Consider the following 72089-nt stretch of genomic DNA (forward strand, 5'->3'; position numbering starts at 1 on the left):
TCGATCACAGCTCGGGGACTTTGTCGCTCGCTCCTCGACCTGTACTCGGGGACTGCCTCGACCACTCTCTGACCACGGCTTGGGGACTTTGCATCTCGACTACATGCGACTGGCAACTCGCATACAGTTGGGATATTTTTTCTCCTTTAGACCTTGCTATAAGGCCCATACCTCACCTTCCAGCAAGCTTGGGGACTACATCGATACGATGCACCTACCGGTGCATCTCGTATTGCCTGTACGACGATTGGATTCTCAACTTAACTGGGAATTCTTTTTAGACCCTGGCACCACGTGCCTACGTCACCTACTACCAGGCTCGGGGACTAAGTGGGCACACTTCACCTTGCGGTGAATGTGTTTGTTTTTCGACCCCTATGCCTCTGATGATCAAAGACGCTACGCTTCAAGACACCCTTATGTTTCTTCACAGAAACCCAAGTGGGCACACTTCCCAGGACGGAAATCTTTTTCTTTCTTCTTAAGAGCACCATACATTCTTCGGACAACCTACTTCTCCGGCGACAACGGTGGTCGGAGATGTCAAGAACTCAAGCCTCACTGTTCAGAGAAGGTTAAAATGGTGTGTCGCATCAGAATACATGGCGCTCGGGGACTAGCTGTGGGGGATATACCCTCGGGTACCACAAGATGGTACATGGGCCGCACCATCCGAGGTGGTTCGGCCCATAAGATCAAGGCGTGCACGGCAAGATTACAAGTTGTACTAGATATTGTAATAGTACCAAATAGGATACTTTACTTGTAACCCTCCTCCTCCAGAGTATACAAGGAGAGGCAAGGGTCCCCCTCAGGGAGGACCTCAATGAATACAGAATAATGAGACAGGACGTAGGTATTACGCCAACACGGTGGCCGAACCTATATAAATCTTATGTCTTGTGCCTCTGTAACCATCTTGTTCCTGATCACACGCACCATCTACCAACAATCTACCATCATGGGCATACCCCTAGATGGACTGCCGACCATATTTCGTCGACAGACAGCAGTTGCACAAACTTTGCCCACTAATCTTCTTAAGGTTGGAAGTTGGATAAGAAGTTGAGAATTACTATCTGGCAAACTCACCCTTATTGTTCTATTCAAAGCATTTATAACAGCTTTATGCTGATACATCCAATTCATTCCCAAGATCACATCTATATCCTAATCCTTGAGAATGATCATGGTAGTGGAAAAAATATGCCCACCCAGGTTTATGGGTACCTGGTATACCATTTCCTTAGTACACAAACGTCCCCCGGGCGACTGTATAAAGAAAATTTCATTTGTTTCCCCAATTGGAATTTCATGCTTTACGACAAAGGTTCTATTGATGAATGAATGAGATGCACCAGAATCAAAAAGCATAACAACAGGATGATCGGCGATAGGAAACATACCCATCATCATGGGCTCCCCTTCCGGAATTTCCCCAGCTTGAATATAGAAAACTCGTCATGTCTTCCTTTCATCTTTGCCCTTCTGAGCATTCTGATTGTTGTTCTTGTTCTGTGCTTGACCCTATTGTTGATTGGCAAAGGCCTTCTGATAATTTGGATTAGACTGCTTTGGATACGGACATTTCCTTGAGAAATGACCAGACTTGCCACAATTGAAACAGGGATACTTGTGACCCTGGGGTGTTGGAGTAGGGACCCCAGAAGCATTTGTCTGTTGTGGATTCTGATAAGTTGTAGCAGGACAGACATTTGATTGTTGCCCGGCTTGGAACTGCGACGGATGATAAGGAGGATGATAATGGTTTACTGGATGATAAATCACCCTCTGCCTCTTTTGATTTCCACCAAAAGATCCAGACGGCCCACTCTTTTTCTTCTTGATCTCCTTATGCTGCCGATACTTTTCCTCAGAAGCAATTGCAATATTTACTGCCTCATGATAAGTAACATTGGTACATGTAGTCATCATTGTCTGTAGTTTGGTATTCAGACCTCGCATGAACCATTTCTTTTTCTTGGCATCTGTATTGACATGTTCAGATGCATACTATGAAATATGATTAAACTTTCCCACATACTGCATAACCATTTGATCCCCTTGCTTCAAAGCAAGGAACTCATCCAGCTTCATGTAGATTAGTATTATGTTCTTCTAAGTCTTCTACATAGAATTCTAGCTCATGAGCTCTAGCTCTAGCTACATCTTCTCTATGCCAAGCTTCATTCCTTCCTTCCACCATATGAACTAACATACGTTCATAGTTCTTGTGAGCGGTGGTAAGACACCTCAATCTATCACGTAACTCGCCCACATGGATGGCATCCATAGCCCTATCTCTAGTAGCCTGAGCTAACTCTGCTGTAAGCCTCTATATCTCTGTCTGTGGATCAGGCCTAGAGCTGCTACAGCTAGCACCATCATTCCTAGGGGCAAGCTGGTGACGAGGAACTCCTTTGGGTCCGACGGACTTACGTGGCGTTACCTTGGTACGAGCCATACTGTAGGAAGCAAGATTAATCCAAATAAGACAATCTGATACAAACCTCAATAGCAGCCAGGATGGATTACACAACACAACCCAGACTTAGAGGGAAAGTAAGTAACAAGTGAATTAATCATGATGCATGAATCGTTCTTACAAACAAAAACATCAAAGCTTATAAAGTACAAGAACAACAGTTGTTATTATATAGGGCATAATAAGATTACTACTCCACCACACAAAGCCTTTTTAATCAAATAAGGAATGGTGAGAATGAAATAAGATAAGTTGGAAGCAATTTGGACCAAAGTAACAAGTTAAATTTATTCGTCCCAAATCATTTTGAAGTTTTTGTAAAACAATACAACAAAGACTTTGTAACGATCGCTCTGATACCATTCTATGGTAGAACCTCCTAAATTATAGGACCCACATGCACCTGTCACTGTCCAACGACCTCTGACAACTATGCATATGTTCCTGGTAACTTAAGAAGACTGTTGGGTGTCGTCGGGGAACCCCGAATCATCCACGATTTCCGAGTAGGATCCCATTACAGAGTCATTGCAGTATTACAACATTTATTCAAATATCTACATCAGAGTAAATTAGCGGAAGTCTTATAATAACTTAGTTTACAAACCAGTTGTTTCAAACCTTACAAACTAAGTTCGATACATATTACAAACCATAGTAGTAGTGGAGTGGCATTAGTAACATAATACAAACACACAATATAAGTATCCTGCCCAAGGATCACACATTCATTTATCGTCATCGACCTGAACAACAGTCATGCAGCATGGTCCAAAACAGACCTGCTCATGAGGCTCACCTACAACAAGGGTCAACGAACCCTGAGTACAAAAGTACTCAACAAGACTTAACCGAAATTAAAACTGAGAAGACTCAGGAATGCAGGCTCAGGGATTCAAGGTATGGCTTTAGCAATAGTCAAAGTTCTTTTGCGTAAAAGCTCTCTTAACAAGATTCTTTATATAAACATTTTTTATCTTCAAAAAGATCATATACAAAGCTGACATGATCCGAAATGAGATCATGAAACTTCATATCCAACACTTTCTCAATCCTTACTCAAGTTCCAGTTATTAACTACGATGATGAACAGAGAGTTGAGTCTCCATAACCGAGCAACGACGATTCGAACCGATTAAACCCAGCTGGGAATTCCAGACCACACGACATATGCAGGTCCCCGACCTACATATACCAACCTACCCTCAGGTCTCCTAAAACAAGAACGGGTCCGTGCCACCCAAGAATACAGTACTCCACCAATCCAGCCCATTGCCACGTGGGTACTCCACCAATACAGTACTCCACTCCCAGTGCACGAGTAGCCATTCTCGTAATAGAATTGCCAAGTTAAGGCTTACCGGAGTATGTGGTTAGTACTACAAAGTCTCATCTCACACAGTTCAACAACGGGCGGTTCTTAATCGACACAGGCGGAAAGAACCCGCTCACAAGACATCCACGTCTTGTGGCTCTCACACACCGAGTCCGCCCGGTCTAGATTTATTACTCCACATGCTCATATCTCATGACAACATGAATAACCGACCGTAACCAAAAACCTCTTTATATCACACAGGTGACAGGTAATCACATGACCTTTATCTGTCTAAGCATGGCTAAGCATAACTAGGCATTACGAATTAAAACTGGTAACAAGGTAGATATGGAAAAACAAGGTTGGTAATGCACCAATTAGGTTTCCACTTGACTCATAATCACTTAATGCAGTATATAAAAGAAAAAGCGATAAAAATTTGTAAAACACAAGGTAGGTTTAAATGCATCCGGGGCTTGCCTTGATTCACGGAAAAGTCAGGTTCCGGAGATGTTCCACAATTATCAAATCCGACCTCAACAGACGGATTAACCTCCTCCGCAACTTGATTAACTACCACGTGCTCACCTTCGTTCACTACGCATAGTAATAATGCCATGTTTAACATGATGCGAGATACAAAAATATGATGCTCGATGATGGATGCAAAATTAACAACTTGAATACAACTTTCCTTCGCGGTACAGTTACAAGTCAAACTAACTAAACCTTTTTCGTAACACTTACTTCAATTGCCAAGGATCATTACCAACTAATGACCCAAGGTCATCACTCAATCCAAAAATTCAAACAAAACCTAAATCATTAAAGGTTACTATTTGTTTTTATGAATTAATCATTTAATTCAAAAATATGAAATAAATCAACTTGTTCCAATTGAGCTCAAAATTTTTGTAAAGGTTCATCACATGATAACTAAGTGGCAGAACAATTTTCATAATTTTTGGATAATTAATAAAGCCTAGAAAAATCATGGAAACTTATTTATTAATTAATTGAGCAATTTTTATTACATCCAAAAAGTACTGAAAAACAACATTTCATATTTTTCCTAAATATTATACATCACAGAGAGGTCACACAAAAATTTTCATAATTTTTGGAGCTCTAAATAATTCTACACAAAAATAACAAAAACATACACTATTCATCCAATTCTGAAAAAGAAAAATTCCATTTCAACTAACGGTCACTGACAGGGTGACCCCACCTGTCATCCATGACCTCCCGCGCTGACCACGGCGACAGCGGCTTTGACCGGTGATTTCTCGCCGCCGGTGAGATCAACGGCGACGGCGAAGACACCAACATGTTCACCATGACTAGGCGCACCTACTGATGTCACTAATTGCATCGATCGCTGTACAAACCGAGCTCAACGGCGACCATGGCGGACATGGCGGTGTGGCTGCGCTACACCGGCGAAACGGGACCGGTAGCGGTTAAACAAATGGCCTAGGAAGACTCAGGAGCTCACCCCGCACATGCTGGAGTCGATGGCCGAGCCGGATGATCAACGGAGGAGTGGTTCAACGAGCACAGCAGCCGCGGCGGCGCGAGCAATGTCGACGGCGATGTTCCGGTGGCTGCGGTGGACAAATTGATCAAGCAACAAGGCACAAAGCACCACGTGAACAAGGTGAAGCTGGAGCAACACTTCGCAGGGACAAAGGCTCACCGTAGAGTGCTGGCCACGACGGCGCTCACTCAACGGTGGTGCTGCCGGCCGTGAGGAAGAAAGGCGATGAGCGGCGTTTCCCAACGAAGTCAAATGACTAGGGTTGGTTGGCTGGGTGCGCAAGGAATAGGCGGAGCTGTGGCAGGCTTTGCCGAGACGGTAACGGCGCTAGGTCGACGGCGAAAGCTCGACGGAGCAGCGGCGGTGGCGATGGGAAAACAAAGGAGGAGAAACGGCGAAGAACGACAGCGACGAAGGCTTTATAACGTGGCTCAGAAGCAAAAGAAAGCCATGCAAGAGCCTTTCCCGCGCCAGCGCGAAGCCAAAGACAGCCACGGACGCGCCTGGAAGCAGAAAGAAGATCGTCGGCGGTGAGGTGGCTTCCACGGTCACTGTTCACCTTATTTACAAAATTACCACTTGATTTAAAACCCAATTTACTCCCAAATTTATGTAACAACTCAAAAATCTCCAAAAATAAAAGTTGTTCAAAATTCAAAGTTCTACAACTTTGCTTTTATAACCACCCCCTAATTCGGTCTACATTTTGAAATGCAAATTTGAATTCAAAAAGGGGACATTTAAAGAATTACGCCTTTTCAAGTTACTTCAAATTTTATAATACAACTTTGAAAACTCCAAAAACAAACTTTGTACAACTTGACAAGCTCTACACTTTTGCTTTTAGGCTCAACCCCAAAATGTGCTTAGATTTTGAAATGGGTTTTCCAGGGCAAACTTAAATGCTGAAATTAGGGTTTTTTTTGAAAATTCAAATCCAAACAAAACTTTGAACCTGATTCAAACAATACAATTCAACACATACAACATAAAGGTAAACTTGTTTTAGTGAATGCACATAAAATTTTTCACTAATACGAAATGATGTACAATGCATATGATGACATGGCAGGTTTTAGTATTTAAAACACCCGAGGTGTTACAAGTAGCCACGCGGCAGCGGCGGACGGGGCGCAGCGTGACCGGACCGCAGCGCGACGCGGCGGTGGCGGAGGGATAGGGCCCGCCAGGCACAACGTGCGCAGGCGGCGTGTGCGTGTGTGTGCGTGGCGTGCCAAGCGCAGCAACGACAGCACGGCCTACAGCACAGGGCCGGCGACAAGACCGGCCAGTGCGGTGACAGGCGCGCGAGCGGGCGGCCAGGACACGGCAATGGCAGCAGCGGCGGTGCGAGCTGCGTGCCAGAGCGTGGTGGCAAGAGGTCGTGGCCAGTAGTGCAGGGGCCACACGCGCGGGCATGTGTGCACAGGCGTGGCAGTGGCGACGTGGCCGGCGCGGCGCCAGGCAGGCCAGTGCAGTGGCGCCAAGCCGAACCGAGGCGGTGACCGCGCCCGGAGGTAGAAACCGTATCGTGCACGCTTTTTAAAGTTGCTACAAAAACCAACTCGATGATCCAGTAACTACACCACCTATATTACGCTCTAGCTGGTATATCAGGCTACTAGAGGAAACCCTAAAACCATGCCACTACCTAATCCGATCGTTCTACAAAAATTGTCGAACTTTGCTTCGTCGATCCGTTTCTCGACTTAGGAACTTCAACCAAAACACGATAGGATTCGCATCGAATTTCATTTCCAAGCCATTCAATACACTAGCTAGCGAATCCCGTTCTCGACCGCGGGCATTTCACCGTCACCTACAAAAATTGTACTACAAACTTTACCAACGTTTCGCATAAGCGTTCTATAGCATTTTCGTTCAATAAAATTCACTTAGAACCCTAAACGATATAAAGCGACATGAAATGTAGCATTTCTTTCGTGAGAACCCTAAACGATATAAAGCGACATGAAATGTAGCATTTGTTTCGTGTTGCCGACGAACGTTTCAAGTTATGTACATTAATTTATACTCTATACTTCACTAATTTTCACACAAGTATGATGCTTATACAGTGTTTTAGCAAAAAGTTGTACAGTGTAACACCGAGGGGGTTACAGACCCCCGATGCGGCCATTCTCCGCCCACGCTGCAGGGTCGGGGACTCAGGGGTGCCATCGCTGACAGCAAGCTAGCAACAACAACAATCTATCCCTACGTTTTCAGAATTCTGCATTCTACGAAGGCCATACGAAATAACAAATGGAGATGCTAGCGTCCGGACGTCCGAACAGACGTTTGTGTCTGCACCCCATGTCACGTGCATCTTTGTTTTCCGCGGCCTCCTTCGTTTCCCGCACCCGCATCGCTCGAATGCCCTCGCCCTTCTTACACCACCTGCTCACGGACTGCACGCTTCCGCTCCGCTTTCCGTGTGCAGGCGGGGACCGCCTACGCCCCGCTCCATATCACGCACGCGGGGACCCTGTGCCTGCGCCTGCTCTATATCGTGCTCGCACCCCTGCCTACGTATGTGCGCTGTGTGACTCTGGCCGTCCCATTCAACGCTTGACACATGGAAATACTTGCAACACCCCAAAAAAAACTTGTTGCAACGTAAGTCTGAAACAGATGAAACGTTTGGAACAAACGCGTGCAACATCTGTGTGGAACATATACAACATTCATATAAAACACTTGCATATGCATCTAAAGTGGATGAAACATTTCAAACAAACGTTTGTAACATTTGTGTGAAAATATATGTAATATCCAGATAAAACATTTGCAACATAGGTCTGAAAAATAGAGGTGCAGAGCATAACAGAACTGAATTTGTTCAATTCAAACTTTAAAGCTTTAGCCTCTGTATAAATTAAATAGACCTAAAGCTTTAGCCTCTGTATAAATTAAATAGACAGACAGATACGTGACCTGGGAATTGTATTACTTCAAAGGATGACAGGAGTAAATTATAGGATGTTTGGTTTAAGAAATGAGTTAGTTCATGGCCTTCTTACTTAATTTTTTTATTTTGTTTTAACCTCATTTCTTACCAGCTTACTATTTTGAGGAACAGAATTATTCTACCAAATTTTTAAAAAAAACTCATGATACACCGCCTCAACTAAAATAGGTGATTTCTCTAATTTTCTGTTAAATTTCTATATTTAAACCTAACTTAGACCTTGTTTAGTTCTTTCCTCTAAAGTTTAGTTCATATCATATCGTATGTTTGACACATGCATGGAGTATTAAATATAAACTAAAAAATAACTAATTACACAGATTGCAACTACTTTGCGAGATAATTTTTTAAACCTAATTAGTTCATGATTTGATAATGTGGTGCTACATATTAAATAGGCTTAATAAATTCGTCTCGCGGATTACTGAGGACTTGTGTAATTTATTTTATTATTACTATCCAAACACTTCAATATGATACCCCATATAACACCCGATGTGACACCCTAAACTTTAATAACTGGATTTAAACACAACCTAGACAGCTGAGGTCAGAGCATCTGCAGCTCCCCTCGCAAAAATATTCCTTCCCAAACCCCCGTACCTCTACGGCTCTACCACTACCAGTAGTACCAGAGCCGCCGACTCGGCGACCACCCCTACCCTACCTCTTCGCAGGGTTCAAACGCCATGAATCCGCCGCACCCAGAGCCGGGCCTTCCCCGCCGCCACCACCACCTGGTCCACCTCCACCTCGACCCGCGCCACCACCATCACGTCCACATCCACCTCTGCTGCTGCCATGACCACCACCACCACCACCCCCACCTGCTCGCTCCCGCGCCGCCGGCCCACCTCCACGACAACCAGCAGCGGCACCCGGCCCCCGTGCTCTTCCCCAACACCTACCCGAGCGCGGCGCCCTGGCAACCGGAGCCGCCCCGCGCCGCCGTAAGAGAGGACGTGGAGGATTTGGATCCCGAGCCGAGGCCGCTGCACGCGGAGGAGGAAGACGAGGAGCCGGTGTTCGTGCTTACGGACGAGTGGGCGGAGTTCTTCGCCAAATCCGAGGCCAAGAGGAGACTGGGTAATTGATCACCACTTCGTCATTCGTCTCTGATTGTCTCTCTGTGCGATGCTTTTGTTCTTCCTGTCTCTTCGACGTCTTCGTACTTACTCAAATGGGTTGATTTTCTTGGTGTCGCCATGTAACCGTGTCGATCAACAGCTAAACAGCAGCAGAAGAAGGGCCGGAAGTGATCTGTCTCTGTCTGGGCCATCAGACAGTCTGTCCAGAGTCTGGAGCTCAGGAAGAGAACGAACGAAGAACTTGTCAACATATACGCATCGCTTTGCCAGGAGTTCATTATGGTTTTTTCTTCCTTTATAGAGAGAAATTTTGAGTTCACATGATCTGAACGCTATGCCAGTTCATTATGCCTTTTATATAGAAAATTTTGAGTTCACATGATCTGAAATCTGTGGCAACTTGGAGAAGGAAAAGATAATCAATACTATGTCAGCTTCTGTTCTTACCACAAGAATCTGCTGCCGTTAGCATTGTCCCCCTTTCCTTGTGTCGTAACGAATCGCAAGCGATTTTGAGCAATTTCTGACAGATGTCAGGCGAGTTTGGTTGGAGAGCAAAACTTGCCATGCTAAAGGTCACTCATGTCACGGTTTCTTCGGCAGCTGTTTGGTTCACTGCTACAGCTGTGGCACGCCAAACTTTCTTAGCATCCTGCCCTACATGTCATAGACTTATTTTCATGCCAAACCTTACCATAAGTGTGACTTCGATTTTGCTCGCCACACTTTTTATGGCAGTCACACTTTGCTGAAAGTTATACTTGGCAAGTTTTGGTCGCCAACTAAATAGACCCGAAACCATTACACAAGATTTTTTTTTTGGACAATTTAGAAGAAATTTAAGAGAAACAGATGTGCAACCACGCAATTTCAAACTAAGGCCAGGTAATAAATAAATAAAAGCAAATGCAAGTTTTGTAACCTGGCTCTACTACAATTTTCGGTTTCTTGAAGCTTGCCTGAGAAGTTTTACAATCAACAAGGTCACAGTTCACCGGCAATGGTAACCTACGGCTCACTAAGGAACAGGAATCTTCCCCGATTCCTACATAAATCCAGCAGCATCGATGAAATCTCTTTACAAAATCCCAGTGAAGTTTCTGCGTGCGCTCGAGACACAGGTACACAGCCTAATCAGTTTCTGCGTGCCCTCGAGACACAGAGCCTGTTCGCTGGTTGATTTTTGGGCTAATAAGCTCAGCTGGTGCTGATTTGTTATGAGAGAAAAATACTATTGACTGACTGATAAGGCCTAACTGGAACCAACAAGGGAACAGGCTGCCAAGCACACAGCCTAATCAAAACACAGGAAGATGCCAGGATCGAAGGCGAGCTTGACATCCATGCACGATTAGTCCCAACAATGGCAACATGGAACATGCTCACAACCACGACAACATTCACAAGAACGATAACCAGAAAACCACCACAACCAACTCTGAGCAAACTTTAATGAACCCGAACAGGTAAATAGCTAGCAAAATTCCTGGCCTCAATATGTACATTTCAATTATGCTGCATCCCTAACATTATTTCTACACAATGCAAAAAATGGTGATGCTTCCTACACCAAACATGTTAGCAGTTAGTACTAAAATACAAAATACCCAGATGGTGAGCCACTCATCTATGTTCACAGTACAAATCACTATACCACATTCCACATTGTTTACAGCACAAAATGTATGAAGCTAAACATGGCTCATCTCCATATGTTAAATCCGCATTGGTGAGCTCGACAGGAAAGGCTTTACCGTCATCTTAAGGTCCACATCCCCTAACTGGCGCAGCACACTAAGAAACAATCTGCTTAGCTATGCTGAAACATGTTCTCACTACAGGAAAACATGAGATTAAAGTGCATTCACTACTGTGATCGGAGAAAATTTATGAGACTCGACTGAATCCATGTCAACATTGATCAGCTATTTCCGATGCTTCCTTTTTGTTTCAGTTCTTGGTCGCTTTTCCTCTTCCCATTCCCTCTCGTGCATTCTGCAGTTAAACCAAGTTAGGTTCGTTCAAGAAACAGAACCACAAGCATAATAAATGGAATTGCTCTTAAAACAAAATTCAAGCGTCATTAGATAGTAAATAATGTACACATGTGCAAGTGAATAGCACCAGAAACCATAATACTACAAAAGTAATTCTTTTATGACTACAAAAGTATAGGAGGAAAAAATCTGGCTTACTAATTTGCTGTTATATTTGCCTTTCATTTGCATATAAACGTAATGCATTTATTGAAAACGATTCAAACATATGAGGTAGGATGCGATTAATATCCTCCTTTTGTTACAAAGGATCGCCACAATTTAAGGGAACTTAACGAATAAGTAAACCATGCTGTTGCAGGGGGGTTTGCTTTCGAACCTAGTAACGACAATGCCAGGGCTTGCCAAAAACACCACCAATCATGCACGACATACGGTTCCACCAGACAAGGCCCCGCTTGTCATTGTCATGGTAGATGGAACATTGGGCAATTTTCTATACGCTAATTATTTGGTGGTCTATTATATACCAAAACTACTACAACCAACATTTGGCTAAAGATACATCATTTTAGTTGGAAGTTCATCAAGGTCTCATCACAGCCTAAGAAATCATTTCCATCTTCCGCCATAGGACTGTAGCAACTTTTCAGCAGGGCAATGTCAAGACAACTAGGTTGCATTAGATCGTGTATATGTAATTCTAGAGGATCCAGATATTGATTGACGAAGATGGGGGCATACATGCTGTGTATGCAAGATTTTTGGATGAAGTGATACAAGCGTGGTTTGCTAGGTTGGTCTGCAACAGCAAGCACCGGGGCCAAATGACACTATCTTTACTGAATGGTGGCGCCAGGCTAGGCATCAAAATGGCTAAGCAATATCACAAGGGTTTCAATTCTCAAGTTGAGCTAGTTGTTTGGTGGATTTGGAAACATAGAAATGGTTGTGTTTTTTAGGGGGGGCTCACCTAATCTTAATATGATCTTACAGAACATTAGAAATCAGGCCCTTTTATGGTGTATGGCAAGGGCCAAAGGTCTCGGGGGCATTTGTCCGTAGGAGTTTGATATGGATCGTTGGTCGTAGTTTTTATTCTTTCCGCAACTCTTCGGTACTAGAACTTGCCCTATTGGTCTTGTTTGAGTCTTCTTAGGGCAGTCCCAACCCAGTGTCCATGGTAGTTTCTATAGTCTTCTTAGAGAGGTAGTAATTGTTTCTCCCCTGAGAAAACGTTTCGGCTCGGGCTCCAAAGGACCAAGAAAACACACATCGTGCGTTGGGGCGCCCATGTCATTTCCATCGGCTTCATTTCGCACCGCAGCAGAATCCCATGCGCTTTTCTCCTGGCCGCTGTTGCCCCCCTCGCTGAAGCCATCCGTGAACACGCACCATCGTCCTCCCATCGATCCTCTTCTGCGCCGTTATCCTGGGCAGAGAGGGCCAGCTCCATCCGACCCTCTTCTGCCCAATTGATACCCAACCAATGCCCAGCTCTACCCGCATGACCTAGATGTGCTATATTCATCCCCAATCGATCCTGCTCCATCTGCTTCTCATCCTTGATCTCTGCAAAATGGAGGCGTGGAATGAGAGAAAAGATCGAAGAAGTCTTCTAGCTCCAGACGACGCACTAGTGAAAGCAGCAGGTGCGCCTACCTCTGTTGCCTCCGTCGGTGCTCATATCTCTTCTGGCTCAGTCGCAAAGCATCAAGTGCTACTGCAGCCAGTGGATGATAGTGATGTGCCGCCCAACAGCTCAGAATGGTATGGTTCTGGGTATAATTTTTCACATTATTGTTATCTGCAGTTGATTATTTGCAGAAGTGTACATTATTGTATGTACCTGCAGAGTATCATGTGCATAGTTGGTACTTGGTCACTATATTTGTCTCACGTGTACAGTTGAGCATCACCTAACTGTACATATAGGCATGTGAATTTGCATGATGGCTACATGGATGCTAGTTGTAGCTGATCAACTCCTTTTTGTGATGATGCATGTGGTCATTAAATTCTTTTCCATATAGAAACTACTATAGTAACCATGGGATGCGAAGGTTAGTTCCTTATTACCCTCTCTCTCTCTCCTCTAGAAACTGCTCAAAGAAACTATGGGTTGGTGTTAGAATATAATAGTAACAGCCCATATTGGGTGTACGGCCCATTGGCCTTGTACATTGTAACCCTAGCCTATTAGGCTATATAATGAAGGTCACCCCCCCATGATTAGGGTGTGCGGTGTTTCTTTACATGGTATCATCCCTAATTACGATCCTCACCTTCCGCTTTGCTTCTCCTCTGCCCGTGCGCTCTCCCTGAGAACGCGCGCCACCGCACCATCGGCCGCGTGCGCCTTCGCGCCGCCGCCAGCCCAGGCCCCGCACGCACCTTCACTTCCTCGCGCGGCCTCCGTCGAGCCTCGCAGAACGGCCTCCGTCGCTCGCGGATCGGATTTCGGCGCGCGGCTCATCGATCGCACCGCACTCTGCGTCCGCGCGGCTCGGTCGAGTCCTCTGCTTCGCGCGGATTGACGCCCGGGGCAGTCGCAGTCGCGCATCTTCCCTGCGCCTGCGCGCGATTGCCTTGCAGTCGCGCCCATGTCGTCGAGTTCCTCCTCCACAACCGGCGCCCTCAGCCACCAGTCGTTCGGCGCCATGGGGGATTCTGTTGCTGCTCCTCTCTTCGCCGCCTACGCCTCCGTCAACGTGAAGCAGCACGTCCCCATCGCGCTCAGCCTCGAGCGCCCGAACTACTCCAAGTGGAAGGCGTTCTTCACCGCTCTCTGCGGCAAGTACGGGCTGCTCGGCCACATCGATGGCACGGCGGACGCACGCCCGACTGACCCCCTGTGGTCTCAGCCTGACGCCTGCATCCGCGGCTGGATGTACGGCTCCGTCGACGACGCCGTCCTTGACCTCGCCATGGAGCCTGAACAGGATGCACGCGCTCTGTGGGTCTCCATCGAGGCCTTGTTCGAGGCGAACAAGGAGTCCCGCGCCATCGTCCTCGAGCAGGAGTTCCACAACCTGTCCCAGGGCGACCTCTCCGTCGACGCCTACGCCCAGCAGATGAAGCGCACCGCTGATGCCCTCCGGGAGGTCGGTCACACCATCTCCCCTGCGCAGCTCGTGCTCAATCTTCTGCGTGGCCTCAACCCCCGCTTCGCCAACACCGCCGACATCATCTCCAACACGTCGCCGCTTCCCGACTTCAAGTCTGCCACCAACATGCTCCGCGTCAAGGAGCTCCGCCTTGGCACCGAGGACAAGGCGGCCTCAGCTTCAGCACTGGCCGCCTCCACCACCTCCTGCACGTCGCCATCCTGCCAGTCTAACCCTTCTGCGTCCACCAATCGTGGGGGCGGTGGCAAGGGCAAGGGTGGCAAGGGCAAGGGCGGCCGTGGTGGTAACGGCGGCGGTGGCAGTAGCGGCGGTTGGCGCCACCAGCAGCAAGGTGGCAATGGCGGCGGTGGCCGCAACCAGCAGCAAGGCGGCAGTTTCAGCGGGCGTCAGCCGGCCGGCCCCTGGGCTTACTACAACCCTTGGGCCGCTCCGTGGTCTTCCCAGCAGCAGCAGCAGTGGGGTGCGCCACCTGCGCCTCCTCCACAGGCACACACCACCTTCGCGCCTCCGCAGTTCTCCACTGCTGGCGGTCCTCCGGCGTACGGGCCTCCGGGCAGCTGGGACTCGGCAAGCTTGATTGCCGCCCTCAACCAGATGGCGATCCAGGGCGGGTCTGCACCCTGGGTCATGGACAGCGGTGCGACATCTCACATGTCCTCCAATGACGGTATTTTACTTTCCCATCTCCCGTCGCCACCGTCCTCCATTACGGTCGGCAACGGTCAATCAATTCCTATTCATCGTCGTGGCACTTCTGTTATTCAAATAGCTGATCGTCCTTTTCGTCTTGATAATGTTCTTGTCGCTCCCCAACTCACTCGTAATCTGTTATCTGTTCGACAGCTTACTCGCGACAATAACTGTTCCATTGAGTTTGACGCCTCTGGTTTCTCTGTTAAGGATCTGCAGACCAAGACGGTCCTTCTTCGGTGCAATAGCAATGGGGATCTCTACACCATTCCACATCACATGCCACCTCGCTGCCATGTCGCTGTCGTCTCCCCGGAGTTATGGCACTCCCGCCTTGGTCATCCTGCACCCGCCATCGTCAACACTCTAACTAAGCTATCAGCTATCCAGTGTAATAAAGCAGCTCGCCACATTTGTCATGCCTGTCAGCTTGGCAAGCACGCTAGGCTGCCATTTGCTAGTTCGGTTTCTAGTACATCAGCTCCCTTTGAACTTGTTCACTGTGATGTCTGGACCTCTCCAGTTTTTAGTATTTCTGGCTATAAATTTTATCTTGTCATAGTTGATGATTATACACATTATTGTTGGATCTTTCCTCTTCGCCATAAATCAGAAGTTCATGAACACATTGTCCAGTTTGTTGCTTACGCTCACACACAGTTCAGTTTTCCTGTGCGCTGTTTTCAGGCAGATAATGGCACCGAGTTCATCAACAATGCCACCGCTACCTTCCTAGCTAGCCGCGGCATCCTGCTTCGCACCTCGTGCCCCTACACATCCGCCCAGAACGGCAAAGCTGAGCGGATGCTTCGCACACTGAACAATGCAGTTCGCACGCTTCTATTTCATGCCGCTATGCCTCCATCCTATTGGGTCGAAGCTCTTTCCACCGCTGTGTTTCTAATCAACCGGCGGCCGTCATCGTCCATACATAATGGTATTCCCTATCATCTTCTTCACCGCAAAATGCCAGACTACTCCATCCTCCGAGTTTTCGGTTGCCTGTGCTATCCGAACCTTAGTGCCACGACTTCCCATAAACTGTCTTCTCGCTCAGCAGCGTGTGTCTTCCTTGGTTACCCTCCTTCCCAGAAGGGCTACCGGTGTCTTGATCTTTCTACTCGCAAGATTATCATCTCTCGCCACGTTGTTTTTGATGAGACTCACTTTCCGTTTGCGGCTTCCAAGCCCCAACCGGATTCTCTTGATTTTTTGATACAGGATATACTTCCCGCGCCTGCCCCGTCTACCTCAGACGTTTGGCACTCGCGGTCCTCGGTTGCGCCTGCCTCGTCTGCAACAGACGATGCCGGCGACCCCGTCGGGCTGGATCCTGCCATCCTGTGGCATGGTGCTGCCTACAGGCTGCCCCAGGCGCTCCGGCCGGATCCGCCTACCCCCTCGGCTTCTCGTACGCCGGCCGGTGCCCCCGCCGTTGCAGCTGATCGGCAGCGGTTCGGCATCCACTACACTCGTCGTCCGCGTCCGCCACCGACTCCTCAGCCGGCGCCGCCGACGGACCAGCAGCAGCCGCAGGTGCCCTCGGCTCCATCGCCGCAGGCAGCGGCACCCCAGGCTCCAGAGCCTCTTGCGCGGGAGACTCATTCCCGGACGGGTTCACTGCCGCCGCCCATGCAGCGGTATGGCTTCACCGTCTCGACCTCCAACCTGGCTTCTCCGCTGCCAGGCAACACCCGTGCCGCGCTCGCCGATGCTAATTGGCGCGCGGCGATGACTGAAGAATACAAGGCACTTGTGGACAATGGCACCTGGCGTCTTGTTCCTCGACCGCCTCGTGTCAACGTCATCACCGGCAAGTGGGTCTTCAAGCACAAGTATAATGCTGACGGCTCTCTGGCTCGTCATAAAGCCAGATGGGTTGTTCGTGGCTTCTCGCAGCGGTACGGCATCGACTACGACGAGACGTTCAGCCCGGTTGTCAAACCGGCCACCATCCGGGTCGTCCTCAGCATCGCCGCCTCTCGCTCCTGGCCAATACATCAGCTGGACGTGAAGAACGCCTTTCTTCACGGCCATCTGAACGAGACCGTCTATTGCCAGCAGCCGCCCGGCTTCGTCGACCCGGCGGCTCCCGACCACGTCTGTCTCCTGCAAAAGTCCTTGTATGGACTCAAGCAGGCGCCCAGGGCGTGGCACCAGCGGTTCTCCGGCTTCATTCAGCGGTCCGGCTTCACTGCTTCGACCTCCGACACATCCCTCTTTGTTTACAAAGTGGGTGCCGACATCGCCTACTTGCTGCTCTACGTCGACGACATCATTCTGACAGCCTCGTCGACTACGCTTCTTCGTCGCATCACCAAGCTCCTTCACTCCGAGTTCGCCATGACAGATCTCGGGGACCTTCATCACTTCCTCGGGATCTCTGTCACGCGTTCTGCTGACGGTCTCTTCCTGTCTCAGCGCCAGTACGCTGTGGACCTGCTCCAGCGCGCCGGCATGGCTGAGTGTCATTCTACGGCGACACCAGTTGACACTCATGCCAAGCTCTCTGCTACGGACGGCGCTCCGGTGGCGGATGCCACTCAGTACCGCAGCCTCGCCGGTGCGCTACAGTATCTCACGCTGACTCGTCCGGACCTCGCCTATGCAGTTCAGCAGGTCTGCCTCTTCATGCACGCCCCGCGAGAGCCTCATCTTGCGATGCTCAAGCGTGTCCTGCGATATGTCAAGGGCACCCTGTCCACCGGGCTTCACATCGGCACAGGCAGCATCACCAGCTTGACCGCCTACTCCGATGCCGATTGGGCTGGTTGTCCAGATTCTCGGCGCTCCACTTCAGGCTACTGTGTCTTCCTCGGCGACAACTTAGTCTCCTGGTCCTCCAAACGACAGACTACGGTCTCTCGTTCGAGTGCGGAGGCTGAGTATCGTGCTGTTGCGCACGCTGTGGCTGAGACTTGTTGGCTTCGTCAGTTACTTCAGGAGCTCCACGCACCCATCTCTTCGGCGACGATCGTCTACTGCGACAATGTCAGTGCCGTCTACATGACCGCCAATCCAGTTCATCATCGTCGCACGAAGCATATTGAGATAGATATTCACTTCGTCCGTGAGAAGGTTGCTTTGGGACAGGTTCGGGTGCTCCATGTTCCATCGTCTCATCAGTTCGCGGACATTATGACCAAAGGGTTACCTGTACAGTTGTTCACTGACTTTAGGTCCAGTCTTTGTGTTCGTGACACTCCCGCTTAGACTGAGGGAGGATGTTAGAATATAATAGTAACAGCCCATATTGGGTGTACGGCCCATTGGCCTTGTACATTGTAACCCTAGCCTATTAGGCTATATAATGAAGGTCACCCCCCCATGATTAGGGTGTGCGGTGTTTCTTTACAGTTGGGACCGCCCTGGCTCCTTTTCTCTCCCTAACAATAACATAGTAACATAATGATCCTGTGCGTCCAAGGTCCCATAATGTAACTTTGACCCTTGATTTTTATTGTATATATTTGCAAACTCTCTGAATTATAATATCACGCAACTACATTTTCGGATGAATCTATTCATATAAAATTCAAATGCACAATATTGATGTCCAAACATTAGTATGATTCCATAAAATACAACACACGAGCCACTTTTTCACGACTGAGGGGAGAATTGTTTTTTATTTCTGTGAAGTTCAAATTATTAGTTATTTTTACATAGCCTTATTTGGAAGGAAAAATAGCATCCTATAGCGTTGCAGTTTCTGAGTAGAACATTGGAACTTCTGGGAGAATGTAATCAAAGCTAAGACGTTATGACTTTGATTTTGTCAACGGAATCCAACAAACCAAGAAAACAGAAAACAAAGAGCAAATCACAAAGCGCAAAAGATATTTGTTAGAAACTGTGCAATGCATATTTGAACAAGAAATTATTCTTTATCAAACTCACTGGTCAGACTCTCGACGACTTGACTTGCTTGCCGTGTCCTTGCCATGTGTCTTAGGAAGGTCATCAGCGTGCGAGGTACGATGTTGTGAAATTAACCCTTTCCTTTCTCTTTCTCGCACGTCAGACAATTGTGAGCTGCCGGATCCATGGGAGGGAGGCTGTGGAGCAGAAGGTGCATATTCCCCAGCTTCTAAAGAAGTCTGGTCTCGCTTGATCTTTCTCCGTTTAGAAGCATTACTGGGGTCACTGTCTTCTTTCAAAGAAGTCCCCTTTTCCCTATCCCTGTCATCTACCTATACAATCAACAAAGGATCTGTAAGTCAAACATGTGGTTCTTGAAGTTAAAGCAACCTTACAAGGCAGCATATGTGAAATTACAGCTATAGGATTCTTCTGCTGTCAAATGGCAGCTAACAATAATCGAATACAGAACAAATGTAAAACTGTACTGATACAACAAAAAAGAAGAGTACACAGTGGCCACACACCGGATGCAGGACATAAATTGGTAAAGATATCTTTTACCTTGTTTGATAATATATCCCTATCCTCACGCTTTCTATCACGAATATCTTCCTCTCTTCTGTGCTTCCCATCATCCTGAAATGACGAAGTATTCTCCTCTGACTGCTTCCTTTCTTTCTCATCGCGCCTGGGAGATGACCTTTGAACATGCCTGGAGCTCCCACCCCTTCGGTCAGCATCTTCTTCACGTCGGTTGGCACCAACTGATTGGGGTACAAAACTTGCAGGAAGAGGTGGGGGCGGTGGCAAACTTTGCCCTCGAAATCGTTCATCAGAAGAATGTGTCCGGTCCACCGAAGGTTCAGCATATTTAACTTTATTCCTCTCGTCCTTATTTCTATCCTCTCTACCTTTTTCAGGGGCTTTATCTGTCACTCTCTCTTGCAATCTTTCAATAGAGCGTTCTCTCCTCTCCGATAATCTATCTGTTGATCTTTCAATGGCATCTTCCCCACGACGCCTTTCAGCTCGATCTAATTTTTCCCTAGGATCTCTGTCATATTTATCATCAGATTTCTCTTTCATTCTGTCTGCCCTACTTAAGTTTTGTTCCTCATTAGCACTCTTCTCATGATCCACTGAACGAAACTTATCTCCGCCACGTGAGTCCAAACTCTTTTCCTTGTCTACATGGTGTTCACTCAAATCGGGTTCATTTTCTCCTTTCCTCCGTTTACCTGATCTATCTTGCTCCTCAATCAGAGCAGGTCTTTTTTGCTGTCTCACGGTAGAGTCAATCAGATCAGTAGACTCACCAGAGGGGTTAGCTGCTCCATTATGTGTAACCAAAACTGCATTTCTTTGGGAAGATGACGAACCCTTCCGCTGCACTGGATGCAAGTTACCATCGCTAATAGTGGTATTGGTTTCTTGGGCAGCATCAGCTGCATGAGGCATTGCTTCTCTATCAACAGTTGAGACTTGTTGATTTACATTCCAGCTAGTAGATTTCCCAGCTTTTGCATCTTCCTTTGCAACATCATGCTTCATTACCTTCCCAGCATTGTGTGCACGCTTTTGTGTTGCTCTTGTCTGTTGCATAAAAGAATTGAAATAAATTCCAAAAGCTCATGTCCAACACAACATTGCTCACTGATATGCATACAAGCATAATGATTGATGATGTTTATTGATTGTAAGGCACCTTTAGGACATTGTACGTCCACAAGGAATTCAATAACTAAATAACGAGTCATACCCCAACCCCAACCCCCCCCCCCCCCCCCCCCTCTTTTTAGCCGTAGCCAGGTGTTGCCTAAAACTATGAGAACATCAGACTACTGACATCAAACATCAGACTGTCCTGACAAAATCCAAATAGCAGAAAACTTCAGAAGCAAACAGTGTCCATGAAAATATAGAGGGCAAAAGTAGGCGCTAATAACCAGACTTTCGAACAAATAATTGAAATCATGACAAAAAAAAATATGGAGAGAAGAAATTACTATTCAATCAATTAATATAGTTTCACTAAATATAAATTGCCATGGATTCAGGCAGGCAGACTTTTAAAACTCAGTACTACTGACAGAAAAAACACAGATTGAGCAGACCTAAATAATGATAAAGATGCATAGTGCAAGTGAAAACAGGCATATATTTAGTGATGGGAGTTTTGGCTAAGTATTCTTGTGTTTTCTTTTCTTTTCCTATGAATTCAAATAATAAAGTATGATAACCATGGAAAATATAAACTAAAGACATGAAGAACTGACAGATACCTCAGATTCTGAAGTAGGTTTTGTAGAAACTTTAACCCCCTCATCAGACACAGGTTTTGGAGGTTCATCCACTGCACGTACAACCACTGAAGATTTCCCTTGTACGGAGGAGGATGGTATTTGAATATCAGATCCATTTGCAGGCACAGAGCTCTTCTTTTGCTGAACGTCAGGCTTCATAGCACCCTCTGACCTTTCATGCCTATTATCTATAGACTTTGCACGGGCATTTTGATCTTTTGCCATCGAGGGATCTGCTGACTGGTTTCCTGTAGGAGATCCAAAGATTAGTGATGCTAAAGCTAATGACAAAACTTACACAAAAAACTTCTGAAGATTCCATTTACCAAGCACAGATCTTGCTGTTGCTGGCTTCAGATCAATGTGTCCCATGCCGAACTCTTCTTCAGATAGCCAAGAACTCTGCACAATGGAGAGCATTGCACTTGTACATATTGTACACAAATAGATGTCGCCTACTGGAGAGGGGAAAACAATAATTGGAATTATTGTAGAACTAACCTTGCGAGCAGCTAAAGCAGCAGCTACACCAGTGGCTAGAACTTTAAGATCTTCTCTCTCATCCCCTTTTAGTTTAGCAACCTGGTCAAAAAGGTTGGTGAGAAATATACCAGCAGCATAACACAAGGAATAAATGGTAAAGGACTCACCCGTTTCTCAAGATTGACACCACTTTTACGAATCACCGGAAAGACACTAGAAATCTTTGTGAGCACAATAAGGGCATTTCGGATTTCCATGTATTCTTTTGATTGCATGCATTGGTTAAGCGCTTTGGTGATTCTTGAACTCCACTTCCAATGAACCTTTAGAAAATAGAAAAAATACAAATTATTAAAAATGGCGAAAACCATTCAATACAGAGAACAGCGAATAACACGATCACATAAGCATCATATACTTCCTGATTTTTCAGATCAACATGGCCAAACATATAGAGGGAATAGCAAGATACTAAGACATATACTAATATACTAATACTAAAGAGTATTTCAAATACATAGAACTAATATCATGGATTAGTAGAACAGAAGCTCCACTAAGAAAAAGTGGAGTTAAGCATGACCAATAGTACATAGGGAAAGAGCAGCTACCAAAACATACTAATTCCTCAAAAAAAAGTCTATATAGCCCCCCTGAACTATCATTGTTGGTCTACTTTGCCCCCTAACCTACAAAACAAGGCATTCTACCCCCTCACCTATCCAAAACCGTGTAATCGAACCTCGAGGTGATTTCAATTGGTGGTTTTGCCACTGGCTTTTATGGTAAACAGTGCTCATGAAAAGCTGAAACTACGGAATTAGATCTGTAAAACAAACGGGCTTGAGCCATAGTGGTGCTGACATGTGGGCCTCGGTTGTGCCAGCGAGGCAAAACCACCGATCGAAACTACCTAGGGGTTAGATTAAAAGGTTTTGGATAGGTGAGCAGATAGAATTCCTGGTTTTGTAGGTTAAGGGGTGAAATAGACCAGCAGCAATAGTTCAGGGAGTTATGTAGACTTCTTCCTGATTCAAATGTATAAGTTTCCCTTCTACTCCATACCTCGCACATTCAAATTCAGGGAACTATCATTATTACTTGATTGAGTATGCACGATACCAAAGCCACTTCATATAAATTATTGTGTTCGAAGCGTATAACAAAGGTCCGTCATGACCTTTTCTTCATTTATTACATGAGAAATGATAAAATGCACAGGGAAAAAATTTCAAGCAACAGTAAATATAACTTTAAGAACGCATAAAACCTACCCGAACAAACTGACCATAGGATACACGCTGGCTGTTTGGGTATCTGAAGTACACTGCAAAACCTGGTTTGTTTGCACATTCACGCTCATAAACAGATTCATCACTCTGCAGCGTGTTGGAGGTAAACAGTTAAGAAGCACTAAAACAATAACCGAGAGAACCATTCTTTACCATGAATAGAGCAATGATAAATGTGGTAACCGTTGAGGGGGGAAAATACCTTCCAATAGTAGGCCATCTTCAACGTATCATGAAAAAACCTTCCAAGCCGGCCAGCTTCAAATTCCGTGCAACAGCATATCATTGGCTGTAGGGTTTTACAGACGAGAACATCGATATGATTGACTGTGTTAAAGAAAGGAGTCCCAAGGGAGTGTAGTGTTTGGACAAATGTAGCACAATATACTGCGTCTTGCATACTAAAAACACATCGTGGGAATATGCAGCGCTGTAGGAACTCCATGTTGATTTTCATTGCATCCGGACTGGAGCTCAACCACTTATCCTTTTCACGGGCTAACCTTTGGACCACAGATGCAATGTGCTGCTGGTGCTTCTGAGATTCACTGTTCAGTTTGTCAAGTAAATCTTGGATTCTCTCCTTGTCCTTCTTACGTCTTGAAATTGCAATGCTAGAGTTATCTGAGTTGTCCTCCAATTGTTTGAGATTATCATGCAGCTTCTTGATTTCTGTATCATAACGGTCTTTTGGGAAGTGAAGATCATAGAGTGTTAAGCCCCAGAAAGTAGCATATAAATCTGGTGAAAGACTGTTCCAAGCTTTTGCTGGCAAAATTGACTGGACTGTGTTAAGAAGATCTGACCACCTGTAGCAAAACAGAATATTCATGTGAGTTGATAACTTAAATTACCATGGACTAATAGTCCGGTAACTGTGCATTGCAGATCAATAAACATGTACCAAAGTTAATTATCATAAAATCTGAAAGGTAAAAATCCCAGCCAATTATTAAGCCAAAAAGAAGGCATGAGTACAACTGTGCATAAAGATCATCCATGCACACATATGCACAGAAAGAGCCTTCAGGTTAAGGTGTAGAACCAACCACCAGCAGCAGCAGCTCAAATATTTTTATGAGCAGAAGAATGTAAAAGAAATGCCACTAATATTAAAAAACATGTTAACCAGTGTTAACCTCAACAATGATTGAAAAATAGATTCATAGTTTCAGCGTGTAGTAATTCAACATTCAAGCCTTTAAGAAATTGCTAGTTTCCACAAGACATCAGGGATGAATGGATGATAAAGAGACCTCTCGCCTTGGACAAAATGAAAATATATTTTGAATGGGAAAATCTGAGGAAAAAAATTCTGTATTTGTGCTTTGATTGACATTTTGGAAGAAGTATATATTTCTTTCAAAACATTCCTTTATTTGCTACTCCCTCTATTCCAAATTATAAGTCGTTCTGGCTTTTTTTTATTATGTCTCTAGACATAGTATCTATCTAGAAAAAGCTAGAACTTATAATTTGGAATGGAGGGAGTACTATATTTGTACTTCACCAATATCATGACAGAACACCAGTGTAAGACATCAATTGAGAAGTCCAACAGTTGTGAATATTAGATAATGGTGGAGGGACACATGAACTATTAGCCACCTTTGTGACTCAGTATTAATAAACATAGAATGGCAATTCACCTACAATTTTGGGGGTAAAAAATGGAAATTGACGATATAACATTCATAATCCATGCTACGGAATAGATAGTCGAAGTGAAGAAATAGAATCTGAAGCTTGAATCGTACGGATTCCAATGGCAAGTTACTAAAATAAGGATACAAATTAATACAAGTTACAGGGTGTTCAGGGATTATACTATACTGGAACCAAATCATCTCCATCAAACCAAAACAAATGTAATGAGAAACATGCATACTCGTCAAAGACAACCAAATTAATCATGGAAGACTTACACGATTGGTTCCTGAGACAAGTCAAGATGTAAGATAAGATCATCAGATGATACAGATTCTCCTTCCTCGTTGTCCTCAAGAGGCCAACAAGTGTCACCTCCATTACTGCTCTTAAAAAGCCGCATCACTGGGCGGTATATAAGGAAAGCAACCTGGTTTTAAGATAAAGACCACTATGTTACCCATAATGAAGAACAGTACTGAAACAAGTAGCACCACCCACACCCGGACACAAGGCAACAACAAAGGTCAGCAAAAGAGCAGAGGTGGTAGAAACCAAAATTTACTACCTCTGGTTCAATGTGGTATTTATGGACCAGATCTTGCAAAGGAGGTATTAGTTGAGCATAGGCAGTTGGAGTCACAGCGCTTGAAAGAAACTCAACATACTGAAGAAGTATTCCATGGCATCTATCAAACTGCTCACTGACCACTTTGATATATGTGGCATCTGCATTTATTATAATCCTGGGAATAGAAACGGTTTTATCAAGATTTAAAATTGGTGCATAAAGCTAAAATTAAATATGACAGGATCTATTGCCAACACATGAATTTTCTGGAGGGGGGGAGGGGCATAGGCCACACTAAGGGCCAATTTGCCATATAAAAATATAATTTAACAAATTATGTCAGCCAATGCTTGACCCCCTACCCTACTCCAGTCCTTATTTCCTTTGGTGTGTAAATCATTAGTAATCACGCCATTTCATATTTCTGCATCGCCATTTGCATGCTTTGGAACAAACACATGAAACAAAGACAAGATGCCTGATAGTGGCACCAAATTAATCAAAATCTTACTTGGACCGATGCTGAGCAATAAGCAGTAACATAGGAACTGCAAGTTTGGGCTCTTCTTTTGGAAGCAACGAATCCCTTAGCCTATTTGTGGATTTACTCAACACCTGCCAAAGAATTACATTTTTCGGTAAGGAAATAGTTTATCTTAATATGCTGCTGAGATAGATGAATGTTCCCTCAACCTTATAGTTTCTTGTTGCTCCAAACAGTGAAGCTTGCTGCCGCAAAGTCTCACTTCCTGCCATAGCATCGACCTGTTCCTCTGTCATGTTCTCGGTGTACTGCACATTCGCCATTTGCTGAATGAGCTCCTGCATGACTAATTATGTTAGATTTCAGCCTCATATGATTCAAAGGCAGAAAGAAAGCTTAAAAAGAACAGCCAAGAGACCTCCAGGACAACAAGTTCAATGCCCACACCCTTCTTCAGTTGATTAACAAGATACTGCAAAAGGCTTTTCAGTTCCACAGCATTATGCTTCTTGCACCTGTAAAAATTGAATTGGATCAAAACAGAGTCAGCGGCAGAATAAACTTTATCTTTAATAATTGGGAGCACAATTAAAAATCTGAAAACTGAATACGAGAACTCTTAATAAATGTAATAAATTTGGAAAGAGTAATCAAGTGCAATAAAGTAATATAAATGTAGGATACCAGGTGTGGAATGACTTAATTAAAGTTAAACATATATATGTGAAAGGGAGAGTATTGAGACTTGGCAATGGAAAAAACATTGACTTCTGGAATGACATCTGGTGTGGGCCTCTATCCCTGAAGGATAGATTTCCTAATCTGTATAATATATGTTTTGATCAGGAATGCTCAGTGCATACCATTTGTAAACAAAATTGGAGACTATATTTTAAAAGATGGCTCTCTGAGGATTTGCAGAATCAGCTTTGGGATTTACATAATATGTTGTTCAGATTCAAGACTAATGATCAGTCTGATGGAGTAATTTGGAAATGGGAAAAATCTGGACTTTTCTCTGTCAAATCAGTATATAAACACTTATTCAGTAACTGTGATGATGTGAACAACAAACAACTTTGGAAAGCTAAATTGGCTCTAAAAATCAAGATTTTTATGTGGCTAACTCTACAGAATGCTATCCTAACTAAGGATAACTTACTAACGAGGAAATGGAAAGGTAACCCTGCGTGTGCCTTTTGCCAGGAAGAGGAAACAGTTAAACACTTGATGTTTGATTGCCCTGTGATCAAATATGTATGGAGCATCTTGGCATATATATTCGGGGCAACTGTGAGACCCAATTCCTTCTCTCAATTCTGGATATGGATCAACTGGTGCTTACCAGAGGGCATAGCAGCTGTTTGCTGGGCAACTTGGAAGACAAGAAACAACATTTGTTTTGAAGGGAAAAGAGTCAAGACGACCACTGAACTCGTTTGTTGGATATCCTCTACAATATCATATTGGGCAGGTTTGCAGAAGGAAGCTATGTCAGCGCAGATGGAGTACGGCGCGGAAGTTCTCAAGAAGACGGCGCTCCGATTTCATCAGCATGAGCGGATGGACGGGGGCGACAACCGGATGGCGATCGTCTGAAGATCTACATTCTAAGTCACTTGGAAGCTTTTGCTGGAAACCGTTTGCAGCATGTGTGCTGCTGAATTGTGCCGTCTGGGGCATGTAATAAGCTACCGTACTTCGTTGGGTCATGTTGGCTGGGGGTTACGATGAACCTAAAAGTTGCAGTCCTTTTTAGGTGATCGTAGTCCAGGTTTTGCCCATTGAATGAACCCTGTGTGTTCATTTCAATGTGGTAGTTTTTGCGCAAAAGCGTTTATGGTTTTACTGTGATACTGTCTCGAACTCTTGTAATTTCATTGCTTTATAGTAATGAAATTCGGCTTTGCCTTGGTGGAAAAAAAAATGTAGGATACCAGAACGTAGTAACAGTTTCAGAGTCAAAAGGTACATACAGGTGCCCCCAAAAGGATGCAAGACATTGAAGCCAATCTGAGAGATTAAGTCCATCATCTTTAAGTTTCGCACGACCACCTTGTGCCAAGCGTTCAATGACAATATATTGCAAGATGTCGTACTCCAGCTGTAAATGAAGTATATGATTAAACAATGCTGATAATAAATAATTGTAGCTGATACAGTAAAAGGGTAGTGCTACATTCATAAATCATGCAATAATTACAATTAAACATTAAAAAAATATACATAGATAAAATAATAGCTACTACCTGAGTCAAGTACTTAAATGCATCCACAACTGGTGTAATCATATCCCTGTATGCTTCAACCTGCAAATTTTGGCATGTAACTGTAAACAAATCGGAAAAATACACAATAATATAAGGCATAGCATAGTGCAAACAACCCAAGGTATGACTAAATTTTTTGTTCCAGGATCACTGAATTGTACTCCCTCCATTCCAAATTATAAGATGTTTTGGCTTTTCTAGATACATAGCTTTTGCTATGCACTTTGATATACATTATGTCTAGATACATAGTAAAAGCAATGTATCTAGAAAAGTCAAAACGTCTTATAATTTGGAACGGAGAGACTAAGTATAAATTTCAACACTAAAGAAAGTGTGATAATAAATATTACTCCCTCCAGACCAGTCTCTTAGGTACGAGAAGTACAAAAACGTATACCAAGGCAGAGTGCCGATCGTTGTGCTAGTGCCCCCCCCCCCCCCCCCCCCACACACACACACACACCCCACCTGCCAAACCAAATAGAGCACAGGAAGGACCGCATGCAACGAACAAAGGAATATGAACAATGCCCTAACTACAGCATGCAAACAACCGCTTAGGCTTCTGTGAGACTGATTAATACTGCGCCCTATGGACTCTTCGGTACCTATGTATAACCATATAAACAAGACTTTTTCCAAAACCCACTAATGCCTAAGAAACTGGTTTACAGTTGAGGTGAATCTAGAGACCCTCTGATGAACTGTGTCCCTGCACCGCAATTACCCTAACATGACCAAAAATGATTAATTTGCAGTGCCCACAAGTGCAAGGTTAGTTGAAAATTAGGGATAACGGTAGCTAATTTCCTTGTTAGTTTTGTCTAGATTCCACGTATTAGAGATAAGTTTCCAAAAGTCAGATATTATCTCTTTGGGATCATGTTCATTCATCCCTACAAAAGGAATAAACACGCTCCCAAATGCAGTCCATAACGAATTACCAAATGGAAAAAGTCTACTTAACCCCCCCACCTTTCATACTTGGTCTACTTCACCCCCCCAACTATGAAACCATCTGTTTTACCCCCTGAACTTTCTAAAACCGTCTATTTTACCCCCTGGGCGGTTTTCAGCGGCGGGTTTGCTACAGTAACAGCAGGTTCTGCTACAGTACCGGTGGTTTTGAATTTTCTTTTTTTTATTTATTTTCGGTGAATTTTTGAAAAATCATAGTAAATCATAGAAAAATCATAAAATGAAAAATCTAATTTTATTGGACTCCACATGAGTAGATCTACACAGTGAATATATAATACGGTATGCTTTAGTACAATTTTTTTTTTTGTAGCTTTAGATTAATTGGAAAATCCAATTTTGTCTGTAATTAATTAGAATTTATCTATAACTAAGTTATACATAGTCCAATGAGTACGAAATTTTTACTATAGTTCAAGCATACAATAATTAGCGTACCATAAAAATTTCACCACAATTGGACCATAGAAGCTGCAGCTATGAATTATTCCAATTAATTACAGACAAAATTAGATTTTCCAATTAATCTAAAGCTACAGTAAAAAATTTGTACTAAAGCATACCGTATTATATATTCACTATGTAGATCTACTCATGTGGAGTCCAACAAAATTAGATTTTTTATTTTATGATTTTTCTATGATTTACTGTGATTTTTCAAAGATTCAAACCCACTGTTACTGTAGCAAACCGCTGTCAAAAACCGCCCGGGGGTAAAATAGACGGTTTTGGAAAATTCATGGGGTAAAACAGACGGTTTCATAGTTGGGGGGTGAAGTAGACCATGTATGAAAGGTGGGGGGGGTTAAGTAGACTTTTTCCAATTACAAATAGCACTGTTCGCCTAAACGGTCGTTTAGCCCGTTTAAACACCGTGTAAACGCTACACGGTGGTGCGCCGTTTCCGTTTAATCAAGCGTTTACCCCGTTTAATTGATCGTTTAGCCCGTTTAATGGGACGTTTTGCCCGAATAATGGCTAAACGGTAGGTGACCGACTGTTTACCGTTTAGCGTTTAGGAAAACACTGACAAATAGTGGATGTCTTAAAATCTCTTCTAAACTTCTCACTCCATTCACACCGATTCCAATTACAAATAGTGGATGGCTTAACGTAACTAACCTTTTGTGTGTGTGTGTGTCGGGGGAGGGGGAGGGGGAGGGGGGGGGTCTAGTTATGCAGAGCACCAATGGCATGGTACCAATAGCCAGCTATGCCACTATGGCATATCAAATAGCATCGCAACAGGAAAGATCATGGCCATTGGCGGATGCCATGCATGGTAACAAGATATTGAACCATGGAGTTACGTGATTGATTTGAAAAGGCTAAACAGAAGTCGTTCAAAAAAACATCAACAGTTGCTGGGAAATAGGCATGGTGGTTCAGGTTTCCCAAGGAAATACACTGTTTGGAACTTTGGCTATGCAGCACATGATATTTTCTAACTGAAATCGAATAATTACCAACCCTAAAAAACAGTGAATACATCACACAACTTCTGTTCCACGTACCTGTTGGACAATTGTCCGAAGCACAGTCATGGGATTCGCATGGGCAAGTTTAGCCACCATGCGGCCAAGTGGCCTCAGGTTTTCCTTAGCCAACCGTTTTAGGAGCCTTCTGGTGTCCAGCTGATTAAAAAAACGATGTGCGCGAATTTAAAACTTGACATGAAGTGATAGATTAGAAAAAAACATTAAACAGAATAGAAAGGTAACCTTTGCAGTTTGCCTTGCAGCAAGGACAATTGGGTTTTCTTCGGTCTCCTTCTCCCATTCACCATACAGACGATAACGGGCCTGGAAACTAAGGATAGTCAAGGTACTAAATTGCTAAAAACATGAATAGAACACTACAAAATTATATAATATCACAAACCTCATATGGAAGAAGGGAAAGAACCCCCCATATCTCCATATCAACAGCAGGATTAGCAGGGATAAGCTGCAACGAAGACAAGCACGAGCCAAGTGCTTCCTCAATTTGAGATTCTGGTGAAACTACATTTGCTGCACGTGTTGACTCTTTTGATGAGTGGTAGTACGCTTTTAATACTCTGCAAACCTAAATAGTAAACATGGATGATGGATCACTAAGTACATGATGTTCAACATTTTCACTAGTATTCATGTGAAACTGGATACTTGGAAATTCCAAGCAAAGAATAACAAAATTATAACATTTTGCGCTGCAAGGCTGAAAAACTTGGTTGTTGATTTGTTATAACTAGGCAACAACAGTGACATTTTGGTTTATCACAACAAATAGAGGAAATTCTAGTCATGACTTATGACAATAGATGCAATGCAAAGGCTAGTGTGGTGCTTCTGTAAGAATTCCAACGCCGCAATCAATAATGTGGCATCTGTATACTGAACTAAGCCATCAGTTTGGCAGCAGCAAGTATGCATGATAGTGAGCAGTGGTAAAAGATTTAAGTCACCTTTTGAAGTAATTGAGTATCACGATGAAGATATGGTCCACAAGCGGTGAGCATTTGGAAAAACTCCTTTGGCAGATCAAATGAACTTAAAGACAGAGCAGATGTGCCTGTCTGGTCAGCATCATTTCTAGGAGGCAAGTAATAATACAGGTGACAAACTATATGATAGGCTGAAGACATTGTCTTTTCAATCATTCTGCACAAAGGAAAAATAAAGGCAAATATATGTTAAACTGCATAAACCCAAGAAATATAATCATTGGAACAAAAGAAATACAACAAACCTAAATAATCCATCACAGATTTCAATGTGCTCAACAGGATTTAGGTGTGCAAGACGCTCAAAGAGTAGTTGTGCATGATACCTAGGAAAGAACAAAGGGAATCAATCAGTAATATTTACAACAATAATAAAGCATTTTTCTTCCAATCAAGTCACAGTGATATTTACAACAATAATAAAGCATTTTTGTTCCAATCAAAGTCACTCTAGACTAAAAAGTGCTTTTAGATATCTTATTATCTTCACAGTATGATTATACAATAATTATATTTACAAAATGCGCAAAAATACTGGTGCGTCTACTACAGAAATGTGATTGCCGAATAAAACAATAAAAATACATCTAAATTTATTTAATTTAATTATAGATCAAGTAAAAAACAATGGAACATATGTATATTACCAGTCATGCACAGAGAGAAAACCAAGAAGAAGCCCAAGTTTCTGGTTCTTCTCCATCTCAGGGGCTCGCTCCGCAACTATATCATTTTCCACCTCCAATGCTGTATACATATCGATAGTGATTTCTTGTTTCTCGTCATCCATAAGGTCCTTTCCAGTAGCAGCAAGGTTGATTTTGCCAATTTTATTAGCCTGAAGTCAAGAAAAAGAGTAAGCTCGTCAGTCATAGCTTCAATGTCCTATATTACTTAAAAATAAATCAATATGGACATATCGTTAATGTAAGATCAAATTCACATGTGGAGGTAGAAATTGTTCCGGACAAGAAACAAAAGACTAAAGCTCTTTCTGTTTTCCATTATGACAAAAGGGAAAAATAGTGTACATAGTTACTAGTCAACATGTAACATAACCATGTAGCATATGTCACATGAAGGGATGGCTGTACATAAGACTTTTAGTTCAAGAAACTTCTAAACTTTTCCCTCCCTCAACCTTCTTTCCTTTTTGCCACTCCCTTTCATGCTACTCTCCTTGGCCAGTTACAAACATATAGGGAATACGAACCTCATCAATTCTTCTCGAAATGAAAGAATCAAAATGCTCAAACGCCTCGTCGTCATTTGGAAGCAAGTGAGAATAGCTGGAGAGAAAAAAAAAATGGTCATGACACATCCCATTTGAGAAACAAATAGATCCAGCACCAATCAAACTATATATGGAACATAAAAAAGAACACAGAGAGACTGCAATCAGTGAAATCGTATATTCATATGAGTTCCCTTTGGATCAGTAGCACCTATATTTGCACAACTTGAGGAAAATGAACTGAATAACTGATAGAACTCTAATAATACTGAAAACAGTGATAAAATTGGGAAACTAGGAAGTGGCCACCACGGTACAGATAAAAGATTGAAGAAAGAACGAAGTTTTTTTGTTGGTTACACCTTGAGAAAACCAGAGCTAGAAAACCTCACAGCATAAAAAAAAATTAAAAAAACAAACTGACAATCGTTTAAATTACAGATTTATAATGATATATAAGATTACTGTTAGCAATCATGAATTCTGCGGGGATGAGAGGGCTATTAGGAAACATACACATTATCAAGGTCAATGAATCCAGATTTGATCAATAAAGCTGCTGTTCTGAAAAGCCCAGATGGAACAGGGCTGTTGACATCCAATCGTTGATAGTACTGGAATTTGAACCCCAAAATTTGAGCAGCATGGGACTATAATAGAGAAAATCATAAGACATGAGAAAACATTGCATTAATTATGACAAAAATCATGTAAGATGTGGTAAAATAACTGAAAGTATGCATAAATTATGAGACTACTATTTTGGATACTGGTTCTAATAGAACAAATACCTTTGGAAAAAGAGGTATGAGCTGATGAAAGATGTTACTATCTTGATAAAGTTCAAAGCACTCCAACACCTGCAGACAAGAATAACAGAATTACACAACTTCAACAACACACTCTCCGACATAGTAACAGTGGCATAGCAAACGAAGACTCACAATATCAAATACACGATTTGGGTCCAGATCAAAATGGCCAATCAATGACTGTCACAAAATAAATAATTTGTTATTACACAGTACTGGTAAAAAGGCTAAAAATATAGCACAGAGGGAATTAAGGCCTACAGACAACCTTTATAATGCTGATCGTAACCGAAGAAGAATTCTGGCAAGCCAGATCTGAACCAACTTGACAAAGGAGTGTCACCTGAATGACCCACACACATAGATGGGTACGGTAAGAAACCGACAAACTTCAATAAGCATCACAAAAGAACCTTACGAAACTATAGGAGAACATGATTGGAAGAAATCGCGGACAGTGGAATGGTACAATCATTTAGGTAATTTTCAAAGTACAAATCTATATACAGATAGAGGACGTGGTATTCCTAAGCATAGCACGCTTAGCATTTCTTTACAAAGTGACTAAATTGGAGAATATGCCATCTAGAATAAAGCTAACACGTTTCTAACAGTTGCTTTGGGAATTATAAACTCATAACTTCCTGCTATATTGATATTAACTTACAATCCTTAGCATCAATATGAGCTTATTACTTTAATGGACACACATTGAAGAGTGCACTTGTTTGCTACTCCATCTATTCCAAATTACAAGACATTTTAGCTTTTCTATGTACATAGCTGTTGTTATGCACTTAGATATACACTATGTCTTTTTTTTGCGAGGAAGATATACACTATGTATACATACATAGGAAAAGCAATGCATATAAAAAGGCAAAACATCTTATAATTTGGAACGGATGGAATACTAATAATCTAAATGTTCAGGTCGTTGGTAGGTTGATAACCCTCGGGCATCTCTAAGAAATTCTAGGGGGGATGTAATAGCTGACACTTTACCATATTTTGACCCCATCCTAAGAAACTACTTCTTAGGGCCTCTTTGGCAGGGCTCCGGCTCCTGCACTGTAGCAGGGTGTCGGCCGCAGAGCGGCCGACAGGTGCCTACAGGAGCCGGAGCCACGGAGCCAGAAAAACGAGCTTCTCTGGCTCCGGTTGTGTCAGTGAGAGAGGAAAGGAGGAGAGAGAAAACGGCTCTGGTGAACAGTAACCGAGTGTCCTGCCAAAGAGGCCCTTACTCCAGTATATGGATTGTTGCAGTTTCTCAATGTCCCCTCCTCACCCTATGGTTGTGACAAGGTGCAACAGCAGAGGCTACAAGAGTGATCAGACCAGTCACGACATTCGAGGTGCAACATCTGCTGTGGCAAAGTTCGATCAGGCTAGTACAAGGGCCAAGCATGCACTTTCAGACAAGGACAAAAGCCAGATGGACAAGGCAGTACGGCAGACAAACCATCAACTACGATTCAAGGAACAGGATTATGGTTATCTTTATTCATAGCAAAGCATGGGCATTCAATTATTAAACTAGTCAATTAAGCATCCCAGTGTATATTTTAGCCCTTATAGAAAGAAAACGGATTCTTGGACCTCTTTCACGCAGTAACATTGCTTTCACGCTCATGTCACGTCAAGGTACCGCAAAAAAAAGAACCGCAAAAATCCAATTCAAAAAAAAGGAACACAAAATCAGGACAAGTAGATATACATACCAACTTGGCATAGCCCTCACTTTCTTCCCGTAAGAGGTTGAATTTAGTTTGCTGGTAAAGAAGCCGTGTGTTGACCCTAACCTGTTACCGGTCATTTAAATCAAATATCAATCGACCATATATAGTTAATGTTAAAAGAAAAAAAAACAAATCAGCAAATAACATGAGGCAAAAGTAAATCACTCAAGAACCACGATAATGGGGGAAAGGTTAGGAGGTGAAAGTGTTTGAGAAAAAATAAGGATATTATGAATATATCATGGTAAATATGAGTTTTCATAACAAAGTTTATCAATGTGTGCCCACGAACGCCATGACTCAACGCGTATGACAGATTGACAAATCATCACATTATGTGTACCTCCTTGGATTTTAAATCCTGTCCTTTCAGCTTACTCTGTTCAACCTCCCAAAGGAAATCTTCCTTCAAGACCATGGGTGGAGGAAATAGAAAGCATGTATCAGCTTTATCTTAAATTGATGCCAACAGAGATATGGTCACTAGCACAAGGAATTAAAAAAAAAACTCACTTCACATCGCTCTTGCAGAAGCCTAGGCGCAGTAATCGAGGACTCCAGAAACGACTTAGTCTGCAAGATGAGTATTCAAATAGAGATCAATGAGCAGTCCCATTTTTAAATCAAAAGGAAAGTAGACAGCGAGGAGTGTGAATTGTTTCATTTGCTTTATAAGTCATGCCTAGCTTATTACCATTTTAACAAGACGGCTGCGATATTCACCAGAGATTGTAATCTGCATGTTGAAGTAGGTTAGCCTGGCTAAACACTGTTAGAGGAATGCCACTAAACCGAAACACAAGGAGAAAAAACTTATCCAAAAAAAATCACAGGTGCCAAAGTTCATATCAGGTAAAAGCAGTGAATCATGGGTCAAAGTCTAATAACCCAATTGCAGCAGATAAATAACAAAGCAACAGAGGCAAGAAGACATTTAAATTATATGACTGGGAAATGGTAGGCGACACAGTGAATAATATCATTTGCATTTATACATTGCCATCTCTACTGTCCACCATTTAGTTCAAAGAAATGCATCGAAACAGAACTTCTTAGAGACACCTCGAGGCTAATCTATTTTTTTGGTAATCGGTATGCACCCAGAACAGTTCAATTTTGGATAAATCATGCCTAAAAGGACATCTAGCGCCACGTGTGTTCAGTTTTTAATCACGTAAACAGAAACTAAAAGATATGCATGAACTTTTGACCCTTAATAAGCTTCCTAATGTGAACAAGCTTTCTCCAGTTACCATAGAAGCTCATCAAAGGTCTACACATGATCGCTTGGCGAAAAAGTTATCTACTGCTAGTAAAATGAACATCCATGTGTACGAGGCTGCTGACTAGGTTATGTAATAATAGATTTGCATGAAAACTACCTGGTTCATTTCTGGTCAACCAAAAAATGGTACCTAAGTACTAACCTCGAACAGCATTGATTGAGTTTGTTTATGTTACAACTTCAGCTGAAACTTTTTATCGCAACAACACTCATAGTACATGAAACAATAATAAAAGTGGTAGCCTAACATCTGCCCAGAAATAACACATCCTGTCCAATTCCACTGCAAAGCTGTTCAAAGCACCAAACAATTCAGCTATATTGTCGATCCAGCTACCACAGCAAGCAATACACACACTACAAAGTGGCCAATTTAGTCCATACACACATAACTAGTGCCACCAAAAGACAGGATACAATCCTAGATTGAGAAAGTTAACTAAACAAATACACACCAGAAACCACAGAACAACACTGGCATCAGAACCAGTTGCATATACTCACATCCTGTCCTAGGTGAGCGATGATATCAGCGAGCACAGAGCCAAGCTCCTCCTCCCGCCGTTCCTCCTCCACGAACACCACCGACTCCAGCGCCACCCGACTCTTCTGCCGCGGCAAGTCGCCCAGCACCTGCGCAGCCCAGCCCACCCAGTGAACACAGAAGTACCAGCCGGTGGAGGAAAACCTAATCACGGAGCAGCCCGAACTGTCGGAAGCTTACGATCGCCCAGCAGAGCTCGTAGAGGAAGCGCGACATGGGCACCGGATCAGGGAGGCGGAAGGCGCCGGCGGACTGGCCCTTCCATTCGCGAAGGCACTCCTCCGTGATGTGCTTGTAGTTGGGTGCCTGCATAGGGGGCGACATGGCGGTGGCGGCGGCGGCGGCGGCAGTGTTGGTTTGAGTGAGGGTTTTGGGGATTAGGGTTTCATGGGAGCTGCCGAGGTCAGAGAAAGAGGAGCAGGACCGGGGGTGGTGGCGATGAGAGATGGGGAAGGGGAAGGGAAGGGGAAGGGGAAGGAGGAAGACGGGGACGGCGGACGCGCGGTGTGTGCGATGCGTGCTTTTGTTTTTGTAAAAAAAAAAATTATTTTGATCTAGACCATTATAATTCTTCGAGTTTTGAGAAACGTCATTATAATTCAGCTATTCGGAGATTTGCCATTACAATTTCATCTCTCCCGCATCCATGTTATTTTCTACGGCTGCCGCGTACCAGGGCCAATGTCAGGCATGTATGCCTACGGAAAGGCATACGGACATCTAAGTCCCCGTCTCCTCCGTCAGACTGAGCGTGCCCACGGCGGACAAGTACGCGCCCACGGCGACCTGCGTATGAACGGAGAGACGGCGTGGCCTGCGCGCGATGGGGAGCAGGCGTGCTCGCCCGTGGCGGCCTGCACGCGAGAGCGACGGGGCGCTCCTGGTCGTTGGCCCTGCAGGCGCGCGAGGATTTCGTCGCCGCCGTGGTCCGTGGAGGGCACGTCCAGGCCTGTGGAGCTCCCTGTTCGTGCCTGTGGAGCTGGTGGCGTGCTGGCACCTCCGAGCGAGGCCGCGTCCTTCGCGCGCACCAACCTGCAGGCCGCCGGTCCTCGCGAGCAGGCAGCATCGAGACTGGCAAGCCGCGGGCGAGCGCTCCTCCTCGCGTGCAGGCCGCCACCGGCGTCCGCGAGCCTCTCATCCGCGGCGGCCTGATTATCCAGTCGATTCAAGACTCAGGTGCAGCAGGCAGATCAATCAAGAAGAAGAACAATGGTGAGTTGTTGCTTTTACCTTGAGGTAGATATCAATGGCGCGGTAGAGGCCGTCGTCGATTGCCCGGGCGTAGTCTGGGACGAGAGCGGCGATGGTCTGGAACTTGAAGGGCTTGAGGTTGGCATCCGTCCCGACCTCCGCGAGGTACCCGTCGACTAGCTGGCCCACCGACCAGACAGGCCTGAGCTCGGCCGGCGGAGCGTCGACCAGCTGTCACCATGAACTGCTCCAGCATCCGCTGCACGCTGTCCACGTCGTAGAGGGTCTCCGCGGAGTACCCGGTGTTGGGTATCAGCAGGTCCCCAGCGCGGCCTCCTCCAGCTGGTTGCCGGCCCTCCTCTCCAGCGCGTCCCGGCACGCCGCGGCAGCGTGCAGGACCGTTGCGACGCGGAGCAGACCGAGCAGGAACCGCGTCGGGGCGACGCCCTTCTCGACAGGGAGCAGCGCAACAATCTCCTCCAGGAGGGTCCTCTGGTCGCCGGCCGAGAGCACGGCCGCGGTCCCCGACGCTCCGGCTCTGACGCCGCGGCTGCTGCCGTCGCTGTTGTCTCCTCGCCGCCGGAGCCCGGAGAGGTGGCGCCTGGCGTAGTGCATCAGCGAGCCGGCGACGTTCTCGGGGCTCATGCCCCTGGACCGCACCGCCGCGATGAGACGCTTGTAGACGGGCAGCCCCAACGCCTGCTCGTACCACCAGTCCGCGCCCGGCGACCGCGGCCTCCCGGCGGCGCCGATGCCGTTCCAGATCGCCGTCTCCTCGAGGCTCTTCGCCGTGAAGTACTCCAGCATCGGTCACCCGGAGAGCGTCGGGTCGACGCAGACCTTGTCCGCCAGCGAGTCGATGCACCGTGGCACGATGAGCAGGTCCTCGGCGGCAGGGAGCCAATCGCTCATCCGCGGCGGCTTGCGTGCGAGCGATAGCGGGCTGGGTCAGAGGAGACGAGGACTTGACATCCGTATGCCTTGACATAGGCATACGTGCCTGAAAGTGGGCCTGGTACGCGGCAGCCGTAGAAAATGGCATGGATAAGGGAGAGATGAAATTGTAATGGCAAATCTCCGAATAGCTGAATTATAATGGCGTTTCTCAAAACTCGAAGGATTGTAATGGCCTAGATCAAAATAACCCTTAAAAAATGCTTCCGTTTTCTTACAATAAAACAGCATCAGCCGGCTTATCAGTCCAAAAAACCATCAGTCAAGCAGCTCGTTTGTTTCTTCGGGTTCATCAGCTGGGCTTTTCCGTTTTCTCACAATAAAACAGCATCAGCCGGCTTATCAGCCACAAAAACCATCAGCCAAGCAGCTCGTTTGTTTCTTCGGGTTCATCAACTGGGCTTTTGGAGTTTTTTATACGGTCGCAGGCGGTAAGACTCTACCGTTTGCATCAGGCCCACCCTTCCCCAGACCCCGCACAGAGCGGGAGCTCTCTGCACTGAGTATGCCCTTTTTTATTGGGTTTTTGGAGTTGGGAATACGGGAAATGGGAGTCGTCCGTCAATGCGTAATATAACGTCATGTTCGTTTGGGCTTGTTTAGCTTGTTTTTGCCTTGTTTCCAGCCAACGAATAGTATATTTCTCTCACACCAAATCAGTCAACGGTACTTTCAGCCATGTCTTATAAGCCAAACACGACCAAGCGAACAGGTTGTAAGCCGACAACGGTCTAGATCCAACGATGGCTGCGGTACGTGGCTCAGCATGCCTAGTGGTGATGGCGCTTGGCCCGACGCGCACCTGGTCGGCTGCGGCACTCAGCTCGACGCGTCTCGGGAGGTGTTGGGTGGCTAGCCGGAGTCGGATGTGCGGGCACAGAGGGGCAAGCCGAAGAGCGCAGAGGTGCGCGGGTGAGCTAGCAGCACGGCACAGAGACCCGCGCTTTGACGGATGCAAGGAAGTAGTCCTTTGTGTGTGCATTTTGGTGCCATGGAGAAGATGGCGTAGAGAAGATAGATGTGGACATACTATGAAGTAGATAGATAAGGTTGAGAGAGGGATAAAAGAAAAAAAGAAAAAAGAAAAAAAAGATAGATATAGGAGATAGGTGTCGCTTTATCTATCTTTATACCTATTTGGGATTTTCACAAAGCCCAATTACTCCAACTTAAACTCAGATGATCCTCACAAACAAAATCTCCAATGTGACTTTAGAATAGGCGTCACTCTACTGAGCGTCTTATGTTTAGAGAATAGTTAGTTTCCTTAACATACTGCCATGTCTTGAGTCCCCTAGCCACGTCACTTGAGTATTTGACCGATCCCAAACCACTCAAAACCAAAAATATCCTCTAAGGCCATTAAGGCCATGTTTGGTTTGAAGACAGGAGAGGACAGAATGAGTCCTTATATCTATGTTTGGTTGAAGGGACTCGTACGAAAGATGAAAAACTGATGTGGAACGCTCTAGATCAAAAGCATCTCAGGTCGAACTTGTTTTATGTTTAGTACAAGGGATGGTGAGGTTAAGAACGGATGCCTACTGGAATATATTATAACAACAGCATAAGGGTAAGGACCCATGCATGTTAACTACCATTTTAACTTCTTCCTCTTCCACGCCCCATTCGTCGTTGCCCTTGCTTTGATGCCTCCTCTCTACCGTTGTAGGCTAAGGGTCAGGGCCAGGATAGAGCTCACCAGCCTAACACGCTCAGGGCTGCCATCTCGCCCCCCTCCTCCATCGCTGGTGCACGAAGGCCGAGCTCATTGCCTCTCTACATCTCCTCCACCAGGGGCAACCTAAGGCTGAGCTTGGCGCCTTCCCTCTCTCTCCTTCGCCACCGCAAGGTCGTGGATGGAGGCAGGTTTGCTGCCTTCATCGTTTCTCGAACCAAATGCTAACTAAAATAAAGCATTGGTTAAAGCTTACTAGCTTTTCAACAAAACAATTGGATTTATGATAGACTATAAATACCTCATAACTTCGCTCGCTATATGTATGTTTTATTAACCACTACATTTGTTGCCTCACACGGTGTTTGACATCTAATTTGAACCCCGCATATGTATGTATCGATTTCACAGAGAGGTAACACACGGAGGCAGCACGACATTGAAAGGTAACACACCCACGGTATGAAGGCGATGCAACGTTGAAGTAAGGTGCTGCCCTATATTCAAGAGCGATGGCAGATGTGTTCTTTGTGTGCACATATCCTTTCGTGTTTAGGGATCTGTTTATCATATAGTACGACGTCACATTTAAAATGTTTTTTTTTGCCTAGATTTTGTTCACTAAACCACTTCCCTATCAAAGGGGGGGAATTCATTCGATAAGTACTTACTTACGTACGTGCAATACTGCCTATGACTTTGTAAATGCATTGCCTCGGATACCTCTCCGGTCTGAAACGGGTACACTGTACGTGCTCTTGCTTGAGGCCACACGGCCCACTTGCCTAGATAGTAGCAGTACAGTATATACGTACACTAGTACAAGTAGCTGCCGCCTCCGCGGTAATTTGCGAGGCACTCCAGTGTGCAATGTCGCCGCGCAACCTGTTTGCAAGAGTCAGCGTCAAAAAATTTTCTGTCACTGGCTTGCAGAAAAGCGATGGGGGCGAAGGAGCCACAACCTTAAAAACGACCGCCGCCGGCCAGATAAAGATGAGCGTGTTAAACGGTGAATGGCTACTTCTCCCTCTTTATTACGGAGAAAAAGAGATGTACGGTGTCAGATAAGGCGCTGAATGCTGCCTGGCATGGGCCGAATCCATCTCGCTTTGCTGGTGTCAGTGCATCGGTCCCCTCGTGCGCTCGGCCGCTGCAAAATCTTCCTGCAAAACCCAAAACCATCGTCGGTATCGCGAGTGGACGGTAATGGCATCAACGGATCAACCCATGCAGACTCCAAGCTCGATTAGATACGGCAGGCAGACACATTCAGTTCAAATTATTTCGTGCAACTTAAACCATCTCGTTGGAGTACAACTGAACTTAACTTTTAATTCTACGTGAAGCCTGCGTTCATGAGAGAGCATCTAAGCAGAACCATTAATTTAGAGTCTGTCTACGTCACACCCGTGTGTTTCACAAGCAACTAGCACTCGGTTGTTGGATCCATCTAAAACACTCAATTTCCATCAGCACCAAGATTCGATTGTTTCACATAGCACTAGTACACGAATTCTAGCACCTTTGGTAGACGTAAATCAGACAGCTGCACCTCTAGCTACAGTGTTATCTGGTTCAGGAAGCTCTCGCTCGCCTTCAGGTCTACCTCAGCATCACCTCTGGGCCACTGTCTCTCATCTAAAGATTGGCTGCATCAAAAGGACCAGTTCAGTTTCTTGTCAGATGTTGTACTGCATCAACAAAGGAGTTAGTAGTCAATGAATGGAGTCCTACTTATATTGATATTAACTTACAATCCTTAGCATCAATATGAGCTTATTACTTTAATGGACACACATTGAAGAGTGCACTTGTTTGCTACTCCATCTATTCCAAATTACAAGACATTTTAGCTTTTCTATGTACATAGCTGTTGTTATGCACTTAGATATACACTATGTCTTTTTTTTGCGAGGAAGATATACACTATGTATACATACATAGGAAAAGCAATGCATATAAAAAGCCAAAACATCTTATAATTTGGAACGGATGGAATACTAATAATCTAAATGTTCAGGTCGTTGGTAGGTTGATAACCCTCGGGCATCTCTAAGAAATTCTAGGGGGGATGTAATAGCTGACACTTTACCATATTTTGACCCCATCCTAAGAAACTACTTCTTAGGGCCTCTTTGGCAGGGCTCCGGCTCCTGCACTGTAGCAGGGTGTCGGCCGCAGAGCGGCCGACAGGTGCCTACAGGAGCCGGAGCCACGGAGCCAGAAAAACGAGCTTCTCTGGCTCCGGTTGTGTCAGTGAGAGAGGAAAGGAGGAGAGAGAAAACGGCTCTGGTGAACAGTAACCGAGTGTCCTGCCAAAGAGGCCCTTACTCCAGTATATGGATTGTTGCAGTTTCTCAATGTCCCCTCCTCACCCTATGGTTGTGACAAGGTGCAACAGCAGAGGCTACAAGAGTGATCAGACCAGTCACGACATTCGAGGTGCAACATCTGCTGTGGCAAAGTTCGATCAGGCTAGTACAAGGGCCAAGCATGCACTTTCAGACAAGGACAAAAGCCAGATGGACAAGGCAGTACGGCAGACAAACCATCAACTACGATTCAAGGAACAGGATTATGGTTATCTTTATTCATAGCAAAGCATGGGCATTCAATTATTAAACTAGTCAATTAAGCATCCCTTAGAAGGGCAGGCCTGGTGCAGTGGTGAGAGCTGTCTCACTGAGTCACTAGGTCGTGGGTTCGAAGCAGCCTCTCCGCAGATTTTGCGGGAGAAAGGCTTGTCTCAGTTTATCCCTTCCCCAGACCCCACTCATGTGGGAGCCTCCGGCACTGGGTCTGCCCCCCCCCCCCCCCCCCCCTTTAATTAAGCATCCCAGTGTATATTTTAGCCCTTATAGAAAGAAAACAGATTCTTGGACCCCTTTCACGCAATAACATTGCTTTCACGCTCATGTCACGTCAAGGTACCGTAGAAAAAAGAACCGCAAAAATCCAATTAAAAAAAAAGGAACACAAAATCAGGACAAGTAGATATACATACCAACTTGGCATAGCCCTCACTTTCCTCCCGTAAGAGGTTGAATTTAGTTTGCTGGTAAAGAAGCCGTGTGTTGACCCTAACCTGTTACCGGTCATTTAAATCAAATATCAATCGACCATATATAGTTAATGTTAAAAGAAAAAAAACAAATCAGCAAATAACATGAGGCAAAAGTAAATCTCTCAAGAACCACGATAATGGGGGAAAGGTTAGGAGGTGAAAGTGTTTGAGAAAAAATAAGGATATTATGAATATATCATGGTAAATATGAGTTTTCATAACAAAGTTTATCAATGTGTGCCCACGAACGCCATGACTCAACGCGTATGACAGATTGACAAATCATCACATTATGCGTACCTCCTTGGATTTTAAATCCTGTCCTTTCAGCTTACTCTGTTCAACCTCCCAAAGGAAATCTTCCTTCAAGACCATGGGTGGAGGAAATAGAAAGCATGTATCAGCTTTATCTTAAATTGATGCCAACAGAGATATGGTCACTAGCACAAGGGCAGACCCAGTGCCGGAGGCTCCCACATGAGTGGGGTCTGGGGAAGGGATAAACCGAGACAAGCCTTTCCCCCACAAAATCTGCGGAGAGGCTGCTTCGAACCCACGACCTGGTCACTAGCACAAGGAATTAAAAAAAAACTCACTTCACATCGCTCTTGCAGAAGCCTAGGCGCAGTAATCGAGGACTCCAGAAACGACTTAGTCTGCAAGATGAGTATTCAAATAGAGATCAATGAGCAGTCCCATTTTTAAATCAAAAGGAAAGTAGACAGCGAGGAGTGTGAATTGTTTCATTTGCTTTATAAGTCATGCCTAGCTTATTACCATTTTAACAAGACGGCTGCGATATTCACCAGAGATTGTAATCTGCATGTTGAAGTAGGTTAGCCTGGCTAAACACTGTTAGAGGAATGCCACTAAACCGAAACACAAGGAGAAAAAACTTATCCAAAAAAAATCACAGGTGCCAAAGTTCATATCAGGTAAAAGCAGTGAATCATGGGTCAAAGTCTAATAACCCAATTGCAGCAGATAAATAACAAAGCAACAGAGGCAAGAAGACATTTAAATTATATGACTGGGAAATGGTAAGCGACACAGTGAATAATATCATTTGCATTTATACATTGCCATCTCTACTGTCCACCATTTAGTTCAAAGAAATGCATCGAAACAGAACTTCTTAGAGACACCTCGAGGCTAATCTATTTTTTTGGTAATCGGTATGCACCCAGAACAGTTCAATTTTGGATAAATCATGCCTAAAAGGACATCTAGCGCCACGTGTGTTCAGTTTTTAATCACGTAAACAGAAACTAAAAGATATGCATGAACTTTTGACCCTTAATAAGCTTCCTAATGTGAACAAGCTTTCTCCAGTTACCATAGAAGCTCATCAAAGGTCTACACATGATCGCTTGGCGAAAAAGTTATCTACTGCTAGTAAAATGAACATCCATGTGTACGAGGCTGCTGACTAGGTTATGTAATAATAGATTTGCATGAAAACTACCTGGTTCATTTCTGGTCAACCAAAAAATGGTACCTAAGTACTAACCTCGAACAGCATTGATTGAGTTTGTTTATGTTACAACTTCAGCTGAAACTTTTTATCGCAACAACACTCATAGTACATGAAACAATAATAAAAGTGGTAGCCTAACATCTGCCCAGAAATAACACATCCTGTCCAATTCCACTGCAAAGCTGTTCAAAGCACCAAACAATTCAGCTATATTGTCGATCCAGCTACCACAGCAAGCAATACACACACTACAAAGTGGCCAATTTAGTCCATACACACATAACTAGTGCCACCAAAAGACAGGATACAATCCTAGATTGAGAAAGTTAACTAAACAAATACACACCAGAAACCACAGAACAACACTGGCATCAGAACCAGTTGCATATACTCACATCCTGTCCTAGGTGAGCGATGATATCAGCGAGCACAGAGCCAAGCTCCTCCTCCCGCCGTTCCTCCTCCACGAACACCACCGACTCCAGCGCCACCCGACTCTTCTGCCGCGGCAAGTCGCCCAGCACCTGCGCAGCCCAGCCCACCCAGTGAACACAGAAGTACCAGCCGGTGGAGGAAAACCTAATCACGGAGCAGCCCGAACTGTCGGAAGCTTACGATCGCCCAGCAGAGCTCGTAGAGGAAGCGCGCCATGGGCACCGGATCAGGGAGGCGGAAGGCGCCGGCGGACTGGCCCTTCCATTCGCGAAGGCACTCCTCCGTGATGTGCTTGTAGTTGGGTGCCTGCATAGGGGGCGACATGGCGGTGGCGGCGGCGGCGGCGGCAGTGTTGGTTTGAGTGAGGGTTTTGGGGATTAGGGTTTCATGGGAGCTGCCGAGGTCAGAGAAAGAGGAGCAGGACCCGGGGTGGTGGCGATGAGAGACGGGGAAGGAGGAAGACGGGGACGGCGGACGCGCGGTGTGTGCGATGCGTGCTTGTTTTTGTTTTAAAAAAAATGTTTCCGTTTTCTTACCATAAAACAGCATCAGTCGACTTATCAGCCCAAAGACCTTCAGCCAAGCAGCTCATTTGTTTTTTCGGGTTCATCAGCTGGGGTTTTCCGTTTTCTCACAATAAAACAGCACCAGCCGGCTTATCAGCCGCAAAAACCATCAGCCAAACAACTCGTTTGTTTCTTCGGGTTCATCGGCTGGGCGTTTGGAGTTTTTTATACGGTCGCAGGCGGTAAGACTCTACCGCTTGTATCAGGCCCACCCTTTTCCAGATCCCGCACAGAGTGGGAGCTCTCTGCACTGGATACGCCCTTTTTTCTTGGGTTTTTGGAGTTGGGAATAAGGGAAATAGGAGTCGTCCGTCAATGCGTAATCTAACGTCATGTTCGTTTTGGCTTATTTAGCTTGTTTTTGTCTTGTTTTCATCCAACGAATAGTATTTTTCTCTCACACCAAATCAGTCAACAGTACTTTCAGCCCTGTCTTATAAGCCAAACACGACCAAACGAACAGGTTGTAAGCCGTCAACGGTCTAGATCCAACGATGGCTGCGGTACGTGGCTCAACATGCCTAGCGGTGATGGTGCTTGGCCCGACGCGCACCTGGCCGGCTGCGGCACTCAGCTCGACGCGTCTCGGGAGGTGTTGGGTGGCTAGCCGGAGTCGGATGTGCGGGCACGGAGGGGCAGGCCGAAGAGCGCAGAGGTGCGCGGGTGAGCTAGCAGCACGACACAGAGACCCGCGCTTTGACGGATGCGAGGAAGGAGTCCTTTGTGTGTGCATTTTGGTGCCATGAAGAAGATGGCGTAGAGAAGATAGATGTGGACATACTATGAAGTAGATAGATAAGGTTGAGAGAGGAATAAAAGAAAAAAAAAGAAAAAAGAAAAAAAAGATAGAAATGGGAGATAGGTGTCGCTTTATCTATCTTTATACCTATTTGGGATTTTCACAAAGCCCAATTACTCCAACTTAAACTCAGATGATCCCCACAAACAAAATCTCCAATGTGACTTTAGAATAGGCGTCACTCTACTAAGCGTCTTATGTTTAGAGAATAGTTAGTTTCCTTAACATACTGCCACGTCTTGAGTCCCCTAGCCACGTCACTTGAGTATTTGACCAATCCCAAACCACTCAAAACCAAAAATATCCTCTAAGGCCATTAAGGCCATGTTTGTTTTAAAGACATGAGAGGACAGAATGAGTCCTTATATCTATGTTTGGTTGAAGGGACTCGTACGAAAGATGAAAACTGATGTGGAACGCTCTAGATCAAAAGCATCTCAGGTCGGACTTGTTTTATGTTTAGTACAAGGGGACTCAAGACGTGGCAGTATGCCATGTCTTGAATGTGTATTTCATATGTTTGCTTGCATGGCATAAGTTTTAAATTTTAAATATCCATGCTTGTGTGGTGTATGCTAGTTGTAGGTTTAAATGATAAAATAAAAAACTAGCATGCATAGGATATCTAATGATTTCATTTCCAAGTATTTTCAAGTGGTATCTTTTCAAAGCATGTGTACAAGTGGTATCAAGCTAACCATGGTGCTAAGGATGGTATAATAGTGCACTCCGATTGGTATCACTCTTCAAATGACCATCTTTTATACCTTAGCACCATTTGGTAGACAATGACTCCTATATTTCCTATCTAAGCATATGTGCAAGCTACAATTCAAACTCTTAGCACATATGTAGGGTGAGCAATTGCTACCATTTGGAGTTCATGAAACTTGTCCATATTCTTTTACACATGGTAAATATGCTTGGACAAGCAACATGGATTCAATTGAATTTTATTTCATATCTTTGTATAAGGGTTGCCATCAATTACCAAAAAGGGAGAGATTAAAAGCTCTAGTTTGGTTTTGGTGAATTGATAAAACCCTAAGCGCTAACTTAGTTTATCAAGTGATCATGAGATAGGTAGCACATTCCAAGTGGTGAAGCAAATGAAGATCATAGCATGATGATGATGCCATGGTGATAATCAAGTGCTTGGACTTGGAAAAGAAGAAAGAGAAAAGCAAAAGCTCAAGGCAAAGGTATAAACCATATGAGCTATTTTGTTTTGGTGATCAAGACACTTAGAGAGTGTGATCACATTTAGGGTTGATAGCCGTACTATTAAGAGGGGTGAAACTCGTATCGAAATACGATTATCAAAATGCCACTAGATGCTCTAACTCATTGCATATGCATTTAGGATCTAGTGGAATGCTAACACCCTTGAAATTGTTTATGAAAATATGCTAACACATGTGCACAAGGTGTTACACTTGGTGGTTGGCACATTTGAGCAAGGGTGAAGAAGTTAGAGGTGAAAAGGAGTTAGTCTTGTCGGTCACTAAGTGACCGGACGCTGGTCTCAGAAGGATCGGCGCGTCCGGTCAAGTGTGGCAGCGTAGACACTAGTGTCGGTCAATCGACCAGACGCTGGGTCATGGACTGACCGGACATTGGCGAGGTGAGTCCGGTCCTATTGTCGGACAGCGCTCAGAGGCTAGGGTCTCTGACCGGACGTTGGCAGGGTCCGGTCATGCATGACCGGACGCGTCCGGTGGACGATTTATGTTTCTAGAACTTTACTGGAAACGACCGGACGCTGGTGGCTCAGCGTCCGATCAGTTTTAGCGCATCGTTCGGTGAACACAAGTTACCGTTAAAGTCGGGACACATGGCGGTCGTTGGGCGACCGGACGCTGAGGTCCAGCGTCCGGTCAACTTGACCGGAGCGTCCGGTCAGCCCGCATTGTGCCCAGTGAAGGGGTACAATGGCTCTATTTCGTGGGGACGTCTATTTAAGCCCCATGGCTGGTTGAAGCTCACACATTTGGCAATTTTCATTGACATAGCAACCTTGTGAGCTTAGCCAAAGCCCTCCCACTCATCTCCATCATTGATTCATCATCTTTGTGAGATTGGGAGTGAATCCAAGTGCATTGCTTGAGTGATTGCATCTAGAGGCACTTGGTGTTCGTGTTTCGCTGTGGATTTCGCTTGTTACTCTTGGTTTTTACCGCCACCTAGACGGCTTGGAGCAGCGGAGATCGTCGAGCGGAGGTTGGTGATTGTCTCTGGCTCCGATCGTGGTGATTGTGAGGGGTTTTTGACCTTTCCCCGACGGAGAGCCAAAAGATACTCTAGTGGATTGTTCGTGGCTTGTGTGATCCTCATCTTGTGTTGGTTGTGCGGCACCCTATTGAGGGTTTGACGTGTGAAGCCAATTAACGCGTGAACCTCCAAGTGAGTGAATCACCACAATGAGGACTAGCTTGCCGGCAAGCAAGTGAACCTCAGTAAAAATCATTGTGTTCATCATTGATTCCGAGGTGATTGGTCTTCATTGTTATTCATCCTTGTGATTGATTGGGTTTTTCATCTACACGGCGGTATAACCTTCTTGATCACTCTTATTATATTACCGCAAACTAGTTGTCAAGCTCTTTATTGTACCTAGTTGTGAGAGCTTGCTTACTTGGTTGGTGTGGCTCTTTAGTTAGTCTTTGAGAGCACACTAAGATAGAGTAATATCTTAGCTATTATGTGAATAGATACTATCTAAACTAGAATTGTGGTAGGTGGCTTGCTTTTGAGTAGGCTAGCGCAACACTTGCTTTACCTCATAATTGTCTAACCATTTTGTTAAGTGTTGCTGTAGAAAATTTTTATTAGGCTATTCACCCCCTCTAGCCATTAGGACATTTCAAGTGGTATCGGAGCCGAGGTCACCGTGATTTGAGGCTTAACAACCTTCAGTGTAAAAATGGCTCAAATCAACAACACCAAGAAGCCACCCCAATTTGATGGCACAAATTATCCTTATTAGAAGTCAAAGATGACCACTCACATCAAGTCAATCAATAGAAAGGTTTGGAAGGTGGTAGAAACCAAAATTGAGATTGAAGACCCGGAGAATCCCACCGTGGCCGAAGAAGTGCTTCTCCAAAACAATGACATTGCTCCAAGTGCCATTCATGATGCAATTGATGAAAGAACATTTGAGCAAATCAAGAATATTGAGATAGCACATGAAGCTTGAAAGAAGTTGGAAGAATCATTTGAGGGCACTCAAGTCGTAAAGGGTGCTAAGACATATATCCTCAAAGAGAAGTTTGCAAGCTTCAAGATGAAGGAGGATGAGAGTGTGCCAGAGATGTTCCATAGGCTTCAAGTGCTTGTCAATGATCTCAAAGAACTTGGAGAAGAGGTGAAGGACAAGGACTTCTCCTATAAGTTCTTAAGATGCTTACCTTCAAGATTTGGCACATTGGTCACCATTCTAGTAAGAAACGGTTTGGACACCATGACACCAAACCAAGTATTGGGAGATATAATGATCGATGATACTTATAGAGATGATGATGAGAAGGAAGAAAAGAATGAGAAGAAGGATGACAAGAAAAAGAGCATGGCTTTCAAAGCCACATCATCCAAGGGCAAAGCTAAGCAAGAAACACCAAGTGAAGAAGATGAATCTTGGGATGATGATGATGATGATGAGAAGATGGCTCTCTTTGTCAAGAGATTTGGAAAGTTTATGGTGAAGAAGGGCTATCGTGCTAGAAGAAAGAAGTCTTCATCCAAGCACAAAGAAGAGTCAAGAAGGTGCTTCAAGTGTGGAAGCAAAGATCATCTTGTTGCTCAATGCCCATACAATAGCGACAATGATGATGACAACAAGAAGAAGGACAAGAAGGAAAAGAAAAAGAAGGACAAGATGGCATTAAGAAGAAGAAGGGTGGTTCATATGTAGTCACTTGGGATAGTGATGCTTCCTCAAGTGATGATGAGGATGATAGTGATGATAACAAGACCACCAAGAAGAAGGTTCTTGCAAGCATTGCTATCAATGAGAAGCCTTCTCTCTTCGAATCTTCAGCATGCTTCATGGCTAAGACCACTAAGGTACAATCTTATGATGATGCAAGTGATGAAGAACATGATGATGAAAATGAAGATGAAAATGAAAATAATAGTGATAGTGATATTGATGAACCTACTAAAGATGAATTATTTGACATGTTAGAAGATGCTAGAGAACACTTTGACATCAAGAGAAGGGAATGCAAAAGTTTGCGTAAGGAACTAAAGGACCTTAAGCAAGCCTTTAATGAGCTCAATTCATCTCATGAGAGGCTAGAGGAAGCCAATGAGAAGCTTAGCAAAGCTCACAAAAAGCTTAAAAAGGCTCATTCATCTTTGCTTGATGACCAAAATAAAAGGAAGCATGTTGAAACTTGCAATGTAGGTTTAACTTGTGATATAATTGATGAATCACTATCCATGCCTATCATTGTTGCTCCTACTAACCCTTCTTGTAGCACCTCCACTTCTACCTCATCTAGTAGTGATGGTCTCACTTGTGACACCTCACTAGTGGTTGAGAATGAGAACCTCAAGAAGGAGATTAATAAGCTCACTCACACCTTAGCTAAAGCTTATGGTGGTGAGGACCGCTTGCTTATGTGCTTGGGTAGCCAAAGAACCTCTCTCTACAAAGAGGGATTGGGCTATACCCCTAAGAAAGGCAAAGCGGCCTTTGCTCCTCACAAGACTAGTTTTGTAAAGAACAATGGTCGGTTTTGTACTAGTTACAAGCAAGTGGGTCATAAGGAGCATGAATGCAAAAACAAAAGCAAAAATGCTAATGTATCCTCCATTAAGCTTGATTCATGCTATATGCTTACTAAGGGTACAAATGGTGTGAAGGCTAAGTTCATTGGTAAACCATAGATGGGCTCAAAGAAGAAAGTCATTTAGGTACCAAATAGCTTAGTGACTAACCTTCAAGGACCCAAGTAAGTTTTGGTACCTAAAAAGAATTAATCTTCTTTTATAGGTCAATTACAAAGCCGGAGGAAGGCATTGGGTTCTTGATAGTGGGTGCACTCAATACATGACCGGTGATGCAAGAATGTTCAACTCAATCAACACCAATGGCAATGATGGTTATGATAGTATCACATTTGGTGACAATGGCAAAGGCAAGGTCAAAGGGCTTGGTAAGATGGCAATATCTAATGACATGAGCATATCAAATGTGTTGCTAGTAGAGAGCTTGAACTTCAATTTGCTATCCGTAGCTCAATTGTGTGATCTTGGATTCAAATGCATATTTGGGGTAAATGATGTAGAGATCATAAGTGTAGATGGCTCTAACTTGATCTTCAAAGGTTTTAGATATGAGAATCTATACTTGGTTAATTTCAATGCTAGTGAAGCTAAATTATCTACATGCTTGTTCACTAAGTCTAGCATGGGTTGGTTATGACATAGAAGGCTTGGTCATGTTGGAATGAAACAATTGAATAGATTGGTTAAGCATGACTTGGTTGGAGGCTTGAAAGATGTTGTGTTTGAGAAGGATAAACTTTGTAGCTCTTGTCAAGCCGGCAAACAAGTTGGAAACACACATCCTAAGAAAAGCATGATGAGCACTAGCAAAGCATTTGAATTATTACACATAGATTTGTTTGGGCCAACTCAATACACTAGTATCGGTGGTAACAAATATGGCTTTGTGATAGTGGATGACTACACTAGATACACATGGGTATTCTTTCTATTGAACAAAGGTGATGTATTTGCAATATTCAAATCATTTGTCAAAGGCATTCATAATGAGTTTGAAACAACCATCAAGAGAGTTAGAAGTGACAATGGTAGTGAGTTTAAGAACACTAGAATTGATGAGTCATGTGATAAATTTAGAATTAGACATCAATTCTCAGCTAAGTACACACGTCAATCTAATGGCCTTGTTGAGAGGAAGAATAGAACACTTATTGATATGGCAAGGTCTATGCTTAGTGAGTACAATGTGAGTCAATCTTTTTGGGCCGAAGCTATCAACACGGCTTACTATTGTAGCAACTGCCTCTATTATCACCGATTGAAAGAGAAGACACCATATGAACTCTTGAATGGTAGAAAGCCCAACATTGCATATTTTCGGGTCTTTGGTTGCAAATGCTATATCTTGAAGAAAGGCACTAGATTGGGCAAGTTTGACAAGAAATGTGATGAAGGATTCATACTTGATTATTCCACTACAAGCAAAGCATATAGAGTTTGGAATTTGGATAGTGGTACTCTTGAAGAAGTTCATGATGTTGAATTTGATAAAACCAAGGGTTCACAAGTAGAGAATGAGAACTTAGAAGATGTTAGAGGCATTCAACTTTCAAATGCCATGAAGAACATGGATATTGGTGAATTAAGGCCTAGGCAAGTGAATGATGATAAAGATGATCAAGTGCAAGTGCTCTCTAACTCAAATGTGCAAGATGATACAAATCAAGCTAGTACAAGTGGATCTCATGATAATGAATAAGATCAAGTGGCTAGTACATCATCTCAATCCAATGATCAAGCAAGTGCAAGCAATCAAGTTCCAATACTCCAACCAACCAATATTGCAAGAGATCATCATTTGGACACTATCATTAGTGATATTTCAAGAGGTGTACAAACAAGATCAAGATTGGCATCATTTTGTGAACACTTCTCATTTGTGTCATCCATCAAACTAAAGAAGATAGATGAAGCGTTGAATGATGTTGATTGGGTAAATGCTATGCATGAAGAATTGAATAATTTCACAAGAAATCAAGTATGGGAGTTGATAGAAAGACCAAAGGGACACAATGTGATTGGAACTAAATGGGTCTTTAGAAACAAGCAAGATCAAGATGGGATAGTTGTATGGAACAAAGCAAGATTGATAGCACAAGGCTATACACAAGTTGAAGGTCTTGACTTTAGAGAAATATATGCACTGATTGCTAGATTGGAAGCAATTAGAATCTTGCTAGCCTATGCTTATGCCCATAACATAAAGCTCTATTAAATGGATGTTAAGAGTGTATTTCTCAATGGCTACATCAATAAAGAAGTATATGTTGAGCAACCTCCCGGTTTTGAAGATGACAAGAAGCCCAACCATGTATACAAGTTGAAGAAAGCTTTGTATGGTTTGAAGCAAGCACCTAGAGCATGGAATGAGAGATTGAGGGATTTCCTACTCTCTAAAGGGTTCGCAATGGGCAAGGTTGACACCACTCTTTTCATCAAGAAGATTGGAAAAGATCTATTTGTATTGCAAATCTATGTTGATGACATCCTATTTGGATCAACAAATCAAGATTTTTGTGATGAGTTTGAAAAGATGGTGGCTAATGAGTTTGAGATATCCATGATTGGAGAGTTGAGTTACTTCCTTGATCTTCAAATCAAGCAATTGAAAAATGGTACATTTGTGAGTCAAGGCAAGTACATTAAGGACATGATCAAGAAGTTTGGAATGATTGATAGCAAAGTCATTAGCACACCAATGGGAACCAATGGCAACTTGTATAGTGATACAAGTGGAAATATAGTGGATCAAAAGTTGTATCGGTCTATGATTGGAAGCCTACTCTATGTGACCGCAATATTTCATGTTTAGTGTATGCATGTGTGCAAGATTTTAAGCCTCACCAAGAGAAAGTCATTTAAAGGCTACTAAGAGAATATTGAGGTACTTGAAGCATATACCAAATGTTGGTTTGTGGTATCCCAAAGGAGCAAAGTTTGAGCTAGTTGGTTACTCCAACTCAGATTATGCGGGATGCAAGGTTGAAAGGAATAGCACCTCAGGCACATGTCAATTATTAGGAAGATCACTTGTTTCATGGTCATCAAAGAAGCAAAATAGTGTTACATTATCAACCACCGAAGCCGAATACATATCCGCCGGTAGTTGTTGTGCACAAATACTTTGGATGAAAGCCACTTTGAGTGACTTTGGAATAAAGTTCAAGAAAGTGCCATTGCTATGTGACAATGAGAGTGCAATCAAACTAACCAACAATCTGGTTTAACATGCAAGAACAAGCACATTGATGTCTGCCACCATTTCATAAGAGATCACCAACAAAAAGGGGACATTTGCATTGAGAGTGTAGGCACCGAAGATCAACTTGCCGATATATTCACCAAGCCATTGGATGAGAAAAGGTTTTGCAAGCTAAGGAATGAGTTGAACATATTAGATTTCTCAAATATGTGTTGATGCACTCCCCACTTACATGACATGCCTCTCCTTCGAGCTATTCAAGGTAAAAGTTGATTGGCATGACATACATCCTTGCTAAGGACATGTTTAGTGCATCTAGTCACATTTCTAATCTTTTTAGGACCTTCAAGTGGTTCAATTTCATTAGGCTCATTCATGAAAAACAAATGAATTTGATGTTTATATGATATCACTATTGCTTCTATGCTTGACATGATCTAGTGATAGCATATGACATGTTTGTGGGTTTGTAAATCTAGTGTTTAATCTAGAAAATGAACTCTAAGTGTTTAACTCAACATAGTACAAGATAACCCTTATTTGGAGGTGTGAAGAAGCTTGTCCTTGGATCAAACCGAGTTAAATATCTTTGGTAAATGATCTAGATTAGACCAAATTTTGGGAAAATGATCCTCACCCCATTGATTAACATTGATAATCTCAACCCTACAAGTGGTACTATCTATATTTTACGCCTTTGTGGTCATTAATGACAAAGGGGGAGAGAAACAAAGATATAAGTGAAACAAAGACATAAGTGACAAAGGGAAGAGATAGTGCACTAAGATAAGTGAAAAGACAACACAAAGGGGAAGAGAAATAAAGATACAAGTGATAGGGGGAGAACTCAACATAAAGGGAGAAATATGACAAAGGAAAGGAATCAATTAAAACTTTGAGCACACAAGTAGGGGGAGCAAGCTCATAAACTTGTATGGTGCATTTGAATGTGCATTTCATATGTTTGCTTGCATGGCATAAGTTTTAAATTTTAAATATCCATGCTTGTGTGGTGTATGCTAGTTGTAGGGTAAATATGCTTGGACAAGCAACATGGATTCAATTGAATTTTATTTCATATATTTGCATAAGGGTTGTCACCAATTACCAAAAATGGAGAGATTGAAAGCTCTAGTTTGGTTTTGGTGAATTGATGAAACCCTAAGCGCTAACCTAGTTTATCAAGTTATCATGAGATAGGTAGCACATTCTAAGTGGTGAAGCAAATAAAGGTCATAGCATGATGATGATGCCATGGTGATAATCAAGTGCTTGGACTTAGAAAAGAAGAAAGAGAAAAACAAAAGCTCAAGACAAAGGTATAAACCATAGGAGATATTTTGTTTTGATGATCAAGACACTTAGAGAGTATGATCACATTTAGGGTTGATAGCCATACTATTAAGAGGGGTGAAACTCGTATCGAAATGCGGTTATCAAAGTGCCACTAGATGTTCTAACTCATTGCATATGCATTTAGGATCTAGTGAATGCTAACACCCTTGAAAATGTTTATAAAAATATGCTAACACATGTGCACAAGGTGTTACACTTGGTGGTTGGCATATTTAAGCAAGGGTGAAGAAGTTAGAGGTGAAAAGGAGTTAGTCTTGCCGGTCACTAAGTGACTAGACGCTGGTCTCAGAAGGACCGACACGTCCGATCAAGTGTGGCAGCGTAGACGCCAGTGTCGGTCAATCGACCGAATGCTGGGTCATGGACTGACCGGACGCTAGCGAGGTGAGTCCGGTCCTATTATCGGATAACGCTTAGAGGCTAGGGTCTCTGACCGGACGCATCCGGTGGATGATTTGCGTTTCTAGAACCTTACTGGAAACGACCGAACGCTGGTGGCTCAGCGTCCGGTCAGTTATAGCGCAGCGTCCGGTGAACACAAGTTACCATTAAAGTCAGGACACGTGGCGGTCGTTGGGCGACCGGATGCTGAGGTCCAGCGTCCGGTCAACTTGATCGGAGCATCCGGTCAGCCCGCATTGTGCCTAGTGAAGGGGTACAATGGCTCTATTTCATGGGGACGTCTATTTAAGCCCTATGGCCGGTTGAAGCTCACACCTTTGGCAATTTTCATTGGCATAGCAACCTTGTGAGCTTAGCCAAAGCCCTCCCACTTATCTCCATCATTGATTCATCATCTTTGTGAGATTGGGAGTGAATCCAAGTGCATTGCTTGAGTGATTGCATCTAGAGGCACTTGGTGTTCGTGTTTCGCTGTGGATTTCGCTTGTTACTCTTGGTGGTTGCCGCCACCTAGATGGCTTGGAGCAGCCAAGATCGTCGAGCGGAGGTTGGTGATTGTCTCTGGCTCCGATCGTGGTGATTGTGAGGGGTTTTTGACCTTTCCCCAGCAGAGAACCAAAAGGTACTCTAGTGGATTGCTCGTGGCTTATGTGATCCTCATCTTGTGTTGGTTGTGCGGCATCCTATTGAGGGTTTGGCGTGTGAAGCCAATTAGCGCGTGAACCTCCAAGTGAGTGAATCGCTACAACGAGGACTAGCTTGCCGACAAGCAAGTGAACCTCGATAAAAATCATTGTGTTCATCATTAATTCCGAGGTGATTGGTCTTCATTGTTATTCATCCTTGTGATTGATTGGTTTCTTCATCTACACGGCGGTATAACCTTCTTGATCACTCTCATTACATTACCGCAAACTAGTTGTCAAGGTCTTTAGTGTACCTAGTTGTGAGAGCTTGCTTGCTTGATTGGTGTGGCTCTTTAGTTAGCCTTTGAGAGCACACTAACATAGAGTAGTATCTTAGCTATTGTGTGAATAGATACTATCTAAACTAGAATTGTGGTAGGTGGCTTGCTTTTGAGTAGGCTAGCGCAATACTTGCTTCGCCTCATAATTGTCTAACCATTTTATTAAGTGTTGTTGTAGAAAATTTTTAGTAGACTATTTACCCCCCCTCTAGCCATTAGGACCTTTCAATTGTCTAGCTAAACAAAATTATGATTCCTTTACAATGAATAATGATGAGCTTGTTCGTGATATGTATTCTCGTTTGAATCTAATTATCAATTAGCTCCATTCAATAGGACTAACAAAGCTAGATGATGCGGACATCGTAAGGAAGATCATCTTCGTGCTACCACAAAAGAAATATGCAAGCATCATCACCATCCTTCATAATATGGAGAACTTGAGCACTATGACCCCGGCCATAGTCATTAGCAAGATAGTGGCATTTGAAATGTCACGCAAGATGGGTCAAGAAGAAGCCTCTTCATCAAGCAAAGGCAAAGCTCTTGCATGTGGCGAGAAAAAGAAGATGAAGGGCAAGCAAGTTGAGACAAGCTCAAGCTCAAGCTCCTCAAGTGAAGATGAAGAAGAAGACGAGGATGATGATGATGATGAAGACTCAAGTGATGATGATCAATCTTCCTCCTCCACCACCGACCTTGATGAAGAATCAATCAAACTAATCAACAAGGTGGAGAAGATGATCCAAAAGCTCAATATCAAGGGTGTGCCCATCCAAATCCAAGATCTCATTTTTACAAATCAAAGAAATGAGCAAAGAAAGAGAGGATGATATGGATGCGGCGAGTTGGGGCACTTTGTGGAAGCTTGTCCAAATAAGCCCACACCCAAGAAAAAGAAGAAGGCATGCAAGAAACAAGCCCTCACATCAATAAGGACATGGGATGATTCTTCAAGTGAAGAAGAACACCATCACAAGAGGCGAGGGCACAAGCACTCATCATCAAGCTCTTCTCATGTGTGCCTTATGGCACGAGGTAACGAAAGCTCATCCTATAGTGAGAGTGATAGTGATGATGATATGCCTTCTTATGAAGAAATTGTACAACAAAACCTTAATTATGTTAAAGTTTGCACTAGTCAACAAAAGAAGCTCGGGAAAATAAAAGAAAAGCTAGAAAGTTCACAAGAAGCATACAAAACTTTGCTTGAACAATATGAGAATTTTGCTAATCTTAATATTCAACTATCTACTAAAATTGAGCAACTTGAGGCTAGTGCAACAACAAATGCATGCACAATCAATGATGAGTAACTTGTAAAGAAAAATGAAAAATTAAAAGAAAAGTTAGCTAGCTCACAAGATGCATATAAAAGTTTGCTTGCTAAAATGGAAACCATGTGCAAACATTGTGAGGAGCTAACTAATAGAGTTGCTAATCTTGAAGCCGTTAGTACAACTCCCACTAAGGTATCTAAAAGAAAAAGTTCTAACATGTCTAAAAAGGATGCCTCTACTTCTTGTAATGATTTATGTTTAGACTCATCTTTGTGCAACCAAGTTTGTGTTGAGAAAGTTGTTGTAGATACATGCACACAAGAGGTTGCAAAGAAGAATGAGCAACTCAAGCAAGAAGTAGCTCGCCTCACCAAGGACTTGACTCAAGTGAAAGGCAAGGCGAAGCAAGCCCAACTTCATCAAGATAACTTCATCAAGGGAGTGAAGAAGCTTGATGAAGGACAAACCGTGGTTTACTACGTGTGCCACAAGGAAGGTCACAAGTCCTATAAGTGCAAGGTGAAGAATGGGGGAGGAGCAAAGAAGAAAGAGAAGAAGAAACAAGCAAGCTATCCAACACCTACACCAACAAGGTGGATAAGAATGCCTCCACAACTTATCTCTTGAAGAAGAAAAAAATGACAAGGTGGTGGCCATCAAGGTGAACAAGCAAGCCAACAATGGGGCCAAACGCTTTTGGGTGTCAAAGGAAATCATTTCCAACATGAAGAGCACTAAGAAGGTTTGGATCCCAAAAGGGAAGTGTGAAGTCCTATGGACTTTGGGAATTTGGAGACTTGGCAAAGTGTGGATGCATTTCATGGGGTGCATCATGATGGATAAAGACATTGCTAAGTGGGTTAGTGAATACTATGGACCCAAATTTCCCTTCCCATGTTAGGTAACTAGATTCAATTTATTTCAATTGGTATTAGATTTGATTTTTCCTACAATTGGTATCTTTTAGCATCTAGTTACTCTTTATGTATAGGTTTGCATTTGCATTCTTATATATTTTGTCATGCATACACTAGGTATTTCATATGGTAGGCTTGCTCGGTTTCATTCTCATTCCTTGGAGCAATCCTACATGGTTTAAAATTGTTTAGGAGCATGGCACATAGCTTGTCTTACCATTATTTATCTAATATGTGCCAAAGTCCAAATTGTAGATAATCTCTCCCCGATATCACCTTTGAAAATGACTCTCACATTCATATGATGTCATCTTTCAAGTGGTATTTATTTTTCTAAAATCAATGTGCACGTTTCCTACAAGTATTCCACACTTGTGTGCATAAATTTAGGGGGAGGTTACTCTACAAGTTGGATACTTTGAGACTAACACATTTTCAAGCTTATCATGTGTGTAGTAGTCTCATTGCTAGGAAAATGGAGTCCCCGGAGATAAACATCATACTTCAAATATCCACCACCTATTGCAAGTAGTAGAAATCAAATTGGTTTTCACATGTGGTATTTCTAAACTGATATCATCATGTTTATTTTATTTTGATATTTATATGCTTTCTCCATGCATTTTATAGACTAAATTTTCTTGTGCAATAATTTGCCAATTATGCATATGCTTTGCCTTCTACCATATGTATGCATATATTTAGGTGGAGCTTAATCTATATAATGTGAGAGTCAAATTTTGTGACCTATTCCACTCTACACATAAAGGATCACAAAGTTTGACCCTCCCTTGTGCTACTAATATCTTCCTTTTTGGTGTTTAATTCCAAAGGGGGAGAATTTAGAGGACCAAAAGTAAGCATTAATTTGTAATAATGGTTCGAGAAAGAGAGGATAGTGGATTATGGATTAGCCTATGTAATAGGGATAATTTGTAGAAAAAAGGCTTAAATCCATAATACCACATAGGGACATTTGCAAGGGCAAGATAAGTTTTTATGTAGTCTTACAAGTAGTATCTTTTAGCATCATATAACCTTGCCCCTTACATTGCATCCTAGCAAGTAGATAGGTTTTAAATTCATTTTTTTTATTATTTGCTTGCTTTGGTCGTGTTGTCATCAATCACCAAAAAAGGGGAGATTGTAAGGAAAATGGACCCTAGGCCCATTTACTTTGGATTTTGGTGTTTGATGACCAACACAACCAAATTGGACTAATGAATTTGCAAGTGATTGTTTTGTAGTTCAATAGGATGCAAGATGTGACTTGGACAAAGGCGACGTGATGATCCGATGATCAACACCTCAAAGAAAACCTTAGGAGCATAAGAGAAGACCTAAGATATCAAGCCAAGTCTAAGCACGAAGATAGGAATCAAGCGGCACGTAAGATCATGAAGAAACAAGCTCACAAAGGTGACCGGACGCTGGAAAAAGCGACCGGACGCTCCAATCAGGAGGCTCGGCAATAGCAGCAGCGATCGGACACTGGACTGGATGCTGGTGGCAAACCGACCGAATGCAGGACAGCAGCGTTCGATCGAGTACAGAGAGGTTCCAGAGCGGCGAATTTGCGACCGAACGCGTCCGGTAGCATGTGATCGGACGCTGGCAGCGTCCGATCAGTAGATCGCGGCTCCAATGGTCGGGACGACTGGACGCGTCTGGTCAGAACATGATCAGCGTTTGGTCAGTAGCAGAAAAGTAGGATTTCGTCCCCAACGGCTACTTTCTTAGTGGGGCTTATAAATACAACCCCCAACCGGCCAAATGAGGTGTGTGGAGCTGAGAAAACATACCAAGGGTGTTTGTGGGGGTATTAACCCCTATACCCTTACGGCTAAGCTTGGGCCGGCCCGGATCAGTGGGTCCGGTCCACCAAAAGACGACGCGCGGCCCGGCCAATCTGTTCGGAGTCCCGCGCAAGGAGTCAAGACAGATTTGGCGATCAAGCAAGATCTTGGTCGGTTAGAATAGGAATCCTTATCCGGCCACCTATGGCAATTGTAACTGACTAGGATTAGTTTCCAGATCTATAACCCTGCCCCCCGGACTATATAAGGCGGGCAGGGGACCCCTCTAAAAAACATCTCTCATTGACATACAGCAATACAAATCAGACGCAGGACGTAGGTATTACGCCTTCTTGGCGGCCGAACCTGGATAAAAACCTCGTGTCTGTCTTGCGTCACCGTCTTGTTTGTGGCTTACGCATCTGTCTGCCGACAATCTACTACCTTGGGCATACCCCTAGGTAGACTGCCGACCATATTTCATTGACAGTGGCGCACCAGGTAGGGGGTGTGCGTACTGCTCTCTAAGCAAACAAGATGGTCATCATCTCCGGCTCCATGGCTACGCCGAACGGACTCACGTTCACCGTTGGCCAGATCACCTAGACCACCGGCTCCGATGACTTCATCGCCATGACCCCGGAGGAGGCGTGGATTCAGTCTGCGCCGACCACTGCTTCACCTGCATCGGCTACGGCTCCGACCACGATGGATCTGGCTCTGACCACGGTACATCTGCTCCGACCACACCTGCATCATCTTCAGCCACGCTGACAACCCATCATCCGCTTCCCCGCTACAAAGGGAAGCAGATCGACAACACCGACCTGCTCGACTCCATCGATCGGGTTGGCACCAAACTCGCTGAAACCCTAGCTCTGGTAAGTACGATTCAAAGTCAACCTAATGAGCAGGTAACCGCTCCCCACAATAGATCTACCCGACCAGCTCGGACCAGTCGTCCTGCACGACTTGGTATAGATCTCGTGGTCATATCTACTCCTGAAGGGCGCTCCGCTCGTCGCTGGCCAGCCTTCGCGATGGGTCTCCGGCTCTCCGAGTACGAAGCCTCGACGGAGAACCACCAGGTCCAGCCCTACGGCCTGCGAAACACTGCCTCTAGCTATGCGTATAACCTACAACGCCGCTTGGATATGTGTTTTATGCACCGACCTTGGCCGAAGCCACGCAACTTCGTCAACATGATCCGGATTGAAGATTATCAAGAAGGATCCGTCCACATAGTCCAAGAGGGCGACTCCAGCTCCTCATCTGGCATCGCATCTAATGCATCTGTCCACACCGAGCTTCAACATCATGAAGATGAAGGCGTCAAATACGATCTGGATATCCCAGACCACGCTCCGGGGTTCTCACAATTCCTGTCTTTCCCGTCGAGACGAGGGGATTTGATCCATGTTGTTAGCAATGACGAATCGCCAGTAGTTGGCGAAACAGAACAAGAAAGGACTGCACGCGAAGCACGCAATATTGACGGGTTTAATCGCCGACAAACTGAAGCCGAAGCAGACCAGGAGGCACGACGCATAAGGGTCCAGCCACGCGACCTCAACGATGCTTTCGACAGGGTGGGGGACAAACAGGTCTTCAGGACTCCAAGCGCCAACGTAGCCGTCGCCATGGCGACAATGCAACGGCTACCCAACACCCCGAAAACCCAAGTAGTTCGCGATGAAATACAAGCCTATCTGACGGCTGCTATGGCCCAGACCGCAGAGATTGTAAATCAAGCCCGGGCTCCATCCGTCTCAGTCAAGTCAAGCCACAGCCGCCAGTACCCAAGTCGCTCACAGCCACTCAACCAACGTGGCTCGCGCAACAACGACCCATCAGACCACCGTCAAGGCGGAAACGGTGGCCATGATGGTGGCTAGGATGACAACCGCCATCGGGAGGACAATCGCCGCGACGTCCGGGACGATAACCGCCGAGACAACCGCGACAATCACCGTGATAACCACGGTCGCAGGGCTAATCTAGATGGCAATCGAGATCGCCACGATGGCAATAACGATCTCCGCCATTACCTCGGTAGACGCGATCTGCGCGCTCGCATCAACCAGAGAGCCGATGATCGAGCATCCCACGAAAGTTATCGCCATATGGAATATGACACTGCCCACGGCCCGCCGGGTTTGAAGCAGTTTACTCCACACCTTCACCAAGTCATATGGCCCAAGAATTTCAAGCTCGAGAAACTTCAGAAGTACGACGGCAAGGAAAACCCCGAATTATGGGTCATGCTCTACGAAACTGCATGCAGATCAGCCATGGCTGACGAGCATGTCATGTCTAACTATTTCCCAGTCGCTGTTGGCCATGTAGGTCACCAAAGGCTGGTAAGCTTGCCGGATAACTACTTTGATTCTTGGCAGGAGCTCAAGCAATCCTTCATCGACAACTTCATTGCTACTTGTGAACAACCAGGCAACAAATACGATCTGCAACGGATTCGAGATCGAAAAGATGAGCCACTGCGCGAGTACGTCCGGCATTTCTCGGAGATGCGGATCAAGGTCCCATCAATCTTTGACAATGAGGCAATCGAGGCTTTCATCACTGGCCTCCGCTTCCATGACGCCCTAAGGGACAAGCTCCTCCGCAAGAGACCTGAATCGGTCACAGCGCTGCTGGCCACCGCTAAGAAATATGCGGACGCCGACGACGCTAAAAAGATAATTATTGAAGAAGCAGCAAGGGTTCCACGCTCCGACCACCCCCCACACCGCGACGACTACCACGGCAACCGTGGTCGGAACGACAATTTTGACCGCCGCAACCAGCGCAACGACTCCTGCGACCACCGCGACCAACGTAATCAGCGGCGTAACCGCCGTGACGATTACAGGGGCAAGCGCGCTCGGGAAGACGATGGTGAGGTCAACACCGTCAAAAAGGGTGGTGGACATCGTAACTACGAAGACGACTACGCCAAAGCATTGAAAGGGCCCTGCCAGCTCCATCCTAAGTCAAACCATACCATGGAGAATTGTCGCGTTCTCAAGTCTGTCTACACACGTCAACAGGCTCCGGATACATCCGACAAGCCTAACGACGTAGGGGAATAGTGCAACGAGGACAACGACGATGAAGACGCAGATCCTCGTCACAAGTATGTCAAGCCAACTGATCGCGTGCACACCATCATCGGCGGCAAGGTGTCCATCGAGACCAAACGAGAACGCAAGCTACTCGCCCATGCTTGCTTGAACGTGGCCAACACCGACAACCTCCTCACCGATCCACGGCTCCCTTCATGGTCTCACTGCGAAATCTCCTTCAGCGGAAAGGACCAATGGGCCGCAATACCTGAGCCAGGATGTTTTCCCCTGGTCCTCGATCCTTGTATCAACAAGGTTCAGTTCGACAGAGTACTGATCGATGGCGGCAGCTCCATCGATATACTGTTCAAGAATAGTCTGCCCGCCCTGAAAATAGCCCAGGCAGACCTCAAGCCGTATGAGGCACAGTTCTAGGGTGTTCTCCCCAGACAGAGCTCTACACCTCTCAGGCAGATCACGTTACCTGTGCAATTTGGGACTTCAGACCACTTCCACACTGACTACGTCAACTTCGTGGTCGCTGACTTTGATGGCACCTACCATGCTATTCTTGGTTGACCGTCGCTCACCAAGTTCATGGCCATACCTCATTACAGGTATCTGGTGCTCAAGATGCCTATTGAGAAAGGAGTTCTGACCCTCAGGGGCAACGTATACGTAGCTTATACCTACGAGGACGACAGCTTCAAAATAGCAGAGGCCCATGACCTCTCTATTGGCATGGCCGAGACCATGCTCGACCCTAAGAAGACCTCAGCCGACCACCTGGAGATCCCAGAGCTCGAGGCTCCACGCAAGAACATCAAGTCCAAGGAGCACAAGGTGATCCAGCTGGTCGACGGTGATCCCAGCAAAACGGCCCTTATTGGGGCCAACCTGGATCCCAAATAGGAAGACGCGCTCGTCAGGTTCTTGAGGAGCAACGTGGATGTGTTCGCATGGAAACCTGCCGACATGCCCGGTGTACCTCGGAACTTGATCGAGCACTCCTTGAATGTCAATAGCAAGGCCAAACCTATCAAACAGAAGCTACAACGGTTCGCTCGCGACAAGAAGGAGGCGATTAGGGTAGAAGTTACACGGCTTTTAGCAACCGGATTTATCAAAGAAGTGTATCATCCGGAGTGGTTAGCCAACCCGGTTCTTGTACGCAAAAAGAATAATGAATGGAGAATGTGCGTTGATTACACTGATCTCAACAAACACTGCCCTGAGGACCCCTTCGGCTTACCTCGCATAGACGAGGTCATAGATTCAACCGCTGGTTGCGAGCTGCTTTCCTTTCTCGATTGCTACTCTGGTTATCACCAGATCGCTCTCAAAAAGGACGATCAGATCAAGACATCTTTCATCATGCCTTTCGGCGCCTACTGCTACACGACTATGTCGTTCGGGCTCAAGAATGCCGGGGCTACCTACCAACATGCCATACAGGCCTGCCTCATAGACGAGATAAAAGACGACCTTGTAGAGGCTTATGTTGATGATGTAGTTGTCAAAACCAAGGAAGCACATACCCTTGTTGACAACCTGGAACGCACCTTCGCAGCCCTCAATACATTCCAATGGATGTTAAACCAAAAAAAGTGCATCTTTGGTGTTCCTTCTGGTATACTACTTGGCAACGTCGTCAGTTACGACGGCATATGCCCTAATCCAGAGAAAGTCAAAGCTGTCTTAGACATGAAGCCCCCCAAAAAGGTGAAGGATGTCCAGAAGCTTACCGGATGCATGGCTGCTCTTAGCTGTTTCATATCAAGATTAGGAGAAAAAGGACTACCGTTTTTCAAACTGCTCAAAGCATCTGAGAAGTTCGAGTGGTCGGAGGAAGTAGACGCTGCCTTCACACAGCTAAAACAATACCTTACATCACCTCTGGTCCTCACTGCTCCCAGAGAAGATGAAACTCTCCTACTTTACATTGCGTCAACCAATCGGGTGGTCTCCACTACCATGGTGGTCGAGCGCGACGAGCCAGGCCACGCCTACAAGGTACAACGGACAATTTATTTCATCAGTGAGGTACTCAACGAATCCAAGACCAGGTACCCACAGATTCAGAAACTGCTCTACGCCATACTGATAACATCCTGAAAGTTGAGACATTACTTCGACGGATATCGTGTGGTGGTCATGACCGAGTATCCTTTGGGGGACATCATTTGCAATAAGGATGCAAACGAGCGCATCGTCAAATGGGCAATGGAGCTATGCCCTTTCTCCTTGGAATTTGCAAGACGTACTACAATCAAGTCTCAGGCACTTGTCGATTTTATCGTCGAGTGGACAGACTTAAGCACGCCTGCCTCTCAGGGGCCCGATGAGTATTGGAATATGTACTTTGACGGCTCTCTCAACATCGACGGCGTAGGAGTAGGAGTTCCTTTCGTGTCACCATCCAAGGAGCAGCTCTGGTATGTCCTCAGGATTTATTTCCCAGCATCTAATAACGCCGCCGAATATGAAGCATGCCTACATGGTTTGCGCATTGCGGTCGAGCTCGGTGTTAAACATCTCTATGTCTACGGAGACTCGACTCTGGTCATCAACCAACTCAACAAGGACTGGGACACGACCAGCGAAAAGATGGACGCATCCTGCAAATCGATAAGAAAGCTGGAAGGTAGGTTCTATGGCATCGAGTACGCACACGTGGTCCAGGACAAAAATCAAGCAGCAGATGCGCTGTCAAAGTTAGGATCATCCCGAGCCAAAATCCCACATGGCGTATTTGTCCAAGACCTGCTCACGCCTTCCATCGAAGAGGAAGATTCCACGGTCGACAAAGCTCCAGACCAGCAATTGGTGGCTATGGTTCCAGCGTCGAGCACCACCGAGCCGCCTCCGACCACTCATGAGCCCGACTGGAGAATACCTTTCATCAAGTACTTAACAGATGGCAGCGGTTATACTGATCGAACAGAAAACGAGCGCCTGATGCGTCGCAGTAAGCAGTATCTGCTCGTCGGTGGCAAGTTATGGCGCAAAAACGCAAAGGAGGAAAATCTTGATGAAGTGTATAACCCAGGAGGAAGGCGAACATCTCCTGGATCAAATCCACTCTGGCTCCTGCGGCAACCACGCGGCCTCAAGAACACTGGTCGGTAAGGCTTTCCGAGCAGGGTTCTATTGGCCGTCAGCAGTAGCCGACGCAGAGAAGCTAGTCCGCCACTATGAGGGTTGTCAGTTCTTCACCAAGAGAATCCACGTACCAGCACATGAGATCCAGACGATACCAGCCTCTTGGCCCTTCGCATGCTGGGGACTAGATATGATCGGGCCCTTCAAACTGGCTCCTGGGAAATTTACATGCATCTTTGTGCTGATCGACAAATTTTCTAAGTGGATAGAATACATGCCTTTGGTACAGGCATCCTCAGAAAAGGCTGTCACATTCCTCGACCAGGTCATCCATTGTTTTAGCATACCCAACAGCATCATCACTGATCTAGGTACTCAGTTCACTGGGAACGCTTTTTGGGACTTCTGCGATGAAAGGAGCATAGTAGTAAAATACGTCTTGGTGGCGCACCCTAGAGCTAATGGACAAGTCGAGCGGGCAAATGGCATGATCTTGGACGCATTGAAGAAGAGGATGTACAGAGAAAACGACAAAGCTCCTAGAAGATGGCTCAAAGAGTTACTAGCCGTGGTCTGGGGCCTCAGAACTCAGCCCAGTCGTAACACCAGCGTCTCAGCATACTTTATGGTTTACGGCGCTGAGGCAGTCCTCCCACTAGATATAGCTTTCAGATCAGCACGGGTAGAGAACTTCGACGAAGGCAAGGTCAATGAAGTACGGGAGCTAGAAGTGAATAGCGTAGAAGAGAAGCGGCTCGATTCTTGTGTACGTACGGCCAAATACCTTGCTGTTTTGCGCAGGTACTACAACAAGAACGTTAAAGAGCGGTTCTTTGTGGTCGGGGACCTAGTCCTGAAGTGGAAGACGAACCAGGCTGGTGTCCATAAACTCGCAACCCCATGGGAGGGGCCCTTCATGATCAAGGAAGTCACACGACCAACGTCTTACAGGTTAGCTCACCTGGACGGTACGGACGTACCAAATTCGTGGCACATCGACAAGCTTAGACGTTTCTATGCTTAACTACTGAGATATGTACTCCTCTTGTACTTTCAATTTACTTCAATAAAGCTATTATGATTTCTCCGACCACTCTAATGTGTCACTTCGAATTTTATGGTTATTCTAACTTAGCCAGTAAAAGCCGACTACCATTCCTTCTACGGTTTTTGGAGCAGGCCCTGTCTCCGGTTCCTCCCAACACGTGCATGGGATCCGCTCTCTACGTTATGAGTGATTGGCAGGTCCCCCTTGGTTTGACTTGTCCGCGTCTACGTGTGCACAGGTCACGCACCTCACACTCCGACCACATGGCAAACTAGGGCCGCACAAACTTTTCGGGATGACGTGTCGAGCAAAATGGTACAACTAAACATAACATTAACATGTTCTCACTTAGTTACACCAACATGAGTTTCAAGCTTAAATATGTTTTATACAAAGCAAACAAGCTTATGATGATATACAGTTACGTTATTACAAGCTTGCCTAAAGAGGTCCAAGTTTACAATAACACAACTATGTCCTCCTTCTACAGCTCTAAGCCTATTACATTGGCTGGTCGGGGCGCGCGTCACCTACTGCTCGCTGCTTCCAATATCCTACTCGAGTCTCGGGGACTCTTGTGCTGGTCGAGCTAAAGGGGATGGCCCCGCCGATGCCTGGCTGGTCGAGACCGCAGGCTTCGTCGGTTGGCTTGCAACTGATGGTGTTCCCAGCTGACTTGTCAATGGCGTACCATGTACAGGTGCTGTCCCGCCTCCACACAGGTTAATATCGCCAATTATCTTTGACGATAGGTCCAGCTAGGCCATCCGAAGTTCCTCAGCCTTGTCTGGGTCTACCTCCTTCGGGTATCCAGCCTCCAGGCGCTTGAGATCGATCAGGGGGTAGTGGGCACGCACCATGCTTAGCACATGTGCACCCGTGTACTCACCCGCCTCCTTCACGAACTCTTGGAACCATCCCCATGCCTTCCTGCATCTCTCGACCAGTCCGAGCTGGGGCATCCTTGGCTCTTCCTCTATGAGCGCCGGGTCGATAAGGTCGAGGATGGGCAAAATGCTAGTTGCCACTTCCTGGCACCGGTTCTTCCATGTGTCCCGGTCCTCGGTGGTCTCTAGGCATCGTGCCTTTCAGCCGTCATGATCTTTCATCATGGCTTCTAGATGTTTCTTGGCATTTACTTTTAAAACTGCAAACCGTACAAGACATCAAAATGTCATGGCACGATAAGATAAGGCGGGCAACAGAATGAGAAAGGTGGTCTAAAATACTTACTTTTCAGTTCCTCCTTCATCTTGGTTGTGTGGTCCTAGAGTTGAGACTGGTTGCGCGCCAGTTTCTCGTTGTCCTCCTTCAGGCGACCACACTCGACCGTCACACGGCTATTCTCCTCTTGGAGGCGGGTTACTTCGGCTTCTAAGCCTGCACTACAGCTATCACTACCAACAGTGCAACAACACGTGTCATGCACTTGCTATGTTAAATTAAAACTTACTTGTTTTTTCCTGCTCTTTGTTATTGAGCTGGCCGACCAGGTTCTGGTTCTGTGCCTCTTGCTCCATCCTCTCCTGGTCGGCGGCTTCAAGTTGGTGGCGCAAGAGTTCCACCTCGGCCGCCAATTCTCTATTGTTGGCCATGATTCCCTCAATCTGGTCGAAGCACCTCTTTTGGTACTTTGTAGTCTTCATCAAGTCCTATATATAAACAAGCTAAGTCAGACAGCTCGACTAAATAGCAGGATCAAGTGGTCAAGCCAAACATACCTAGACTTCTGTCACCAGACGTTTTGCCGCTCGTTCAACTTTTAGGGTCTCTTCGACCTCTGGGATTTCCTCATGCATAACCCACTCGTCGTTCCGCCAGCGTGACACATATACATGTTGCCGTTTGTCTTGGGGACGGCCCAGGATCTCTTCTACTTCGTCCTCTTCGGCCTCTTGTCCGGGAGATGGCGCTGGTCTGGAGTCTGTAGTCTCTGCGACCACTATGGCTTTCCCATGAGCCGTAGCATCGGCAAGCGTGCTCTGCGCCACCTCCGGCTGCTGCTCCTCGGCTTGGTTTGGTCCTCTTGGCGCCGAAGTGTCTCCCTCAGCAGGGTTAGTGCTCGGAGCACTTGTACTTGGCTCGGCTCTCTCCTCGACTAGTTGCTCAGGGACTGTCGTCTGGCCGGTCATCTGCTGAGGTGCCGGTGGATTTTCTTCCATAGGTTCCTCCACAGATGGCTATTGGGCAGTTTTTTCCGCCATTGCTGGCGAAGTTGTGCCGCACCTGGCTAGCTGGTCAGGATTTTCGGTGGACGCCGACCTGATATATCAGAGAAAAGTTCAGAAGACAATATTATTCAATACAAATTGTAAGCTTACATCAAGGCTATAAATACTTACAGCTTGGAAGCACGAAATGACATGGCGAAGGAGCGTCTCTTTGACTGCGCTTGCTCCACGTGCTCGGCGGGTTCCACCGGGTCTTTTTCCACGACCAGCACCGGCGCCAGGGTTTGGTGCTCGACCCCTTCTCCGCTTGTCCTCTGTGTTGCAGTGGTCGGTGATGCGATCCCTGCTGGCACAGAGGAGCCACCCTGCTCCATCGACTCCATTTGTCTCCTCCTCTTTCAAGGGACGAGTCAGAATATGTCCGCATCCTCTGTTTCATCGTCTGAAAGGGGGGAGATGGCCTGACAACGTTTGTTGGCCGCCGGCCGCTTGCCAGCAGCCCTGGCCGTTGCCTCCTCCCCAACCCCGAGTACCGCCCAGTCGACGTCTTCGGTCCTGGCACTGGTCTGGGCGGTTGGGCCAGCAAGTTGCGGCCAATCCACACCAGGGGGTGGAGA

General features: G+C 44.9%; 2 protein-coding genes across 3 annotated transcripts; one reads left to right on the plus strand and one right to left on the minus strand.

Annotated features, from left to right (window-relative positions):
- The first annotated feature begins 8912 nt into the window (after positions 1-8912).
- Positions 8913-9840, plus strand: LOC136459694 (uncharacterized). The gene is made up of 2 exons (XM_066459536.1): positions 8913-9400; positions 9542-9840. Exons 1-2 carry the CDS (start codon positions 9004-9006, stop codon positions 9571-9573), a joined length of 429 nt encoding a protein of 142 aa, XP_066315633.1. The 5' UTR covers positions 8913-9003; the 3' UTR covers positions 9574-9840.
- Positions 9841-10824: 984 nt separating this feature from the next.
- Positions 10825-46490, minus strand: LOC136457022 (THO complex subunit 2-like). Of its 2 annotated transcripts, none has more exons than XM_066457062.1 (33): positions 37392-37692; positions 37172-37300; positions 36077-36118; positions 35896-35955; positions 35726-35788; positions 35365-35445; positions 33912-33986; positions 33776-33823; positions 33623-33691; positions 33348-33481; positions 32811-32886; positions 32245-32435; positions 31843-31923; positions 31559-31754; positions 30994-31179; positions 30834-30914; positions 30627-30746; positions 28111-28170; positions 27838-27965; positions 26280-26376; positions 26071-26199; positions 25889-25992; positions 25375-25552; positions 25085-25236; positions 23362-23968; positions 23142-23246; positions 22035-22190; positions 21886-21966; positions 21711-21786; positions 21364-21632; positions 19643-20674; positions 19118-19410; positions 10825-11397 (listed from the first exon to the last, which is right to left on the minus strand). In XM_066457062.1, the coding sequence occupies exons 1-33, from the start codon at positions 37533-37535 to the stop codon at positions 11328-11330; spliced, it is 5313 nt and encodes a 1770-aa protein (XP_066313159.1). In that variant the 5' UTR covers positions 37536-37692; the 3' UTR covers positions 10825-11327. The 2 variants fall into 2 exon arrangements, with proteins under 2 accessions (XP_066313159.1, XP_066313158.1); XM_066457061.1 differs by lacking the exons at positions 35365-35445; positions 35726-35788; positions 35896-35955; ... (1 more) ...; positions 37172-37300; positions 37392-37692 and adding exons at positions 44039-44119; positions 44399-44461; positions 44695-44754; ... (1 more) ...; positions 45971-46099; positions 46191-46490 and having other exon boundaries at positions 10826-11397.
- Between the last annotated feature and the right edge of the window lie 25599 nt (positions 46491-72089).

Source organism: Miscanthus floridulus, chromosome 6 (assembly GCF_019320115.1).
Source record: "Miscanthus floridulus cultivar M001 chromosome 6, ASM1932011v1, whole genome shotgun sequence".
Classification (NCBI taxonomy): Eukaryota; Viridiplantae; Streptophyta; class Magnoliopsida; order Poales; family Poaceae; genus Miscanthus; species Miscanthus floridulus.

Bases quoted from the DNA above. Each gene is read 5' to 3' on its own strand.
- LOC136457022 (XM_066457062.1), bottom strand. From the start codon at position 37,535: ATGTCGCCCCCTATGCAGGCACCCAACTACAAGCACATCACGGAGGAG. The intron at 33,482-33,622 runs GTATTTGTTCTA...TCTCTATTATAG, and splicing joins TCATACCTCTTTTTCCAAAG to TCCCATGCTGCTCAAATTTT. The intron at 19,411-19,642 runs GTAAAAGATATC...TTGATTGTATAG, and splicing joins GGGATATATTATCAAACAAG to GTAGATGACAGGGATAGGGA.
- LOC136459694 (XM_066459536.1), top strand. From the start codon at position 9,004: ATGAATCCGCCGCACCCAGAGCCGGGCCTTCCCCGCCGCCACCACCAC. The intron at 9,401-9,541 runs GTAATTGATCAC...GTCGATCAACAG, and splicing joins CGAGGCCAAGAGGAGACTGG to CTAAACAGCAGCAGAAGAAG.